This window comes from Balearica regulorum, chromosome 20 (assembly GCF_011004875.1).
Source record: "Balearica regulorum gibbericeps isolate bBalReg1 chromosome 20, bBalReg1.pri, whole genome shotgun sequence".
NCBI lineage: Eukaryota > Metazoa > Chordata > Aves > Gruiformes > Gruidae > Balearica > Balearica regulorum.
The window spans coordinates 12,883,282-12,954,001 of record NC_046203.1 but is presented as its reverse complement, the minus strand read 5'-3'; the positions used below and the strand labels follow the sequence as shown (position 1 = coordinate 12,954,001).

Below are 70,720 nucleotides of genomic sequence, written 5' to 3'. Positions count from 1 at the left end.
TATTCAAAGGAAAGAAGGAGCATGTTTTCAAACCGATTTATAGTGCAAATCAAATAGTCAAGAGCAAAATGATGGACTCTGCCAGAACACACAATAACTTTTTGTCATCTCTCTTCTCCCCCTTTCTCTCTGCCTCAGCCAGCTGGTGCCCAGGGACAGAGTGGACTTTAGGTTTCCATATTGAACAGTGTACAGTGTAAAGAGTACAGGGCCACCAGGCCACAGCTACAAAGCCATGCTCTGTAAATGGGATTTGTTCCTTCTCTCCGAGAACTGAAATCCCACATGAGAGTTGATACAACAGGGACTGCTACAGCCAGAAGATCTCAGAGGAGACTGCTGCTCCAGTAGCTCCTCTTTATTCCTATCGGAGCTTCATCACCATGACCTTCTGCAAAATCAAGCTCTTTCACAAAATGCTTTTCATCAACTCTGTGCTCCGCAGCAGACAAAAGGATGGCAGAGTTTGGATCACTTGGAGTTAAGTCCACTATGATACCAGAATCACTGAAGCTTCTGAGAGAACTTCCACCCAATGCCTTCAGCGAAGAAGGTGGGCTTAGAGGACAGGCATCTGGAGCTCTGAAGAGGTTCTGAGCCAGCTGCTCCACATCCAGGCTGTATGGCCTCACATCAGTCTGGATGGCCTGTTCCACCATCCTGCTGCTGATTTTCTCCTCCTGGGAAGCAGCTAGTTTTTCCCCCAGAACATTTTCAAGCATCTCTTGATTCACAGCAGAACTGGAGGGAGCTGCATCACTCAACTCAGAGCTTGTGGTGGTCAGCCTCTCTTCAGATGAATCAGTCCTGTTAGCTGTGTCCTCGTTAAGAAGCAGCCCACTATCTGCCACTTCCTCCAGAGCCTGGTCCTCTGAGATGAGGCTGTCTGGCATCGTGGCACACAATGCTAACAGCTTCCCCTCTGAGTCACACGTGTACTCCAGGCACCGCTCATCTCTCACAGAGCTGTTCTGAGCCATCTCCCTACTCTGCAGCAAAGATTCCAGTTTATTGGTTTCATTGCTGCTGTCCACGAAGTATTTCTGAATTTTTCTGTCTTTCTCAGCCAAGCTGTTTTTCATGCTTTCAATGACCTGCTTGAGTTCTTCAATTTCCTGCTCACTTCCAAGGCAGCCAGCTCCACCTCCACACGATTACGCTCTTCTTCAATCCAGTCTTCCTTCATCCCTCTTGGCTGAGCTTTGAGCTCTTCTATTTCTGATTCCCTGTGGCAAAACACAAGTGTTGTTACACTTCTGCTGACTGGTCAGTGAAAGACTCAACTGTGAAAGGCTCCACACGTGAGTTATGAAGCTGTGCATCCGGAAACTGAGATTCATCCCACCTAGCTTTAGGTGTCTATCTGACATGCCGGGCTGTTGAGTTGCCTGAGAGAGAGAGAGAGAGGGAAAGACCAGCAGCGCGGTGGCAATTTCTTCTCTGCAATATGTGTCGCATGCTCTGGCAGGTATCCCTTCTCTTTCTCGTACAGGAAACTGCACAGGGAGGTGCCTGAGGCTGGGCAGGGTGAATTGTCACCCAAGTGTCTAATATTTTCCCTTCTAGGAAAGAACTGGCAAATCCACATGAGAACTGATGGCATGAAAGCACATGATGGAGCCTGCCTTGGAGTGAAAACCAACTAGAGACGGCTTTGACTAAAAGTAACCTTGAATTTTACAGTGCTGAAACAACAGTGCTTTTACACGGGATGGAGCACCCCGCTGACTGTCGAGCCCCCAACAGGCGGAGTCACACCTATGCTGAGGAGCAAGATGACCTGCTCGGCAACCCAGGCAGCTGACGCCACATTACAGCGCAGAGAAGGTAAGCCAGCGCGCTGAACACCAGGATGCTGGAGTAAAGACTGGCCTCATCATCGGGCTGCTGTCGCTTCCTTTGCATGAGCCTGAGTTGCTGCTGCTGCTGGCTGAAGCAGCCCCGTAATTCTGACGGGTGGCAGCAGGACGCAGCTGGTTTTTGCACAGCGGTGACAAAGGGTCCTTTTCACAGGAAGTAGGTGGGCTGGCTCTGGACTTGTTGGATAAGGAGCCATTATTGCCACCATAAGGGCCATGGCTGGAGGGGAACCAAAACAGATAAAAGCGTATTTTTTTTCCTTTCCCACTCTTTATTAAGAAAGATGCCCATGCGTGGAGGTTTGCACTGCTACCTTCATCCTCTCATGGAAGTTGTTCTTCTAAACTGTAATGAAAGGGCTGGGTTAAAAAACATACAGAAAAAGGCAAATCCAGCCAGCAAAAGAGAAGCCTTGAACATCCACATTTAAATACCGCAGAATTATGAAGCAAAATCTCTTCTCAAAATTTGTCTGACTTGCTTTCCTCCCGTCTCTGAAAATGGAACAGTTCATAAGGAAGAGATGGTTGGGTGGCTGCTGCAAACCTTCACCACAGCGCTGCGGTTTGGGTGATTTCAGAACTATTTTACAATGATGTGCAGGACTGTGGTTTGTGACAACATGGCAATGTTTCATAGCGAGTTAAGTCAAAGAGTGAAAAGAGAACATATTGCAAAGGAGACATCTCGTTCCACTTGGTACAGTGCAGCATCCACTCTTGTGTGAGGCAGAATTTGCACAGACTGTCTGTAACACAGCAATGCATGCGAAGGAGCATTATTACAGAGGACTTCTGTCCAATTAACTCGCTCAGTATGCTCCAATATAAAGTTAGATTTAAATGCACAATAATATATGAATCAATACATATAACCTTACTGCAAGTAAGGTGATTTTAGGGCTTCATATAATACTTAGTATTGGTTTTTTCCCCCACGCAGTACCTTCACTTGTTAGACTTAACCTAGAGAGCGCTTAAGTAATGTTAACTTTTCTAACAGTCTCACCACACAGACAGGAAACTGCTCATTAAGCATCGTTCTGCAGATCTCTCTACACTGGGGCACACTGTGACCTCAGAGGTGTCTGGGTGACTTAAGCATATGGGTATCCCACTGCTGGTCCCAGTCTGCCTGCCAGCTCTTCCACAAAGGGCAGGAAACCAGTCCTGCCAACGTGAAATCTTTCCACCTACTCCAGAAAATTTAACCAGCAGGGATTGCGTGGGCAGAGCACATTGTGCTGGTTTTTTTTTTCCTATCTTGTATTACAGTTCTCGTCAGTGTAAAAGTGCTGCCTGAGAGCACAGTGTTACCCAAATTGTTTGAAAACTCACAATACTGATATTGTATGTCTTAGCTGTAAGGCCGTACGGAGTGGTCTGTCTCTGCACTAGCAAGGCTTGCACCATTCAGGAAACATTGCTTTGCTTACTTGCGAGAAAAAGGAGATCTTTTGCTTCCAGCAAGACATATGGACTTCAGGTGCCGAAATAGTGGCCGTGCTGCTTCGAGAGCTAAAATCAGCTTTGCTCCCTGGAAAGGGAAAGGGGCCAGTAAAAACATGATGGAAATTACAACTCAAAATAACAGTTTTCAAAATAACAATGAATCACAAGCATCCTTCCTGTGTCTGTCCTGTCTGAATTTTAGGCGTTGCATGAATTTTCAGACATCCCTGAGGACAAGTGCTGGGTTTGTTCCAGATTTTCAACAGTTCTTCAGAACTGGCACTTCAACAAGAGCAGAAGAAACATGGGGACACAAAACCCTGACGCTACAGAAGCCGTTTTAGGACGTGGCTGGGAATGTTTGTTGTGACAACCTGTTTGCTTTCTCACAGCCATCAATACGTGAAGGAGGCTGCTCATGTGGCTCCTTCAGGAGCACAGTGATTAGGAGCACACAGTTGTAACTGTAGATTTCGCTTGCTTTAAACCATAGGAAAACACGACGCGCCGGGAGGAAAGCTGCTTCTCTTTTGGTTTCTGAGATGATGGACACTTATGGGACTATATCTACAAATGTGCATAGGCTAACAGGGTCTATGTACATGTGTATATGTACAGACATAGGCAGGTTGTCGTGGGACACGCAAGCATAGCAAGGCAGTTGCAATAGCCTTAAAATAATCCAATAATCACGCATGGTGCTCAAGTGCTTCTCGGCTGTTAAGCCATCTATCTGAGTACTGACTTTCTACGGATCACAGCTTTATTTCCCAAGCTCTGGCATATATAAGGACAACTGCTCTCATTTTGCTAAGGCCAGTAGTAGGTAGATGTACTAAGAAAGTCTCATCATCTGGAAAGCATCCTAACTTTAGGGTGGGTTTTTCCCAGTCTGTCACTCAAATGGCAAATGCCCCAAGCCAGAGCCAGGTCTCACGCTGCAGAGCCACAATAGTGTACGATGACTTTATCCGAGGGGATGGAAATAACTTTTCAACACCCTTTACACAGCTGGTCGGGGGGAGCATCTCTCACCTGAGAATTTCCGGGCACCGTCCCAGGCACAGACACCCCCGTCGGCGGCTGCAGACTTACCATGAACCCCATTTTTGCTGTCTTTTCCACGAGGGGGGGGATGCAGCTGCAGCTACCATCGGGGCAGAGGAACCTTCAGGCGTACAACCTCTCTTAAACTTCGCAGAGCTGGTGGTGATGTGCATGTCTTGCACCCCTGAGCACCCTGGGCTGGGAAAAGGCCTCGTCGGAGCACGTCTTCACAGCCTTAAAGAGGACGAGACTTCCAGCAACTACCATTCGGCAACTCTTAGCAACCCGTCTGAGGATTAGACGGGTTCGGATTTAGCTTCATTTCTCTTAAAACCTTTAACTCACAGCTACATCTCCAGTTCCAGTCCTTAACAGCATAAGCAGTGTATTTCCCAGAAACACTAATGCTGCTTCTTTGCCTTTTAACATGGGCTTCTTCTAGCAAGATTGGTTTTGTACACCACAAGCAAACAAGGAAAAAACCCACACTGCTCACGTGCACTGACAAACATCAGGAAAAGAAGCGGCAAAGAAACGTTGAAGTCTGCTTTAGCATTTCGGGCTTTTCTTCAGATAGCACCCTTAGAAACGACCCCTTTCAAGGGCAAAGTCTCCCAGGGGGAAACGTACTCGATTCACAGTGACAAGCCCATAGCTGACTGTGAGTTTGGTTCCAGCCCCTGGCCTTTGGCTTACTACTCATTTGATTTACTATTACTATACATGAGACTCTCGCCTCGGACCCCTCTGCAGCAAACCCCCAAATCAGTTCTTTGCATAGCTCCACTTTGAACATCCTAAGATGTCAGAGATGAGGAAACAGGGGATGTAAAGGAAAACAGAAAAGGAAACCATCTATTGATTCTTGAGGAAACATTTCTCAGAAAAATCCTTCAAATCCCAGGATTCTCATCAGAAAGGCATTCATAACCTGGAGGAATTCCAAAAAAGGTCAACAATAATGATAGCAGCATTACAGGGCACTGTTTATGAAGGGAATGCATTTTGTGTATTCTAAGATAGAAGGAAATACTGGCAGCACTGTTTATCACGGGGAGGAGGAACACAGCTGGAAACCTGTAAAGAAAACCACGTAGCAGTAACACCACAGGATTCTGGCTGCCATGCATGTTATTTCATGAAAAAACACTTGGAGCTAAAAGGTGACTTGGCTGGCACGGCTCTCACCCTGTCCAGCAGCCCAGGCGCTCCCTGCAAAAGTCCCATCTCCGCATCCCTCACTCACTCAGGTTTGCAGTTAGAGCTGTGGCTCTCTCATGGACCAAGCGCAAGGCTAAGCTCAAGGTTGCAGGCATCCCGAGGTGAGAATCTCCCTGTAACAGTGGGCTCCCCATTTTCTGTAAGCCTGGAGCAGTATCAGGACAATGAACGGGCCAGAGAGAGAGAGAAAGCAGTTATGGGGTGTGTGCTGGGAACTCACCTTCAAACCCCCAATAAACCAGTTCCCGAATTAGACCAAGCAGAACAGCTTCCCTGGGAGCAGACTCCCTGCCTCCCCGCTGCCTGCCCAGCAGCCTGCTATTAGGGCACTCTTCTCCTTTGTGCTCAAGGCCATCCTCCAGAAGAGGCAAACAGATCTAAATCTAAGTTTCTTTTCCATTTACTGAACTAAGTAATGTGTAGCTCCTGTTATTTCTTTTTCTTTTTTTTTTTTTTTTTTTCCCCTTGTGAGGAAGACTTGTGCCCGAGACCCTGCACTGCAGGTGGGCTGTGCCACCAGCCCAGAGCTGAGCAGGTCATTATTTAGGACAGATGGGATTTCAGGCTTTTGCCTTTTACTTGCCCATTCCTCCTTTGTAACTTGCTGACTTCTTTTTGGGATCCTCCATTTGTGCTCTGACGCCTGGCCGCTTGCTGCAGCCCGAGAGTCTTCTGAACAAAAGGAGATGCATCTCCTGAGAGGCCAACCACTAATTGCCTACGTCTCTAAGCAATACCTACAATCATTTTTTAGAAGGGGGTGGATCATAAAGTTTGTGACACAGAATTAAAAGATTGCTTTTGTAGGCCCCTTTCATTTAACAGGAGCTTATAGATTTGGGTTCAAAAATACAAAACACTTGAAAGCCGAAACACTCTTTGTAGCTGCTACTTTGCTTATTCTCCATTGAAAGAAATACTTGGCTATTTGAACATGTTTCCCACATCAATTCCACTACATTTGTTTAAATTAAAACTTTAAATCTAAAATATACAAAAATCCAAAGTAAAAAAAAAAAAAATAGCGCTATGCTAATCGTTTTTCCCTGACTTTTTAAGCATCTTTTGCTCAAAACACCTAAATTCTGATCATACCCAATATTATCTCTCATACTTATAGAACACCTTTTTCACTTCAGTGCAATGTAATCAGCTGATGTCCTAATAATACTCCGCTCTCCTGACACAGAATTCATGGTGCAAAATGAGATACAGAATCTCCCTCTGCAATGCTAGGTGCCTTGGGCAGCGGTCCTCAGAAACAGGACAAACAGAGAGTGCCTAAGCTTATCGGGGTGAACAGAAGAGGAAAAGGCATCTAATTAGACCCACCTGAAGATCCAAGTGTGATCTTCAAACACAAACTTTCTTCCACAACTGAATGTCTAAGACTGACTTTTCTTTCTGTTAAACAAAACTAAACCAAACAAAAAAACCAAAACAAGAGATAAATACAGGAGACAGAGACTGCACTTGGCCTCAAGAAGGGCTAACAGCAGAGTTGTCAGAGACCTGATGAGGAACACAAGAGACTGGAGTGCGATTTGTCTGACTAAACATGGATGTCTCTAATGCAGACACCCTTGTCCAAGCCAACCTTGGTCCCATCTGTAGGCAATGGAGAGTTAGTCAGTGTAACCAGTGAGTTCAAGGTCCTGTTCATCTCATCCTACAGTAAATGCTTATAGAGTTGGTCAGAAAGACTGCGCACTAGATTCACTGATTTTCTTCGTTATATCTCCTTTAAAACAAAACAAGACCTTAGTCCACTTGGGCAGGTGTAGACGATTACAACCATGTTACAGATACACAACTGAGGTCAGATAAATTACTGTCCACCTCTGCTCTATCCAATTTGACTCGAGACCATGCCTTTGTGTCTCCCTCACCTCCAAAACAGCTCCTGTAACCCTCAGAAGAAGGGAAATGGCAGATTCACCTGTTCAAGCCGTTCCACTTCCTGTGAGCAATGGGACCGGTCACGGGGTCAGAAAAAGAGATCCAGTCACCATCCGCAGCCCACAGCTCCTGAAGGTCATTGAAGAAGACCTGTAGGTTCAAATTTCACCTCTTCTGACTCCAAATACCGAGGGATTGATGCCAGACAGGAGCTCCAATGGCATCTACCGGCTGCATTGGGTCTGTTGACTCAGCTGGGAGGAACCATTCAAAAACCGCCGCAGGGACCTAGACATTCTGAAGCATGGGGGGGGGCTTGGAGGGGGCGGGCTGGGCTATGCAAATGATGAACCCCCCAACAGCTGCTTCTACCCCACCGCCACCCACCAGCCCTCACAGTGCTGGTCGCCTTCCAGACCTCACAGCACCCACTGCTACAACACACCAAACCTTCGCAGGGTGATGCCCCTCCATGCTCAACTCTAGGACTCAAGCTGTGAGGAGAGCATCGGCTTGAACCTGGACACGGCATCCTCGCTCCTGGATGGCGAGATGTGCAAGTTCACCTTCCTCTGAAAGGGGGAAAAATAACAGTAGAACCCTCAGCCTGAAACAACAATAGCTTCAACTCGTTTAAACCAGACACACAAAAGGGTTCCATCATCCCAGTTTTTAAGAACAAAAATACACGCTTTAGACAATTACGACTAATTGGGAGAAATCACACTAGGTAATCTGAAGGCCACTTTAAAGAGGGTTTAATATTTAAGCAAGCTGGGAGGGGATTTTGTCAGCCAGGAATCCATCAGCAAGAGCTTGAATCTTTAAAGGAACCAAGTTTTCTAACATGGAATGGATATTTTTAGCTATAAAACCATTTACTCTAAGCAGGAGAAGATTAGTCCCTGTATACTACCTCTCAGCTATTCACACACATCTCCCTTTTTGAAAAAAAACAACCCCCAAACCTAAGTGCCGCTAAGGAGTCTTTTGGGTGGAAAGCAAAGGTGGGTAATCCTTCCAGAAGTATAGGCAGCTCAAAGCAATTGTGCTCCTGTCCCACAGAGAGCATCCCAAAAGAAGACTGAGGTCCCCAGACAGCCCAAAGCAAAACATGATGCTGTGGGCAAACCCCAGTCCTCAGCACTTGAATGGTTTCAGAGAAAAAAATGGACAAGAACAAGAGCCCCACTTGAGGCTCAACAAAGCCGGACTTAACGCACAGCCTGGGAAAACCAGAGCCAGTAGATGAACTCAAAGCTTTTACAGAAGGCCTCAGCTCTCACAGCGTCAGCGCTGAGAGCAGCTTCCCTATGCCAAGCACAGGGATGGAGAAAGAGCTTGTCAAGGGCAACAAGTCCTTTCCAAGGCCTCCACACAGCTGGCACCATGGGAGGGTGCCTTAAGCAAGCTGCTTGTCAGGGACAGGGTCTAGGAGGAGGCTCTTCCATAAATGCCGTTCTCAAGTTGAGTTCCTTGAGAACATGACCTTGCTGCTTGCTCTCTTCCCTTGCAGAGGCTGAACTAGCTGCTCAGGCCATCTCCATTTTCAAGAGAGTCCAAGTCCAGCAGCTTGTAAGCGTGCCAGGTCCTGATGCATCTCCTGGATGGACCCTTCCCCTGACTCCAGCCCTGAGTCTCCTCAGCTCTCCCAGCTCTGCCTCTGTGCTGCAGAAGACCTTTCCTCGGACGCAGTCCACCCCAGGGGAAAACACAGAACCCAAACTGGGAAGGCATTTTGGGTGAGCACTGCCAGCAGCCCAGCAGCCCCTCACACCCGTCGCCCCTTGGCACGGAGGAGGCAGTGCAGACCTCAGCTCACCGGGCGGGGGTGGCAAGGGGACGCGGCCTGAAATCTCAGAGGTCCCTGCCCACGGCAGTGTTGAGAAATTCTTTGACCAAACAATGATTAGCTTTGAATTTAACAAGGCCTATGAGTAATTAATGTGTACGGAGAAGATATCCTACCCTTGAGAACAGAAACATCCTGGCAGGATTGCCCAAAAAGCGTTGATCAGGAAGAACAGCTTGGCCGGACAACAGAGTTGGGCAACATCCAAGGAGAAGAAACTGTCCTCAAAGGCTTGTGACCATAACAGGGACAAAGGAGTGGGGGGCTAACTCCCCAAATGACCACCGGCGACCACACAAGACCCCTGCGCATGCGGAGTGTAGTTTTGCAACACCAGCATTATGTAAATGCAGTAGATAGGCGGAGAGGTGGAGACTTCTCGGAAAATGTCTGAATATTCAGGTCTTAAGGTATATAAAGGATGAGCGTTTGGTTTAGGGTACGCACGACAGGCGAGGCTATCCCCCCGTGCACCCAGCACCGAATAAAGCAATGCCTGCTTTCTAATACTAAAACGGAGTGTTGGAGAGTTTATTATCCCCTATTTGGAGACAGCAGGGGCTGGACCAGGTGGCCTTTCGAGGTCCCTTCCGACCCACACCAAGACCAGACCGGTGGGGCCCCATGCCGGCGGCGGCACAGCCCACGTCCCGCCGCCCCAGACCGCCCCGCCCAGCCCCGGGTGGACAACTGCGCCGGCTCCCCCCTCACCTCCGTGGCGCCGAGCTGCGCCCGCACCTCCCGCACCAGGAAGGGCTCCAGCCCGCTGCCCGCAGTGCAGAAGTACCGCCTGCCCCCCCGGCACCATCCCGGCTCGCCCCACCGCCCTCAGCGTGGGCCGGGGGGCCTGGCGGGACCTGCCCTCCTCCGCAGGGCCCCTCCGCGGGGGTGGCTCTCCAGTGCTGAGCCCGCCCATCGGTACCCACCCTCCTCAGCTCAGGACAAGCCCTAAGCACTCGCTTGGAGCTGCAGAGAGGTGCCTGGAGGCAGGGGCTGGCAGAGGTCACTCCCAGGCCAGGAGAAAGTGGAGGATGCTCTATCCAGCCCCACGGCTCAGGGTCAGGATCCTTCACCCAGTGCCGACTCACTGCCACAAAACCGTGCCACCACGTGGCAGGAACTGCGCACACTTACTGCTGCAGCCAGATCTTCACTGCTATGCTCCCGTGCCCACACCTCCCAGTCTCTCCTGGAGCTCTCTGTCCTGCTCCCTTCTCCTGAGGTAGGCAGGAGGAGTGGGGCAGTAGGATTTCCAAAAAGCGTTGCGTAGCCTTGGCTTCCATCCAGCAAACCTGTGTCAGGATTCAGCCATTGCTTTACCTTCTTTCCCTTGCTCCTTTGCCATGTCTTCTCTCAGGTGTCCCCCTTCTTCAGACTGGAACTGTGCCCTCAGACTGGATAACAGTTGGGTAAACTCTTCACTGGAAAGAAGGTGAAAAGGCATGAAGCCGACAGCAGTGTCTCACAACACCCTGCTCTACACCCGCACTCTAGCCAGAACACACAAGCCCTTGTGAGAAGCATTAGTTGCCTTTCAGAGCTAATTAAGACAGCATGCCCAAAGGAAGTCTCTTGCTCACACGAGCACAAGACCATCCCATTGCCCTCATCCACCTCCCCAGGAGCCTCGCTTGTGCACAGGCCTCTTTGTTCTGTCTTCTTCCCCTTTGCCTCCTTGGCCTTGGTGAAGTTGCCTGGGGAACCCCTCTTTCGATGGTGGAGACGCCTGTCAAGAGGGCTCCCTGCAACTCTGCAAGAAGGCAGCTCTTCAGAACAGCGTTTTGTGACCACCCAGGCAAGCGAGGTGCAGACCTGCTCGGTCCCAGCTCAGTAGTCAGTCTTTATCTTCTTTCTCCCCGGATCCCTCTTCCCCCGCAGAGCGGGACTCTTCTGCCCGCGGGTTTCTTAACCGCAAACCTGGGAAGAAGCAGCCACAAGCGGGAAGAAAGGGCTCCTCCTTCCCTTGGCTTCCAGCCACAGAGATAGATGGCCGGCGGTCACTGCCAGCTCTCTAGGTTGCTGACGCAGCACATCCAGGCTGCTCACCACCTTGGAGGGCTCTGTCAGGTAACTGGTGACACAGTCAAGAGCCCCCCGGCTCCCTGGCAGTCCCTCCCTCATGCACCGCCTAGATGTGTACAGAGCCAGCTCTGTCCCAACGCCTCATCGGTGCACCTGCTCAGCAGGGCTTGTCCCAGCCCGAGCTCCCCAGAGCCCTTTGGGCCAGCAAGTCCCTCCTCTCCTCCCCCTGGCTCCAAGGAGAAGACATTCCAGAGACTGCTCAGGGACTGCAGTCTCAGGAAAGATGGGGACATGTCCCCAACAACACTTGTACAGCTCGGGTCTTGGAACCAGCCTTGAAGAGAGGCTTCTTGGCTACAAGTCAAGGCACAGCAAAACTCAGAAGCTCTCTTTTTAAAGATCATCACCCCATCTGGGTCTATGATCATGTTGGGAGATTAAAGCACAACCCCTCTTCCACATTAATCCAGGCGAGGACAGGCAGAGCCAGGAATAAGAAGGAACACACAGGGAGGTAGCTGGAAACCTTTCCTTTAAGAAGGGATTCTCGAATAACCTCAGAGGCAGGCAAGGTCCGGCAACACAGCCCTGCCAAGCAGGAGCTCAGAAGCCACGCAAATAGACTCACGTGGGCAGCACGCGGATTCCCCAGGACACACGGGGAGAGCAGCAGGTTCCTTGCCACGTCAATCCTTGTCTGTGGGTGCTGCAGAAGATGTGGCTGATGAGGCCAAGGAAAGGAGCTCCTCCCTCACAAAGGCAGCAAGCCTTCCCACTGCTCCACGTAGCTGCCTCAAGGAAACTCCCTCCTCTGCGTCTCTTTCACCACCAGCAGCCCTGCAAATACATCAGCGCAGAATGCAGAATTGGTGGCGCTAAAGCAGGCTTTATGGATGGCAGCAGGGAAAAGGGTAAACATATGGACGGATTCCAAACATGCATTTGGTGTGATCCATGCTCATGGAGCCATCTGGAAGGAAAGAGGACTGTTATCAGCCCAAGGATCACCTATAAAGCATAAGGAGGCAGTTCTTCAACTCCTGCAAGATGTGCAGGAACCGAAGGAGGTGGCCGTAACGCATTGCAAGGCACATCAATTTGGCCAGACGGCTATAAATATAGGTAATCGATTGGCGGATAAAACTGCAAAGGAGGCTGCTGAACAAGGTATCCTTGCACTAGTACCAGTAAACCAGATGAAAATTCCGAATTTAAAAGCAAGATGCAGCAAACTAGGTGAACAATTGGCAGAGCACTTAAAAGCATCTCAGAATATGGAAGGATGGTGGGTAACACGAGAAAATCAGGTAATAGTAACTCCACAAGTTATGTTAGAACTTGCAAAAGAGAAACATGAGCAGACACACTGGGGCATAGATGCTATGGTTACAAGTTTAAGCACATCTGTAATGTGTCTAGGACAAGAAAATACGAATGGAAGTATTGAAAAGTTCCTGCCTCAGTTTCCCCGGCAGACTTGCCTGTCTGGGGCAGATGGGGCCACCCGGGGGTGAGACGGGTGCAGGACAGGGACAGGGTGGGGTCATCCCCTGCTAAAACCTTGGCTGGGCTGAGAGGACCCCTCCCTTCAGGCACATTCCACCCCCCTCGGCCCCGCCCCCAGGCCCACCCTGGGCCATGCTGCAGCTCTGTGCACCCAGCACGGCACATGGCCGGGGACACAGGGCCTGCGGGGCAGGGACACAGGTCTCCATCCCCACACATCCCAGCCACGGGGTGCAACTGGGTGGCCCACAAAGAGCTTCCCTGACACCAGGATCCACCGCGAGAGGAGGGGACAGCCAGATTCTTGAGGTGAGGATGGGACAGAGTAACCCCCCCCCCCCACCTTGCCTGCCCCGCTGGCGGTGACTTGGCCCTGGGGTGGCTCGGCGCCCTTCGGGGCTCGCCGGCCCTGATCTGGGGCTCAGCGGGGCCTTGGGACCTCTCGGGTGCCGTTTCCCGGTGCCCCCCACGCTCCCTCCCCCTCCCCCACAGGCAGGGAGCGGTTCTGGAGAAACAGCTTTTAATTGACAACACACAAGTTGAAATGTCCCATGAAAGCTACTCTACCCCCTCCCCCCCACACAAACACACCACCCCTCCTCCCCCATCCCCCACTCCCCCCACCTCCACCTCATCCCTGCTTGGGCTCTACTTCCCTGCCTGCCACCCCCATGCTGCCTGCCAGAGCCCTGCACTTGCTGGCCGGCATTGGCAAGGCGCTCTGCCCCCGCTTCTTGCCCCGCTTCTCACAGGTGGCAGGCTGGGACAGTGGCAGGGCCGTCCCCGCAGCCCCCCACGGCTCCTGGTGTCACTGAAATTTGGGAATGAAAGAAAAATCCTTAGCACCAATTTAGCATGAAGAAGCAGGCATTTCCTTTATTGCAGCGCTGGGTGTCAGGAGGAGAGTTCCTCAAGTCAGGCACACCTAATGCTGGTTCTCTTGTGATATTTATACACAAATGTTACAAAGATTACAAAGTGGTACGCTCCCCGTTACAATAATTGGTTCCTATTTCTTTGCCTAGTATGCAAACTAGAAGGCCTGCTCAGTTCCTTTCTCCGCCTCTATCTTTTCAGTAGGTGGTATAATTTGGGTAAGGGGCTTATGGGTCGGTGGTGGTGGGGACCCTGGCCCGAATTACCTTTCCCCTAGTTTCTCAATATTTTGGTGTTGGTAATTGTTTGCTATTCGCCTCAGAAAGATAAGGATGTAAAATAGTTGGACTGCAGAAACAGGATAAGAGAAGCTGTAACTTAGGGAACAGTCCTTGGGTATTAACTAGAAAAAAGACACAAAGTTTGCGGCATCCTGATAAAGGTGGCCCAATATGCCAACAAGCCTGGGACCATCCTGGCAGGACAGATAACAAGGTTGCTGAGCTTGCAAAACAGAGATAACGAAGAAGAAGAGGTCACCCAACCGTGTACACTGAAGAAGAGGAGAAAGAGGAAGATTTGAGGAGGACAACACCTGACGACCACCCCGGAAAGAAACTGCGCAGGCATATCAGGACATTAGCATATATTCATGAGTTTCCAGAATAATAATGAATATGTATTAGATTTATCAGAAACCTAATGAATGTGTAACTCTTTTGTAATATAAATCACGTACAATTTGTTTCTCCTCGAGATGCACGGTCGTGGAAATATCCCGGTGCGACTCCCAGCGCTGCAATAAAGGATACCTGCTTAATAGTCACATTGGCTACTGAGTGAATTTTTTTGATTCGGTGGAAGGGAAGCAACTTTCAACACACAGCTTGGGGGATTTCCAGGATAACGGGAGAGAAATACAAGGGGAAAAGAGCCTTCCCAATCCCAGGAAAACCTTTTCTTTATGATTCATATTTATGAGGAACCTGCCTCCTCTGCTAAACAACCATCTGGCTCATAGTCTCCCACGCTAATGACTTCCATAGGCAAATTAAGGGAAATAACTGCTTCAGCCAGACCCTTGGCAAATCTCTGAAAAAAGGAATTTAGGAAGTTATCAATTACTTCAACTCAGCCCCTGTAAGGGTCAAACAAGCCCAGCTATGCCCAGTCACGAGACTTCTCCCAGCACAGAAAGAACAATGGCACATGAGAACTGGACACTGGCCCTATAATTCCTCACATTTCAAAAAAAAAAAAAAAAAAACCAAAACAAAAAACCAAACCTATACTGGCTGAAAGAAAAGAGTTACACTGATTTTAATGACTAATGATTTTACATTTACCCACAGAAATTAAAGTTATTTTTGAGAAAGCACCTAAACCAGCCATTCTCTTCCAGAAGACTTGCTAGCAAATGAAGAGCATATTTTAAGAATAAATTTTATGCTTCTTCATCAATGTCTCTACTGCATGCTTCACTGAAAGGGAGAAGAAAAATTGGGGGGTTCTATATAATTTTCACTTCTCTTTCATGCTGGGCAATGACTTCTAATGAGTTAATGAACCTTCTGATGAAATTTCAGATGTTTACACAGTGCAGCGTTTCTAAGGCAAGCAACATACTCTAATTTCAACAATATTTCCAATCAACCTCACGTACGTGGGAAGACAAAAAGTAACTTACACCTTTGCTGTGCCAGTCTGAGACCCACAGAAGAAGGTCTGGACCCCGGCAACACAGACTTCCTTCGCCTGCAGCAGGGTGGCATATCCATTTACTAGTTTGTCTTCTAGTCCTTCAGAAGCAGCTGGATTCCCATTGGATTTTTCACCCTAAGAAACAAGCGCCACATCTCATTCAATCCCTTGCCAAAGGGATGCTAACCCCATTTTCCCAAACACATTTCAAACACAAATCCTCTGACCAGACTCTCGGCGCTAAGCAAATGCCACAGGTGAAGCATTGTAGCTTCTCGCACCTAGAGAAACACATGAGGAACTGTTTCTCTGAACTAGGCCGTGCTACAAGAAACTCATCTCACACCTTGGGGAGACAGAAGGATCCAACTGAAGCCGAGAGCCTCCCAACTCACGCAGCAGAACTTCGCTCACCTACACGAGGAGACTTTAACGGCCTCATCCCACTCCCATCCTAAAACCAGTCCAACCTCAGCATTAATATCAGTGGAAACACGAACCTGAAAACACCGGCCACAAGCAGAGTGAGGTACTTGAAGTGACAGAGCAACCCAGGCTGACACATTCTCTCAGGAACAAAGTGAGAAGTGGTCAGCTGAGATCTGCTCCAACATCAGAGCAACGGGGGCGTTTAGTTACCCACAATCACGAGACAATCCAAACTGGGATTATAACCACCAGGTGAGTGGTTATAAACTACCTTTAGGATTTGCAGCAACCCAGCTGGGCCCACAGGGAAGCGGCACATTTCTCTGCACCGGTGGGCGCCTTCGCCCGGCAACTGCTCACTGCCGCATACAGAGTTTGGGGTTTTCTCAGACAAAAGTGCTTACGTGCTCAGTTACCTTCTTTTTGGTGGTGAAGAACCGAACAACGATCCAAATGCTGATCCCAAAAGCAACAGCAGAACAGATGTAAAAGCTGCGCAGCCGTGCAGACGCCAGGCAAGTACAGAAAAAGCTCCGCGTATCCACTGAGACATCTACCTCTAGAATAAATCACAGATTTAGCAAGAGTGGATTCCTACAGTAGGAATTGAGAATAAGTACAGAAAAAAAAAAAATCATCAGTTAGTACCCAGAGTCTCATGCCATCAGCTGCTCTCAAGGCTCTACAGAAAACAGGTTTTGGCTAATACAGGACACTCCAAATCCATCAAGGATCCATCCTTCACCTCCTCAGAGGTGAGTAAGCTGCATTTCATCTGCAGACCCAAACTAACATTTTAGACTGCCGTATGGGAACTCCCCGTTTGTCTGAGATAAAGCAGTTCTGTTATAAGGAAAGGCAGAAAACACTTGTGCTGTGCGAGCCTCTGAAAGCAAAAAGTCCTTGCGAAACCTTCGCTGTATCGTACAGGTCTCGATTGTGCACAGACCCGACACGTGCAGAGCTCTGGAGCTAAAAAGCTCCATTTCAAGGGGGGAATCATCTCCAGAGACCTCGCAGCTAAACACAGCCCTTGCTTGTAGGCATTAGGCACCACATGGATTACAACAGCTCTGACCCAGAGCTTCAATGCCGGGCTGACATCTGGATTCCATTGAAAGTACTTTTTCAGACTGCTGTCATGTGGCTGATGTTTGACTCGGAACAACTGAGGCGGTTCTGAACCAACTGGACAATTTAGGGTACACGATGCTGCACCCAGCAGTGTGCTTGTGATTACCTGTCATCTCCTAGGAAACATGCAGGAGCTTCAACAAGGGTGGTTTGTGAGACTTAGTGACTGAGAAACACAGAAGATACCCCCCTGCTGCTACCTGCAGTCCTCTTGGATCCGGTTTTCACAGGCATCAGACACGAGCCCAGAAATCGAGGATTTCCAAGAGGCCACGAACATTGTTATCTTACTTCTCCCCTGGGCTGTCACTTACCGTACCAGACCAAAACCTTGAGGGGATTCCTCCTCACCCCTCCACCAGCAGCACTGAACCCCCCAAAAGCAGCGAGCTGCCAGCGCTCACCGCCGTGCCACCAGCCCACGCAAGCAGCAACCCCCCTCGGACAGGGCTCCAGAGGCCGCAGCAGCCGCCTGCCCCCGGGTACCCCCCGCTACCTGCCCCCCGCCCCTCACCCCTGTGCCTGCCCCGCTACCTGTCCCCCTCAGCCTGTAGCAAAAAAGATAGGCCGGTAACGAAGGCCTACTTAGATGTGATAAGAAACTATGCATTATTCCTTTCGGTAGAAGACCAGCGGTTCTTAGAATGAGCCCCTGCTACACATCATGAGAAAAAGGAGCAGTTACAAGACACTCCAAGGTCCTTACATACAGACTTGGCAGAAAGGGAGGACACTCATTGCCTCCAGCAGCATCCTGATCTTCCTGAGGCACATAGCGAACAATTACCAACACGGAAGTATGGAGAAACTAGGGGAAAGGGAATTTGGGCCAGGGTCCCCACCACCACCCACCCATAAGCCCCCTACCCAAATTATACCACCTACGCAAAACACAGAGGCGGAAAAAGGAACTGAGCAGGCCTTCTAGTTTGCGAAGAAATAGGAACCAATTCTTGGAACGGGGAGTGTACCGCTTTGTCATCTTTGTAACACTCGTGTATAAATAGGACAAGAGAAGCAGTGTTAGGTGTGCCTGAGGTGAGGAACTCTCCCCCGCTTCCCTCCGGACAGCTTTTGCTGGTGCGACAGAGGGCAGGGAAAGCGGAGTGGCGAGCAATGGGGAAGCAGCGCCAGTGGTGCAGGAGCCGCGGCCGCCGTGTCCATCTTCACCCCCAGGAACCAGATCCGCCTCCCCAACGTGGCCGTGGTGCGGGCACGGCGGAAAGCGCTTCGAGATCGGCTGCTCCCGCAACAAGGTCCTGGGGTGGCACAGCGGAGCGTGAGTGCCGGGCTGACAGCGCCAGGGCCTGGCCGAGGGGGGCCGGCTGTGGTGGGGGGAGGCCTGTGGGCCTGTGCGAAGCCCGGCTGTGGTGGGGGGGGAGCCCCCTGTGGGGATCCGGCTGTGGTGGGGGGAGGCCTCCCCTGTGGGGATCCGGCTGTGCATCCATGGGGCCAGTGTGGAGCCGGGCAGGGGGAGCGCCCTGGGGCGCTGTGCGGTGCCCCTGGCCCTTCCCTGGGGAGTGACATTTCGGTAGTCGGAAGTGCCCAGGCTCCGCTGATTCGGCCTTGGCAGCAGGACTTGTTCCTCCTTGCCAAAAACTGGCGCACTCGTTCTTACATTGCTGGTTTCGCAAGTTTTCTAACCCTGCCCTGATCTGTAGGGAGAAAGATCTGGAGGAGGTCCTGCAGACGCCCAGGGTGTTCGTTAACGTTTCCAAAGGGCAGGTGGCGAAGAAGGAAGATCTCGTGCAAGCCTTTGGGACGGATGACCAAACAGAAATCTGTCAGATGGTAGGTTTCAACCGCTTTGCAGTTCCCTGCTTTCTAAAAGCTTGGAGAAGACTTTCCCAATGTTTGACGTGAGGGCCACGCAGATGTGGTAGGGTTGCTCTGGTACTGGGAGGGTTTTGTGGCGTGCAGTGCTGCTGTAGGCGCAAGAGTTGGTCATTTGTTAAGAAATGGGTAGGAAGGAGTGGTAATTCCATGGTATAGTCTTACGTTGTCTATGTGCATCTGGCTGAACAGAGTTGTGAGCGCTCTGTATCACATACAGCTTCTGCGCACTGATGTCGATGGGCACAGGAAAACGGTCAACTGGTGCGGGAGAGTTTCTCACCTGAGATGTATTAGGAAGGCTGCAGGGAAAGGAAGGGCCAGTCACTTCCTTTGGACAGTTCAAGGAAGTGTTAATAACAGCTCTAATTTAGTTCTTCTGGGTAGGATATGAACTGTGGACTTGTTGTGGGTGATGAGAATTCAAGTATATCTGCGCTTCTCTTTACAGTTGAGTTTTTCTGTGGTGGGTTTTTTGTCTGAAGTCTCTCCAGTGCTGTCTGTCACAATGATGGACGTGATTAATATGGTTATTCTTTTTCTGCCCTGCACATCTAACCAAACCGTTCAAGCAGTTGTTAAATTTAACAGAGTTACAAGAGTTTTCACTCTTTAGGCTGTGATGTTTATTAAATTATGTGTTACTTCCATAATACATTCTAAATTTTGATATGATAAATAGTATCTATTTATTCTAGTTAATATTTTGGTTTTGTTTTTCCTGTACGGATTTTATCAAAAGGGGAGCTGCAGGTCCAAAGAACGACACACAGAGCTGGAGCAGATGTTTAGAGACATTGCGACTGTTGTGGCTGACAAAGGTGTGGATCCCGAAACAAAGAGGCCGTACACAGCAATCCTTACCGAAAGAGCCATGAAGGATATTCACTACTCCGTCAAACCACACAAGAGCACAAAGCAGCAGGTCAGTTTTCTTGCCAAATCGGCTTCTGCTCAGAGGTGTTGCCTTCAAGTGTAATTTCTCCGTTAGCAGTCACAGAGGGAACAGCAAAGCCCTCTGGTCTCACATGCGCAGAGTGACTCCTCAGGTGGCTGGCAGGTGACTGCTGGGTACAAGCAGCCTCTGACATGCGTGCAGTTTGGTTTCTAACCATTCAGGGAAGGGAGACAGAAAGAAACGAATTAAAGCAGTGACAGCGATATGCCTGGAACAGAAAAAAAGAGTTTCATGATTTATTTTCCTTGAGGTGGTAAATCTGGGTTTGCACCGGAGCCACATGGCTTTCTGTTGTTCTGCTGTGTAACTGCTACTTAACGTTGTTTCAGACAGGTTTCTTTAGTATTGGAAGTGATCTCCAACAGCAAGAACTCTGCCTTTTCTTGTTAATCTCTCAAAATAACGTAATGGCAAGGTCCCTGCGGCAGAGTGGCAGTGATCGGTACTGAGACGCGTGTCTGAAGCTCGTGCAAAGGATCCGAGATTTTGAGCTGTGCCTGTTCTGTAAGCAGGTGTGTAACTGCTCTTTGTTCTGAATGTCTTTACAGGCCCTGGAAGTGATCAGGCAGTTAGAGGAGACCATGCAAATGGAACGTGCTCACGTGAGGCTGCGATTTCTTCTTCCAGCGCAGGAGGGGAAGAAACTGAAAGAGAAGCTCAAGCCCCTGATTAAAGTTATTGAGAACAAAGACTTCCACAAACAGTTGGAAAGTGTAAGCGGTCAAGCGATTCTTGTGTTTCCTACTTGATTTGACTACACCTGTACAGTTTACTGGGAGATGAATTAATCTATGGAAGTGGTTTAGATAAGCTGCAAGATTACCAGAGGTTCTAAATCAGAGGGGTAGTTTGTAGTTTTTCATTTCACACAACCCTATTGATGAAAGCTTGGAAGTAGCTTTTATTACTCAGAGACTGCTGCTTGGAGCTGAGGAGAAGCCCCGTGTCATTTCTCTTTGCAGCGCCTCTCCTACACACCGATGATTTCCTTTGCAAATATGGAGCATTCCTCTTGTGTACTTGGTGGGTCAGGCCTGTATTTTGACAGTGGTTAATTAGTTTGTTCAACAATAGTCTGTGGTAAAGTAAAATTTGGTATTGGTAAAAGTCTTTCTGAAAACAGACCAGAATCCAGCAATGTCTCTAGTCAAGAGACATGTCCCCAGCATGGACATGGAACTGCAGAACTGTGGAAAGATGATAGAAATCGCCGATCAACTCTGCGAAGTCCTTCGTAGGAACTAAACAATCCGGAGTGAGACAAAAGGGAAAGGAACACTGGGATTGCTCAGTCTGAAAGACGTGGAGGAAGGAGATGAAAAGCTTGAATAAGGAAAACCTTCCTGGCACAGTTCTACTTGAACAACATCCTACGAAATGACTGGTGTTAGCCGCTCTATTCTGTTAGGCCTTCGTGGTTTTTTTCCAATCTCTTGCTGCCACATATTTTCTGACACTAATCCTTTGGGATTTTTCCATGCAGTGTGGGGGTTTTTTTAATCATTTTACACTCATTTGTTTACAGATGGGTTTGCCTGTAGGAACATTTGGTGTCAGAGTTGCACTACTGAGGATTGAGTTAAGAGTTGATGTGGAAGTTACTCTGGCTTTGGTTTGCTTTAATGAAGGGTTGCAGTTGAAGAGCATCTGACTGATACAGTGCCAAGAGGTTTTTCTTGAAGTTGTCGGTGTTGAGCGGAAGATGGCGTATGTGGCTGAGAGCTGGGTTTTGTACATGAGGAGAGGAACCTGAAGAAAAGGGAGCTGCATTTTCACTCTGAAACAGGTGCAAAGCGTGGATCGTGTCTGAACTGATCTCGTGGCAGCGTGAAAACTGACTTAGCCTTCTGTAATTGGCTGCTCGATAATTAGAGTACTTTAAAGGGCCATTCTTAGAGATTTCCTTCACTGGCTATAACAGTACTTGCTGACTTAGGAAAAAAAAAAAGATGTTCTCCAGATAAGGTATTCATAAAATATATTTAGCTACATTAATAAAAATGAACTATCATCTCTTTATATATTACAGATAGAGAAAGAAATAAAAGAATTATTTTTCGTTACTAGTCTAGGAGGTCTCTGTGGCCGTGGCGATGCTTTTTGTAGGCTGAAGGGTCAGCCTGCGCTTGTGAGCTGTTCTCATGTGATAAAATGCGTGTGGGACAGGCAGCGGTGGCCCCTGGCCATTGAGTTAGACAGGCTTTGTTGGGCCCTAACTCCCTGGCGATAACTGTTTGTATGTGCTCCTTTTCTTCTTAGTGGGGTAGAGAACAATTCTGGCAGCTGTCCTTTAGCCTCTCTCTTTTTATGCTGCTTTCTAATACATGCACAGAATTTCCTGATTCTTGAACCATTTTATCCATTTTAAAATGCTTTCTCCTACCCCCATGGTGATCTTCTGTGGTGTTTCAGTTCTGCCTAGGAAAGTTTAGTGGCACAATGACTATATTTGCCATGTGGGCACAGCCTCTGTGGAGATGTCTACACGCGTGGAGAGATTGACACGATTCCTTGTGCATACAAATCCTTGACCGCTTGTTTTTCAAGCGGCCATCTCTTCCTGCATACTTTATGAAGCGCTGAAGATGATAATGTTGATATTTAGCTTGTCACTGGCAATTAGTGCTAACATGCAACTGATAAATCTGCAAACGAGACACTGAGTGAGAGCCTCAGATGATACCATGTCGGTGATGCTTGATTTCACAATCCTGTCGTTTCTTTTTTCCCGATGTTCAACAGCTAGAGCACAGTCGGATGGCTGCAGGTGAAAGATCTGGAGTTACAGAAACTTAATCTGAGCTGATTTACGAGCTTGGTGCTAGGAAGGCAATTTCTTTATAAAGTCTTTCTGCAAATCAAACATTGAGGATTTTTTTTCTGGTAGAGGGGGCTTGATTTTCTTTATCAACAACTAAATGTACATGCTTGCCTTTCTTGTTGTATTTGTAGTTCAGCAAGAACGTATGGTGAGCATCGAGATAAATGTCAATATTGGGAGCTGGTTTGTTCTGGCCTGTTTCCATGGTTGTAAGTGCCCGCACAATCGCTTCCTCACTAATGAACTGTAACTTCCAAAGGTACAGATCTGGGTAGTGGTGGACTCCCCTTGCCATTTGAAATACGCTGGCAGCTGCCAGGAGAGCGCTGGACATGTCTGGGTTACCTGTAGACGTCTTTTCCTTCCGCAATGGTCCTCACCCTGTTCCTGGTGGGGCGCGGAGGGTTCCGCGGCTGGGCGGGTTGCAACCACTGTAGCCACAGTGATGGGAAACAGAGCGGGATGGCCAAGCAGGAGGTGTGCGGCGTGCCGCATCTGGAGGTGTCACAGCAACGGTTCCACGGGCAACGGGAGCTGGGCTGCGTCCGTGGTCACGGCCCGGCCACGGCCCCACCGGCCATCGGAGCCATGATGGCTGCTGCGGGGCTGGAGGGCCGAGGTGGGAGCACCAGCGCAGCGCAGGGCCGGAAGGCAAAGCTCAGCCAGCATGCCCAGGAGCTGCGCACCATGGTGGCCTTGCAAGGTGCTGCCCCTTGGGCTTGGTGGGGGCGGGTGGGGGGCTCTTGGTCCTGCACGGTGCCAACAGCAGCGCCTTAATGTCCTGCAGAGCAAGGGAGGAAGGTTTTCGCCCAGTGCTGTGAGGAAAAGCTCCGTCAGAAGAGAGAGCCGCTCCCGCGCCTGCGCGAGGCGGTGCAGGAGGATGTCCGTGCCCGGGGCAGCGTCCAGGCGATACCGGTAGGTGCCATCTGCTGTACCCTGCCTGGTGCTGGCCCTGCGGAGCCAGCTCCTCCAGCGGCTCTCTCCAGGAGCAGGATGTGACCTTCCCCAGGCTGGTGGTGATGTTCTCTCTGCCCCTTTCCTGCCCACAGCGCAGCAAGTTGCCCATCTCTGCAGCTTGCGGAGCACAGAGGCACGTGGGCATGGATTTGGCCAGGAAGATGGTGGAGGTAATGGCAGGGTCGGGCGGGTACGGGCTGCTGGCAGGGGCTGGGGCTCCGGGGACCCTTGGAATAACGAGGTGCACGGCGGAGGGACCTGGTGCCGGCACAAGGGCAGCACCCTGCGGCTGGTGTGGTGAGAGCCGGGGTGTTCACCTGCGGTCCCATGGGTCCCTTTCCACGGTAGGAGCCATGTGCGCAGGTCCTCCTCTGGCTCCCTGAACTTCCTTTGCCCTCTGCCGTGTCCCCAGGGCTGCTGGGGTTCCTGCAGGGTCCAGCTGCATCCCTGGGAGAGAGATGCTGTCTGTGCCCTTGACTGCCTGCCCCAAGGTCATGACCTGGTTCCAAGCCCATGGATATCGAGGCGCTGGCCCCGCAGAGCTGCCTTTGCCTGGGACCTCTTGCAGGGACAGAGCGGTGCCACCGCTCTCCGCCAGCAGCCGCATCTGGGGCACCGATGGATTTGATTGACGCCCAGCCCCGCGTCTGCATTACGCAGAGTCCTGAAGCCCGGCCCACCGCTGCCATCAGCAGATGCCCACCTCCGCCTTGCCCCAGCCAGCCCCCCCAGAGCAAAGCTCTCCTACAGCCTGTCCTGCCAAGGGAGTGACAACGTCCCGGAGAAGCATCCCAGCGTCCCCGGCTCTACCTTGGGGGGTGTTTTCCAGGCTGTGCCCCCTTGTCTCGTGGGTGCCCAGCTAGCCCTGCCTCCAGCCTGGCAAACTCTCCCGTGCCAATCCAGGTGGCCCTGGAGAAGTTCCGTGCCGAAATCTGTGAGCGGAGGAGGACGTGCGACATGCTGCTGTACTGGGTGAGGCAGCAGAGCCAGACCCGGGATGAGCTGCAGAGGTAGCTGCAGCAGCTGTAGGACGCCGAGAGGGATGACAAGCGGCACCAGGTGCAGGTACGCAGGACCCCTTCCTGGGGTGGCAGCACCCACGGGGGGGTTTAATCCAAGCCCTGCACCCTCCCGGGTGGGTGCCAGGCTCAGCATGTGGGGTCACCCTGTGTCCCCCTCCCGTCTGCGCCCCAGGCGATTCACCAGCTGGAGAACAACATTGAGAAGATGCTTGCGAAAGGCCGCGCTGGACAGAAGGTGACCGCCCGGTACCGGGCGGTGCAGGATGCCCTGAGGAAGTTGAGCTCCTCCTCAACATGCCGTCATCCCACCCGCCCCTCCTGCAAAGGCAGAGGTGCCCAAGGAGCTGTGCTGGTGGGATTCCTCCTGGCTCAGCGAGGTCCTCCTGCTCCCCTCCATCCACTGTCACAGTGTGCAGGGGACCCCCGGGGCTCGCTGGGGTGACTGGGTGCTGTGGCTCTCTGTGTCGCAGGAGCTGGCCCACCTGCCTCTGCAACTGTGTCACCGAAATCCGGGAATAAACCTCGTAACACCAATGTAGTGTTAAAAGGCAGGCATTCTTTATTGCAGCGCTGGATGCACGGGGGATAGCTCCACCCAACGTGCATACCAGGTAATCGCCAACATACAGGTTATATAGAATCAAAATATACATATTCATTATCTTTTCGAGAAAAGGTGATTCTATGATAATCATTTCTTAGAATTCATTTCCATATTCTCCTCCCCGTCACGCATGCTCAGTGATTTGAGTTGGTGGTCCTCAGGGGTCTCTGGTGGTCGTCAGTGGTCTTGCACTCGTGTTCGCTGGGTGACCCCCTTCATGCAGGCATGCGCAGTATCCTTGTTGTGCAGGTACATCTGCACCTGTCCTTACTTCATAAGATTGATATTCCCGGGCCTATTGTCCGGTTGGGTAGGGACTGTACAAGGAACATAGCAGCATTGTATCTTGACACGGTCATCTTGCCACTTGCCATGGTTAGTTAGCTCCATTACCTATTACCTTGGTTACAAGGTATGGCCCCCCCCTTATCCTACGGTTACAACTGGACCTTGTGTGCGGGATGGCTGAGCTGTACCCTGGGGAGCTGGAAGACATGGAGCTCCTGGCCTTGGATGCCCTCCGAGCTGCTGATGTAGCCAAGGTGAGATGGTCCAGGGCACCTCGGGGCCCTCTCCCACTCTCCAGAGCCCCCAGGCGCAGCCAAGCTGGTGAGTATTCCTGCTCTAAAGAGGAGGCAAAAGAGCCTGAGCTGGGCTTGCCTACAGCACCCAGATGCCTCCGTAGCTCCTCCTACATCTCGCTCTTAGGCCGGGCTGCCCTGCCAGGCAATGCAAGCGGGCATTGACAAGGCAATGGGGAAGAAGGCACAGGCCCTCAGCCTCTGGAGGCGACTCCTGTCAAGTGTGAGGGAAAGGTATCCTTTCAGCGAAGATGCCGTATGTCGGCCAGGCAAGTGGACCACCATGGAGAGAGGTATCCAATATCTGAGGGAACTAGCTGTGCAGGAAATGGTTTATTATGATCCGGACAACGCACAGTTGCCCCCAGACCCCGATGAAGTCCAATGTACCCGAACCATGTGGCGAAAATTTGTGCGAAGTGCACCATCATCGTACGCCAACTCACTGGCAGTAATCGACTGGAAAAGTGAAGAGACACCCATGGTGGATGAAGTGGCTGGCCGACTCCGGCAATATGAAGAGAGCCTTTCTTCCTCCCTTGTCTCGGCTGTGGAGAAACTGTCCCGGGATGTCCGGCAACTCAAAGAGGATATATCGTACTCCCCACCTGCACAGACCCGTATTTCAGCTATTAGGAGTAAGCGTTTTTCTGTTCCGGAGAAGGGATATGGAGCATACACACCACGAGGTATCCTGTGGTTTTTATCTGCATGACCACGGATATGACATGAGGAAATGGGATGGGAAGCCCACCTCAACCCTGCGGGCACGCGTACATGAGCTACAAGGCAAGATGGCTGTACAAAGGGCCTCTTCCAGAAAGAATGCTGCTCCAGTTTCCACCGGGCAGCCCGCCAGGTCAAGTGGAAGGCCTGATCGCACTTCTGATCCTCTTGAAAGGACTTCTAAGTCCTTTTTGCAAGAGATGAGTAGTGAATATGATGAGCAGGATTAGAGGGGCCCTGCCTCCAGCCAGGTGGAGGAAAGGGACAAGAGAGTGTATTGGACTGTGTGGATCCGATGGCCTGGCTCACCATAAACAGGGGGCTAGTTGGGCAGGGGAGGGGGCGGCACGGTTCTGGCGCAGTTCTGGAACCGGCTGAGCGTCCGGTTGTCGGTCGTTGGATCGGTAACTTGTTCTCTGTTATCACCCATTGTGAATACCTGTTATCAGCACTGTTGTTGATTGTTTTCCCTCTCCCTTGCTGTCCCAGTAAACTGCCCTTATCCCAACCCTCAAGGCTTTGCCGTTGTTTTTCCGTTCTCCTCCCCATCCCCCTGGGGGAGGGGTGAGCAAGCGGCGCGTGGCACTTAGCTGCCGGCTGGGCCTAAACCACGTCACAAACAAAAGGTCCCAGCCCCACTTTTCTTTCCTGAAAAGTGTCTAATGGCCCCATTCACAGCCCTACTAACACTGGGGCTGCAGTTTACGACAGGATTTGAAAAAGTCCGAGGTGCGACTTATCCTCTCTCTGGCCATCGACTGGCTTAGAGCTTCACAACTGAAAATGTCCAGGTGTCAGGCAGGGATCATCATACAAGGGACTTTTTAATAGATTAGAAACCTGCACCCTAAGCTCAAAGCAGAGACAATCCACTGAAGTCATTGATGGACCCAGTCTTCAACATGCAAGGCCTTTGGGTGAGTTGGTGCTATGCTGAAATTTGAGGGAAATGCTGCTTTAGAAAAGACATGACTATGTACAGATGACTTGCTTGTAAAATTGGATGTTAGAGCTCAGGAACCCTATGCGTGAGAGGGAAAATCCCAGTGCATGTAGACCATAGGTAATTGAGTCTGTGGTTTTGGATAGGTGTGTGTCTTGGTTCATGGTATGCCACTGCTAGAGAGCTCATGCTCACAGGACCCTTCAAACCACGTCTTTTATACCACAGTGCAGCTGCAGGTTTGTCTTAACATGGGTGGGTAGGTTTGGAAAAGACGGTGTGAGCTACCATATTTTGAAATAGCCTCTCTACCTTGAAGTATCCCTGGGAAAGAGCTGCTGAATTTCAATAATCTGTTGTTTGCAACTTATGTGTTCCGAAGTTCCTTATAAAATGGTGATTCTGAGGGGGAAAAAAAAGTGGTTTTGGAAATAGACCATCATGTTTCCAAAAATCACATTTGTTCATTGGTGGGTTTGAAGAACTTCACCAGAGCTGTTCAGCCCGGCATGCACTGCAGAGATGATGGATGTCTCCACCTACATGAGAAGTCCATGATGTGCTGTCCTAGGGCTGGCTCTCCCAGAGCTCTCAGACTCCCCCAGCATAATCACATTCTCAGTGTTAAGCCACAAGTTCCACACTCTGTATTCAGCAGTTTGCGATTAATTCAAGTTATTACTGAGGTTGCAAGGAATCTTGACTGCCACGGCTCGTGTACATGGATGGGGCTCCCCAGAGCTGCAACATGAATACTGGCATGTTCCCATCCATTGTCTTTAGACAGGGAACTACTGGAGAGAGTCCAGCAAAGGGCTACAAAGGTCATTAGGGAACTGGAGCATCTGTCTTACGAGGAAAGGCTGAGAGAGCTGGGTCAGTTGAGTCTGGAGAAGACTGAGAGGGGATCTGATCAATACTTATAAATATCTAAAGGGTGGATATCAAGAGGATGGGACCACTTTTCAGTGGTGCCCAGTGACAGGACAAGGTGCACGAGGCACAAACTGGAACACAGGAAGCTCCATCTGAACATGAGGAAAAAATTCTTCACTTTGAGGGTGACTGAAGGGAAAGCCACTTGTTTCATGTACCAGTATATTTTCTAATTACTAATTAATTAGTATTTTGCAGCACAGGAAAATTATTTACATCCACTATTTGCACAGAAAGTTTCCAGTCAACACTGTATGGCATTAGTCAGAATACCAGGACTGGTGACTAGATCTCAGTGTTGGGAGGGGTGAGGTGGTTTTTCTGCAAGAGGACATCTTCTACAGTTGGACAATGTCAGGAGTCTTTGTGGATCCTTTGGAGGGTTGCTCCCATCTCTAGAGAGCCTGGAAAAGAATGGCAAGAATGAGAGGAGAACTCAAGTTCTATTGGATCAAAAATGTCCCTTGGTGTCTCTGCCTCCAGTTTTGCCTATAGAAATGCTCTTCTTGCAATTGTGATTGAGGGCTAGCCCTGATTACAGACCTGCCAGCTGATTTCATTGTTTCATGCTGTTGCTAGCTACTAGGAGAATCTTCCCTTCCCTTCCCTTATTACTACTCATTAATTTGTTTCATTTGGTTCACATGGCTGTGGTGTGTAAACCCTTACTTGCCCTATGTATTCCCTGTGGCACCGTTTATGACCTCTGGGAGAGGGTTTAGGTTTCTCATTTTGCTGTAATGTGTGATATTGACTTATGACATTATAACATCACTGGTCATGAGGTTATGCTGGTATTTGTATGAGGCCTTGCTGTCACGCCTTTACCTCAGATGACATCTCTCAGAATTGATTAATAATACCACTCAATCTGTGGGGAAGGGGGGGGGGGGGGATACTTTCACCTTCACCTCCACTTTTTCCTTCATGCTGGTTACAGCAGCTTTTGAGAATTTTGAATACCCTTGGGATGCTCAAGCCAGCATGTTCCTATTGCTGGGTCTCCTGAATGTGTTTCAAGTCCTGTTCATGGTTACAAAAAAATTTAAGAATACCACCCAGAGATCTGTCCTGAGGCTGAATAGTCAGTGCTGGCATGGCATGTGGGAGAATATGGGCAGGTATCTAGAGACCTTCTCATCCCCAGTGGTTTGGAACTTCACTCCAGAACAACTGCAGGACCCTGATAAAGTGATCGACTATTTGAAAGGGAAATGCTGTGGCTATTCCAAAGAGGCACAACTTACTGCACTTTGCTGGGCCCTGTATCTACCAAGCACTGATCAATATTAGGCAGTGCCATCGGGGGAAGAGAGGGAAAACAGCAACAGGCACTGTGGCTACTCCAACCCTGGTGGCAGGCACTGCAGCTGAACAAAAAAAAAAACCCAACCGGTGCCAGTATCAGTCAGCCCTGTATAGAAGAAATACACAAAAAAAATCAGTTTGCTTAGTGAGGGATGGCAATGAACCAGGACCATCATGAGAACAGAAGATGCAAAACCAGAGGTCATCACCCGATCCCAGTTCCTGATCAAGCTGCAAGATACACAAAAAGATTTCAGCTGTCATCCAGGCGAGCACATTGTCACCTGGCTGCTCTGATGCTGGCGTAACAGGGCGTGGAACTGGAGGGCAGGTAGGCCAAGCAGCTGGGATCCCTGTCTAGGGAAGGGGGCATTGACAAGGCAATTGGGAAAAAGACACAAGCCCTCAGCCTCTGGAGGCGACTCCTTTGAAACATGAGTATGATGTATGTTGTCCACACAAGGGGAACACCATGGAGGGAGGTATCCAGTTCCTGAGGGAATTAGCTGTGTGGGAGATGGTTTATTATGACGCGGAGAACACGCAGTTACCCACAGATCCTGGTGAAGTCCAATGTACCCAACCTTGTAAACCGTCCTTATGCCAATCCATGAGTGTTACCTTTTTCTTCCAATTCTCCTCCCCATCCCACCAGGGGGTGGGGGGGTGGGGCATTGTGAGCAAGCAGCTGCTTAGTGCTTAGCTGTCAGCTGGGGCTAAACCATGACAAACATGTAACAGCATAGAGACATACCTAAATATCTTTGATGCCAGAGACCATGCCACTAGTCCAAACTGCCTCCTCCATTCTCGTTCAACAGGTCCTTGCCACCCTGGGCTGGAAGAAGGAGAGGTGTGAGGCAGGGACTTTGCCCTGCTGCAGAGGATTGCATGTTCCTGTAAAGCCAGAAAGGATGTGCAGGATGGACCAGCCATGGTGGTGGGGACAGGGCACATGGAAGTTGGCGTTTTAACAAGACTTGTTGGTTTTCTCCACGGGGGTTCATTGGGTCAGACACAAAAACATGCCTTTTTCCACCAAAGACTGTGATATCAATGCAGCCTCTAATAACTGCTGTAACCTACAAAGGTTCCTGGTGGTACCATCAGCGCCACATCTCCAACCTCAATGCCTTTTAATACCATGGAGGTCATGACAGTTTGGCAGAGGGTGTCAACTGGCAGGCTGTCATGGAACCTCACAAACTAGGCCAGTCTAGTTAACAAACAAAAAATGAGATTTATTTTACAAGATTGAAGGGAAAAAAAAACCACCAACCCTAAATATTACTCTAACTGAAACTGCTTTGAGACTCCAACAGACATTAACCATCCACAGGTTCAGGATGTCAATCGTGATGTCAGTAATACACCGCTGACTTAATTGCTTCTAAGGTTTATGGTTGATGACCCAAAATGCACATAATCGCTCAACCATGTAAGATGAGGTCTCTCAGTCTGTACAGAAGATGAACCGTAGGTGACGTCCCAACCCACGGGGAGAGCCTTCGACCACAGACCCACTGCTCTGAGGGAGACCCATTCAAAATGGTCCTCTCACAGGACTCCATTTATACCCAATTCGAATCTGACCTGTGGTCATATACGGTCACATAGCCCTCCCCTTGGCCGAAGACCTCAGCTTTGTATTCCATCAACTGAAACGGCCACTCCCCTGCGGGCATATTCAAACTGTGGTGGGAAAGTTTTTCCCACAGGCTTTGTCGGGGCGGGTGCATCTGCCACACAGACAGGCAAAGGATACAAATACTCCTATCAGCTGTCGGAGATGAAATTCAGGCCAACATGGCCTGGCAGGAAGGCTGCGGTTCGTCTGTGGCTTTCAGGAAATTTTTCAGCGACACAGCTTGTCAGAGCTGGATTTCAGCTGGATTTTAGCTCCATGCAGGACAACGGTCCAACTCCAGCAGCACTCAATCCTTGGTCTTTACTCCCAGCCCAGGCTAAAGGAAGAGGAAAAAGTCACTTTCTATAAGATTCATTTGTGCTGAAACAAGCAAAAATAAAGTAAATGTTCGATTAAACCTTATACTCTTCTGAGTAACAGTCACTCAGTAGCCCTACCAAAACCACAATGGGCATCAAATCAGCAAGCATAATACTGGACTGAGTGGCACATTAGCCAAACCATGAACACCAAATCTACACCTTTCCTCTCCAGGCTCAGCTGAATACTTGTCACTCTAGCTGATACCATTAAACTAATCTGAAAAGATTTGCAATACAGAAACTACAATAGGATCCAGCCCTGCAGGAAACCAGGGAAGTCTGTCCCTCGGCTCTCCTGAAAATCCAGCCATTATTCTCCATATAAAAAAAATCCAGCATGGTTTTATGGCTTGTATTGCACAATATATGGAGGGAGCCAGAAAACCTGTAGTGGGCTAAGTTATGCTTGACATACAGCACTGCAGATAGTGGTGCCTGTTGTGGGAAATAGTTTCCTACTCCAAGCTCTGCAGCTGCCTAACTATATGAAAATCCCCCAGTGAAGAAGAAGGAAGTAAATATTGTTATGCAGTGGTCACTAAGAAATGGGATATTTGAGGCCTGAATGGGGACAATAGGAGAAGCATATGCAAAACCTTCACCAAGAACCAAATAATTCACCTCATGCAGGTATAACTTCCAGCTGTGTGACATTCGTCTGGTCCATCAACAGGCAATATGTTGGAAAAATTATCCTGCTATCCAAATTCTTGTTTTCTTATCCCCAAAGTGGATCCTGGACTTTTGAAACTCTCTGGGGATATTTCCCAGGGCTCAAGGGAGAATCTAGATAGAAAAAAGAGTTGCTAATGGTGTAAATCATCAGCCCTCAGCAGCCTCCACTGGATCCTGGGATGAGGAAAAGCAATTAAGGCCATATTGATCACTTGACCAATTTTAAAATCTAACCTCAGGGGCCTGACCTACTTTGGACTAAGCTTGCTCATTGGCAGTTCCCCCCCCTCCCCCACCCCCTCACATTTGCTTAACATTGAAGTAGGCTGTCATTATATCATTGGAATTTGGGATGTTAGAGCAACTTCATGATAGAAGTGATGCTTGAGAGGAGCTATGTTCCAGCCTCTGATATCCTGATAGCTGGAAGAGGCTCCAAGAAATCACAGTCTCCTCTGAACTGGGATGCAGCAATAAGGACACAAAAAACTTAAATTCTGCCCACTGCTAAAATTCATAAACTTTACAGGCTCCGTGTCTACAGGTAGCGTGGGAGTCAAACTTGATAAGGCAGTTTGGACCTCTAGTAATGCTGTCACAAATGAGCAGAGCACAGGGCATAGAAACAGCAAAGCAAAACAGAAATCCTGCTCACTATTACAATGAACAAGGACTGGAGGAAAAAAACAGGTGGCGAAAAGAAAAATCAAACATGCTCTGCCCACTTAACATTGCCTGGATATACAGATTTTTAATTCCATATCAGTCATGGATCATGTATAAACTGAAACTTCTGAAGGGCTGCAAACTGACGCTAGGCTGCCAGACAGGCAGAGCATTGAAGCATGAGCCAGGCTGTGCAGCTTATTTCTGCCTGCAGCCTCAGCTGACCTTGGGCTTTCCGTCTCCCAGTGCCTCAGTTTCCCCATCTACACAGTAAGCACTACACTTTGTAAAGGGCCACTAGCAGGCAGGATGAGGGGAGCTGTCTGCACTTAGCTAAGCCTATGTTTTTGCTGGTTCATTTCCACTAGAAATAAAATATAGGAAGGGAAAGGCATGCAAAATTTGCAGAGGATGGAGATGAGGCAGGAAACAGTTTGAGACCCAGCCATAGTCCCAGACCTGAGAGCAGGCAGTGGGCAAGCACAGAGGTGGAGCTTGCACTGGGTGTTTTTTGTTAGGTATAAAAGGCTTAGATGGGTCAATGCTAACCACAGCGCCTGGGACGTGGATGAGGGGAGCTGTGCAGAGAGCGGAGAGCAGTGCCGGCCATGGGGAGGGCAGCCCCAACCCTCCTGGCCCTGCTTAGTCTAACAGCAACTATTTGTGATGCCCAGGACACCTGCCCAGGTGAGTGGGGCACAAATCCTACTGCCATCCCACTGAGACAGCATGTTTCATCTCCCCCCATAACACAAGGAGCTTGGGGGAGGTGGGGGGAAATATATGATTATTTTTTTTTCCTTCAATGCTTCTTTAGATTTGGCTGCAAGTGGGAGGAGGGTAAGAGGGCGAAGTCTCAGCAACCACTTTACAAAACCGCTGGCTCCAACCAAATATCCTCCCCTACTCACCAATGGGATCTCCAGGCTGTCCCAATTGAGGTTTTTTCCCATCCCGGTTAAGTGGTTTTGTTCATGGTGCCTTGTCCCAGTTGCTAAAGGATGCAGAACAATACAAAGGATCAGTGAAATGCTTGCTGGGTGCCAGGCACCCTGGCAGCCTGGAGATGTTGCACAGCACAGCTTTCTGTCTATATTCCTCGGGAAGGCAATAGGGGCAGTTTCAAAGTGACCTGCTGGAAATTTGGTAGTACTTTTACTGTCCACAGATCCGTCAAGGTCACTTACTATGCTGTCAATAACCCCCAGGGCACCTCTCAGCTTTTGTTTTATTAAGCTACAGTACATTTGTCATAGATGTAGTCTCACACAAGAGAGATTCAGTGTCTAGCTCCTTTAATATGTGAGATCTCTATGCCATCTGTTAATCCATACAACACCTCCAAAATCCCACCCTCATTGCTTTTGCTTGCACTGTTCTTAAACTCCAGAGGGTTCAATTTCCTCTCCAAGATGTTTCAGAGCCCTAATAATCTCCACAAAGGCTGTCTTCATTTCCTCAGAGGTGAGAATAGTGGGACTGGGTGACGCTGACCGGCTCGCCATTCTCCAAGGATGCCCAGGGATCCCAGGTGCCTCTGGCCCAAAAGGAGAACCAGGTGTCCCAGGAACAAAAGGTGAGGTCCCAAAAGCCAGTGGTGAACCCTGTGATATGAGATGGCTTTCTTGCTTTGAGATAGGGGAAGCAAGCCGAGGCTGGAGCAGTGGCTACCCTGGCACTGGCTTCTGTGAGCAGCTGTAGAGTTGAATAGAAGTGGAAAACACCATATCTAGAGATGTGCTGGTACACATGGAGTCGTCTTTTTTTTCCCCTGAGTCCTGTCACAAGTCTGAAGTAGTCCTGGGGTGTGAAATGTGTCCTGGTTCTGGCAAGGATAGAGTTAATGTCACGAGGAGCCAGGACAGGTGACCCAAGCTCGCTGGGGGCTATTCCATACCATGTGATGTCATGCTCACCATAAAAGGGGGCTAGTGGGGCAGGGGAGGGGGTGGCGCGGTTTCGTTGCAGTTCCAGTTTCGGTGCGGTTCTGGGATGGGCTGAGAGTCTGGTCGTTGGATTGGTAAAATCGTTCTCTGTTATCACCCATTGTGAATATCTGTTATCAATACTGTTGTTAATTGTTTTCTCTCTCCCTTGCTGTCCCAGTAAACTGCCCTTATCCCAACCCTCAAGGCTTTGCCATTGTTTTTCCGTTCTCCTCCCCATCCCACCGGGGGACCCATGAGTGAGTGGCTCGTGGCGCTCAGCTGCCAGCTGGGCCTAAACCACGTCAGTCCTTTTGGCGCCCAACGTGGGGCACGAGGGCTTGTGATAACGACAAGTCTGACCCAAGTGTGTTAAAACAAAATTGTTATAAGCATTTATAATGTTATCGAAACAGTCACTGGTCATAACGATGGTCTGTTTGGTCACATGGCTCTGATTTGTAAACCTGTGTTTATGTAATCCCTGCGGCGCTGTTTATCACCTCTGGCAGAGGGGTTCGTGTTCTCATGTTGTTGTATTGTGTGATAATGACTTATGATAAGATATCATCGACAGTCATGAGTCTGAGCTGGTACTTGTACGTAGCATTTCGGTCATGCCCATACCTCGGTCAATATCTTTCAGAATTGATTAATCATTGCACCCAATCTATGGGGAAGACGGGGGGGGGGGATACCTTCTTCCACTCTTTCACCTCCCCTTTTCCCTTTTGGTTGGTTACAACAATTTTTGAGAATTTTGAATACCCTTGGAATGTTCAGGCCAGTATATCCCTATTGCTAGGTCTCCTGAATGTTTTCCAAGTCCTGTTCAGGGTTAGCAAAAATTGTTTCAAGAATACCCCCCAGGGATCTTCCCCAAGGCTGAATGGTCAGGGCTGGCATGGCATGTGGGAGAGTATGGGAGGGTATCTAGAGACTTTTTCACACACCCCACCCCACCCACCCACCCCCCCGATGGTTTGCAGCTTCACTCCCAAACAGCTGCAAGACCCTGAAAAAAATGGTAGAATATTTGAAAGAAAAATGCTGTGGGGATTCCAAGGAGACACAATTTACTGCACTGTGCTGGGCCCTGGCCACAAATTAGCAAACACTGCTTGATAGTAGGCAGCACCATCCAGCAGGAAAGAGCGGACCTACAGGCACTGCAGCTACCCAAGCCCCTGCAACAGGCACTGCAGCTGAGCCAAAAGATCGACCCATGCCAGTATCAGTCGCCCCATACACAAAAAGAAATACACAAAGAAATCGGTTCGCTTAGTGAGAGATGATGACGATGAACCGGGACCATCACGGGAACCAGAAGAAGAGCCAGAACCAGAAGTAACCACCCGATCCCTGTCCCTGAGTGAGCTGCGAGATATGCGGAAAGATTTCAGCCGCCTTCCAGGGGAGCACGTTATTACCTGGCTGCCCCACTGCTGGGATAACAGGGCCGGTAGCCTGGAACTGGAGGGCAGGTAGGCCAAGCAGCTGGGATCCCTGTCTAGGGAAGCGGGCATTGACAAGGCAATGGGGAAGAAGGCACAGGCCCTCAGCCTCTGGAGGCGACTCCTGTCAAGTGTGAGGGAAAGGTATCCTTTCAGCGAAGATGCCGTATGTCGGCCAGGCAAGTGGACCACCATGGAGAGAGGTATCCAATATCTGAGGGAACTAGCTGTGCGGGAAATGGTTTATTATGATCCGGACAACACACAGTTGCCCCCAGACCCCGATGAAGTCCAGTGTACCCGAACCATGTGGCGAAAATTTGTGCGAAGTGCACCATCATCGTACGCCAACTCACTGGCAGTAATCGACTGGAAAAGTGAAGAGACACCCACGGTGGATGAAGTGGCTGGCCGACTCCGGCAATATGAAGAGAGCCTTTCTTCCTCCCTTGTCTCGGCTGTGGAGAAACTGTCCCGGGATGTCCGGCAACTCAAAGAGGATATATCGTACTCCCCACCTGCACAGACCCGTATTTCAGTAAGCGTTTTTCTGTTCCGGAGAGGGGATATGGAGCATACACACCACGAGGTATCCTGTGGTTTTTATCTGCGTGACCACGGATAAGACATGAGGAAATGGGATGGGAAGCCCACCTCAACCCTGTGGGCACGCGTACATGAGCTACAAGGCAAGATGGCTGTACAAAGGGCCTCTTCCAGAAAGAATGCTGCTCCAGTTTCCACCGGGCAGCCCGCCAGGTCAAGTGGAAGGCCTGATCGCACTTCTGATCCTCTTGAAAGGATTTCTAAGTCCTTTTTGCAAGAGATGAGTAGTGAACATGATGAGCAGGATTAGAGGGGCCCTGCCTCCAGCCAGGTGGAGGAAAGGGACAAGAGAGTGTATTGGACTGTGTGGATCCGATGGCCTGGCACATCGGACCCACAGGAGCACAAGGCCCTAGTGGACACCGGTGCACAGTGTACCCTAATGCCATCCAACTAGAAAGGGGTGGAACCGATATCTATTTCTGGTGTGACGGGGGAATCCCAACAGTTGACTCTTCTGTTGGCGGCTGAAGTAAGTCTAACTGGGAATGAGTGGCAAAAGCACCCCGTCGTGACTGGGCCAGAGGCTCCGTGCATCTTGGACATAGACTACCTCCGGAAAGGGTATTTGCAAGACCCAAAAGGCTACCGGTGGGCTTTTGGAATAGGTGCCTTGGAAGCGGAGGAAACTGAACCATTGTCTAGTTTGCCCGGTCTCTCGGAGGACCCTTCTGTTGTAGGGTTGCTGAGGGTTGAAGAGCAACAGGTGCCGATTGCTACTACAACTGTGCACCGGCGGCAATACCGCACCAACAGAGATTCCCTGGTTCCCATCCACAAGCTAATTCGTCAACTGGAGGGTCAGGGAGTGCTCAGCAGAACCCACTCACCCTTTAACAGTCCCATATGGCCAGTGCGGAAGTCCAATGGAGAGTGGAGGCTGACGGTAGACTATCGTGGCCTGAATGAAGTCACACCGCCGATGAGTGCTGCCGTGCCAGCCATGCTGGAACTTCAACATGAACTGGAGTCAAAGGCAGCCAAATGGTATGCCACAATTGCTATAGCTAATGCATTTTTCTCGATCCCTTTGGCAGCAGAGCGCAGGCCACAGTTTGCCTTCACTTGGAGGGGCGTCCAGTACACCTGGAATCGACTGCCCCAGGGGTGGAAACACAGCCCCACCATCTGCCATGGACTGATGCAGACTGCACTGGAAAAGGGTGAAGCCCCAGAGCACCTGCAATACATTGATGACATCATTGTATGGGGCAACTGAGCAGAGGAAGTTTCTGAGAAAGGGAAGAAAATAATCCAAATCCTGCCGCAGGCTGGCTTTGCCATAAAACAAAGTAAGGTGAAGGGGCCTGCGCAGGAAATCCAATTTTTAGGCATAAGGTGGCATGATGGGCGGCGTCAGATCCCAATGTATCCATTATCAACAAAATAGCAGCCATGTCCCCACCAACCAACAAAAAGGAGACACAGGCCTTCTTTGGTGTTGCGGCTTTCTGGAGAATGCACATTGCGAATTACAGTCTGATAGTAAGCCCTCTCTACCATGTAACCCGGAAGAAGAATGATTTCAAATGGGGCCCTGAGCAACGACAAGCTTTTGAACAAATCAAACAAGAAATAGTTCATGCCGTAGCTCTTGGGCCAGTCCGGGCAGGACCAGAGGTAAAAAATGTGCAGTACACCGCAGCCGGGGAGAATGGCCCTACCTGGATTCTCTGGCAGAAAGCACCAGGGGAGACTCGAGGTCGACCCCTAGGGTTTTGGAGTCGGGGATGCAGAGGATCCGAGGCCCGCTACACTCCAATGGAAAAGGAGATATTGGCAGCCTATGAAGGCGTTCGAGCTGCTTCAGAGGTGATTGGCACTGAAGCACAGCTCCTCTTGGCACCCCGACTGCCAGTGCTGGGCTGGATGTTCAAAGAGGGGGCTCCTTCTACACATCATGCAACCGATGCTACATGGAGTAAGTGGGTTGCACTGATCACACAGCGGGCTCAAATAGGAAGCCCCAATCGTCCAGGAATTCTGGAAGTGATCACAGACTGGCCAGAAGGGAAAGATTTCGGAATGTCGCCGGAGGAGGAGGTGACACGTGCTGAAGAAGCCCCACCGTATAATAAACTAACGGAAGATGAGAAACCATATGCCCTCTTCACTGATGGGTCCTGTCGCATCGTGGGAAAGCATCGAAGGTGGAAGGCCGCTGTATGGAGTCCTACACGGCGAGTTGCAGAAGCTGCTGAAGGAGAAGGTGAATCGAGCCAGTTTGCAGAGGTGAAAGCCATCCAGCTGGCTTTAGCTATTGCTGAAAGAGAAAAGTGGCCAACGCTGTACCTTTCTACTGGCTCATGGATGGTGGCCAATGCCCTGTGGGGGTGGTTACAGCAGTGGAAGTGGAGCAACTGGCAACGCAGAGGCAAACCCATCTGGGCTGCCCCATTGTGGCGAGATATTGCTGCCCGGCTAGAGAAGCTGGTTGTAAAGGTCCATCATGTAGATGCCCACGTACCCAAGAGTCGGGCCACTGAGGAACATCAGAACAACCAGCAGGTGGATCAGGCTGCCAAGATTGAAGTGGCTCAGGTGGATTTGGACTGGCAGCGTAAGGGTGAATTATTTCTAGCTCGGCAGGCCCATGACACCTCAGGCCATCAAGGAAGAGATGTGACGTACAGATGGGCGCGTGATCGAGGGGTGGACTTGAGCATGGATGCCATCTAACAGATCATCCATCAATGTGAAACGTGAGCCACAATCAAGCAAGCCAAGTGGGTAAAGCCTCTGTGGTACGGAGGACGATGGTTGAAATATAAATATGGGGAAGCATGGCAAATCAACTACATCACACTCCCACAAAGCCGCCAAGGCAAGCGTTATGTTCTTACAATGGTGGAAGCAACCACTGGATGGCTGGAAACATATCCTGTGCCCCATGCCACTGCCCGGAACACTCTTCTGGGTCTTGAAAAGCAAGTCCTGTGGCGACATGGCACCCCAGAGAGAATTGAGTCAGACAACGGGACTCATTTTCGGAACAACCTCATAGACACCTGGCCCAAAGAGCATGGTATTGAGTGGGTGTATCACATCCCCTGTCATGCACCAGCCTCTGGGAAAATTGAAAGGTGCAATGGACTGCTAAAAACTACCCTGAGAGCAATGGGTGGTGGGACCCTCAAACACTGGGATACACGTTTAGCAAAGGCCACCTGCTTAGTTAACACTAGGGGAGCTGCCAATCGAGCTGGCCCTGCCCAATCAAAATTTCCACGCCCACTAGAAGGGGGATAAAGTTCCTGTAGTGCGCATGAAAAAAATATGTTGGGTAAAACAGTTTGGGTTATCCCTGCTTCAGGCAAAGGCAAGCCCATCTGCGGGATTGCTTTTGCTCAGGGACCAGGGTGCGCTTGGTGGGTGATGAGAAAGGATGGGGAAGTCCGGTGTGTAGCCCAAGGCGATTTGATTTTGGGTGAAAATAGCCAATAAATTAAGTGGTATGATGTTAATAGCTATATACTGTATCAATGGTATGACCATAAGAATCACCCAAAACTAATGAAGGATGGACTTTGGAACTAGAACTGACTTCAACTGGTGCCCAGGAACTTCATCAAAAATCACATCTTTGATGTCTAGACTGCGAGCATGGACCATAGCAGATACACCAGCCGTGAAAAAAAACTCCGGATGCATCGAGGGAGGCTGCAATGCTCCTCCATGTCTACTGGGGAACAGTTTGGGCACTGTACTGACACTCCCTACACTGGAAGCAAGGGAGATGGGGTCCTTCATCATAGAGGAGGTGAATCACATTACCAGAGAGAGCAAATCCACCGCAGCAAAATCCATGGACTGGCTCCAGGATGTACAAAGTTCACTGAAATTCATACATGAACTGTAAATTAGTACACACTGGCAGTACCAGTGTAGTGTAACTTCAACAGAAGTAAAGAAGTAAGATATGTGCAAGATTGAATCTAATTAACAAAACCCAATTCCCTTGTTTCTGTGACAGCCAAGGCCCAGCTGCCTGGGCTTCTGTATTAGCTCCCCTCTGGTGAATTTGCAATGTGCACATACAAACTGAGTCTTTCCTTGCAGGAGAAATGGGAGCCCAGGGACTTCCCGGGAAAGCAGGACCACCTGGTGCAAAAGGTAATGCATAACATATTCAGCTCTAATCCATAAATCTACCCACGTTCAGAACATGCATTGGGACACTGGGTCTAAAGATGAATGGCAGAGCTGGTAATAGTCCAAGAATGAGCCCTGAAGTAGTGCAGGCAAAGCAGGACTTGGGGGTACAGATCTTGCATGGAGAGAGTACTAGAAAAAGTGTCCATGAGTGGGACCACATCACAGAGGAAGATACTACTACTCTTCTCAAAGTTCCCAACTGACCTTTATCAGTCCATAAAATCAGACCTCTCCTCATTCCCCACTCCTACCCTAACCTGCCTCCACCACAAAAAACCTGCCCAAATCCCCCTCTCTGAGGAACTTTGGGGTGCTTCAGCTGGGAGGCCTGATGCAGAGACACAATGCTGAGTGCTTCCAGCAGCCTCCAGGCCTGGACTTCGCATGCGATGCTATTGTAGCCCACTTTATGAGAAGGATCAAACCACCAGCAAACAGCTGACACAGAGTGAAGCAAGGAGGGAATGGGAGTTTCTTTGCAGTAGGATGAGCTCCTGAAAAGAGGAACATGTCTGCTGAGAAACTGGCTTTCACTCCATCAAGGCTGTGCTTAAGGTCTTCAGCAAGATCTGTGTGCTGCAGACATGGGAAGAGTCTCTTCTAAAGAAACCAGTTCCCAGCACAAGGTGGCACCCAGGAACTGAGCACCAGTGCAGTGACTAGCTGGAGAAATAGCCCCTTTGCATGCTGAATATGTAGCTATTTCCTGGGCAAAACCACCCAAGACTTCAGCTGAAACCCAAGCAGGAGATGATGAACCCATGAAAAAGCAGCTGTTGCCCAAAACCTCACAGGTGCCTGACTGAACAGAGAAAGCCCCCAGAAAAAGTCACTGAAATGGAGTCATGAATCCCCCACACACTCCAGCAGATGGAGCAGCATTTCTCTCTTCCCTGTGTCCTGCTCTTCCTGCTGTTCCTGAGAGATGCTGCCGATCAAAAGAGCAGCCAGGCCAGGGTGGCAGCACCAGCTGGGACACTCAGCAGAGCACAGCGGCTTTGCAGCACTTAGCCTCTCCTGTACATTTGGGACATATGGAGGGGCTGGAGCAGCCACAGTAATTCACTCACATCGAATCATCCAACGAGCATTTTCTTCTTGTCTCTTGCAGGAGCAGCTGGAGAGCCTGGCTTCCCAGGACTGGAAGGTAAATCATGCTGCACCAAATTTAGCATGTGAGGTTGTTTAGTTAAACTTTCACCCTGTGCTGTTCTGGAACAACACACCCAGTGAGAACAACTATAGAGAAATAAAACTACCCCATGAGGTACTGGATGGTGCTCTTTGGTGACAGTTGTGCCCCATCATAGGCTCAGCCCCAGGCCAGCTGTGTGAGTGGCCCCTCTCCCAAACCAGCTGTTCAGCAACAGGGGCTGCCCCCAGCTCAGGCACCTGGTGCTGCAGCCCAGAACCATCAGCTACAGAAACTGCAAGGCTTCACCTGCCCCAGCCTGAGGGACCAGCCAGATTTGGACATACCTTCCTGTGCTGTGGCAAAAGGCAGGCACAGGGATGAAACTCAGCTGCTGCTAGTGCTGTCACCGAAATCCAGGAATAAGCCTTGTAACACCAATGTAGTGTTAAAAGGCAGACATCCTTTATTGCAGCGCTGGATGCACGGGGGATAGCTCCACCCAACGTGCATGCCAGGTGATCACCAACACACAGGTTATGTAGGATCAAAACATACATATTCATCATCTTTCTCAGAAAAGGCAGTCCTATGATAATCATTTCTTAGAATCCATTTCCATATTCTCCTCCCTGTCACACATGCTCAGTGATTTGAGTCGGTGGTCGTCAGTGGTCTTGCACCCAAGTCTGCTGAGTGACCCTCTTCTTGCAGGCATGCGCAGTATCCTTGTTGTAGGTGCACCTGTCCATAGCAACTTACTTCATAAGATTAATATCTCCGAACCTATTGTTCAGTTTGGTAGGGACTGTACATGGAACATTGCAGCATTGTATCTTGCCACGGTCAGTTAGCTTCATTACCTTGGTTACAAACTAATTATCTCAACCTGATTCTATAGTTTGTGTTTCACGGCCCCTATCCCACGGTTACAGTGCCAGAGGAACATGTCTCTCTCTACCACCACTAGCAATAAGGTAGAGGGAAAACAAGGTGGGGGTTTTTTTTCCTGATGCCATCATCCTGCATGCCAGGGCCACTGGCACCCATTGCTGAGGACTGTCTGCATTGCGGCTTCCCTCACTAGAGCTTGGCTTGTAATAGGTGGAGGCCAAGCACTGCTGATCTGGTGGCTAGTTCAGCACATTTGCTCCAGCTACTCCCAAACCACTAACTAAAGCCCTCTGCCAGCAGCAACCATTTCCCTCTTGGGGCTTTTGACCCTGCCTTCCCGTGGGTGCGTTCCCTCCCCTTCTCACACTCACTCATGCTCCTATCTCACATGAACCGGCCCAATGGGACTCACTAGGACAAAAAGTTCCTACCCCACTCCATGGGCTGGCCAGCAGAAGTCAGAGCAGCCAAGTGCAACAGAGACACATCTTGTATCAGTGTCACTATTTGGACCTCCCAGCTGCAGATGAGATGTCAGGGGAAAATATATCATGCCAGGTCCAACAGCCCGAGAGAGGTAAGGCTGCTGCTCTTTGTGTTTCTATAACATGTCCCACTCCCATGGCAGCCACCCCGTGTGCCTGCTAAATGACCTGGAGAGCTGCTCCCATTGACTAGAAGGTGCTGGGTGTCACTGCTGTAATTACAGGAGCCTGTGACTTGGGTTCCCACCTGCCATTGTCCCTCTGTGTTCTCCTGCGTCTGTGCAGATAGGCCTTTGATAGGCTGATGGGTCTCCTCTGGTGGGTCCGGGACCTGCTGGGGGCAGAGCATATATTGAGTTACTCCTCCTGCCTGGTTTCTCTGTGCCTCTATTGTGCGTCCAGATGAGCTAAACACTTCCCCTAGCCATCACAGCCTTCTACCAGTGCAGCAGGATTTGTCTTGAAAAGCAAATCATGCCAAGTGATGGAGGAGGGGAGGGCAGGGTGTGGAAGGTGAAGAGCAATTGATGGTGGTGTTTGTCCAACAGGAATGAAAGGAGAGCCTGATTTCCAGAAACATAGGCTGAGTTTCAGCCTAGGTCCTTCATGCCACCATTGGTTTTGCAGAGCAGATCGCGGTGGATTCCCTGCACCAGAAGTCAGGACAGGGCAGCAATAAAAACAAAGTCAGAGTAACACTGAAGGACAGAGTAAGGAAGTATCACTGTTAAAAAGCCACAGAAGCCACCCCTGTAGCCCCCCCCCCCCCCCCCCGCTACCAAAACCTTGCCATGCAAAACCAGCACACCTGGACATGTAAAAAATATTTGACTAATAAGGAACAGGCCAAGGCCCAGACCATCCCTCTGTTAGGAAGGACACCCATGCTCACAAGACAGACTGGTACAGCTGTGCATCCATTCATCAAATACAACACCCTCAGACACCTGCACCACCAGCACCACTGTCTCAGGTCATCTCCCAAGGCTTTCCCCTATGAAAGCCACAGATGCAGCTGTAAGCTGGGATGTCTGATGGGGACCATTCCAGTCAATCCTTTGGCATCTGTGAATGTGAGCTTCTGTCATCAAGTGTGGGTTTGAGGAAGAAAACTAAATGTATACATAATATATATGTATCTATTCAAAAGTGCCATCTGTCCAATCCACAGAGGATGATCTGAACACTGTTTTCTGTATTACAGGCAGGTGGTTTTCAGTGTCACCACTCCTTTGCTGCCAACTACCCATACACTCCCTGTGCCTCCCATACATTCCTGAGCCTGGACAAATTCCTGGATCATGAGCTTGTCATCCTACTCAGAGCAGCTCCATCACCCAGACCCCCCCCCCCCAAAGAGTCGTTGCAGATGAAAAGAGTCTGAGCACTTTAGAGCATCTCTTAGCAGGTGCCCATCTCCCCTGTGACTCAGAAACTGCAACTGGGGTTTGGCTCCCAGTAGCTGTGCACCAAAGTCCTGCAGTGCAAAGAGCCAGCTGGGAGGCTAAAGGGCTCAAAGCCTTTGGCTTAGGGCATGAGGCTGATGTGATCCCTGGGCGCAGTGAGCACATAATAACTCTTTCCACTTGATCTCTTTCCCTGATTTGCACAGAAGCCAGAAACTGCCAAGAGCTGTTGGGTAAAGGGAAGATCCTGAGCGGCTGGTACACCATCTACCCCCAAGGCTGCAACGCCACCACCATCTTCTGCGACATGGATACGGATGGTGGAGGATGGATTGTGAGTAGGTTGAGGAGAGGGAGGTTTCTATGTCCCTACGGTGTTCTTTATTAAGACTGCAAAGGATGGCACCAAGACAGAAACAAAAAGGGAGGAAAACACACACTGAGGGGACAGCTGAGGTTCACGTCAGCAAGCCTGGGTGAACTTCTGTGGATGCAGGGGATTCTCCCAGGAGATGTCGCTGGGAGCAGGCTGAGCACCACAGACCCAGTCCCTGCTAAGTCAGCAAATCATTTCCTCCTCATTTCCAAGGGCAGATGGAGATCTGTGAGCAAGGGATTCCCCTGGAGTTCGGTCCCCAGAGACCCGCAGGAGTGTCCTGATGCAGGGGGAGCATTTGCTGGGCAGGGGGGCGGGGGGGGCTGTGCCACTTAGGCTCTGTGGATGCTTTCAGGGCCGGGGGGAGAGGGGGGTGGAGGTGGGCCAGCAGGGCTGAGGCTCTCCAACTCTCCTTTCCTGAAGGTTTTTCAGAGGCGCTGGGATGGGTCAGTGAACTTCTTGCGAGATTGGTATTCCTACAAACGAGGCTTTGGCAACCAGCTGACAGAGTTCTGGCTGGGCAATGACAACATCCACTTCCTCACCTCACTGGGTAAGGTCTGCCCCTGTCCTGGGCTGGGGCTGTGAGAGTCCAACCCCTGCACCACACTGGATCATTAAAGGACTCTGAACATCTCACACCCATCTGAGGCCCCAACAATTAATCCTAAACTGCACACAGGCTCTTGCAGACCATTGCACACAGGGAATTGCACTCTTAAAAAAAAAAAAAAAAAAGGAAAACTAGAAGCCAGGGAAGAGAATGAGCTGGCTGCATGACCTATCCTGGAGATAGGCCAACACATCTTCCTACTAGAACTGCTTGTAGTGGCAGTCATTTTGTTCACACACAGCTTCAGACTCACAGTTGTGCGCAGGACTCCTGGGCATGTAGCTCACTGTCCATGACCATCCAACATCAGATCAGAAAAGGTGCTTCACAAGAAAGGCATCAAAGGTACAGGAGGTTCTGCAGGAATTTTAAATGAATCATAATGTCTCAAGTAGTAGAAGCTCCTCTCAAGTTAGCTCAGGGCTCCTTACACCCTCCACCCAGGTGCATACTTACCATCAGCCCTGCACCACCGCTGTCCACCTTCTCTTCTAGGACCCTGTGAACTCCGTATCGATCTGAGAGACTTTGAAAACAACTACTATTTTGCCAAGTATGCTTCATTCAGAGTTTTAGGAGAGTCTGAGAAATACAAACTGGTTCTAGGCGACTTCCTTGGTGGAAACGCTGGTAAGTTAGCAGCAGCTCACTGGGAAAGACTGTTTTCTAGAGCATTTCAGAAGTGTTCAGCATTTATAGTGCAGAGCTGTACCATGCAAACTTCTTGTACTATCTACATTTTGGGTCTTTTTTTTTTTTTTTTTTAAACTGGCCATGGTACCCCAGGAGCTGAGTGACCTCTGGGTACAGGGAAGGAGAAGGACACCTATCACCCACAGAAGTGTGACCCAGAGCATTACCTACAAGCCAGCCACATGGTTTAGCAGCAAACATAGAGCCTGGTCCTGAGCAGCACCTCATCCAATATAACCTTCCCAACAGCTCTGCAGCAGCCGGGCCAAGTTCTGCTTTCGGTTACACTGGAAGGAAATATTTGCCCACAAGTTTGGCATTTCCAGGGCTGCGGTGCTGTTCAATACTTACAGCTTCAGTACTGCATCCTCTTAATGCCTGATGTTTTGGTTTTTGTTTTTTTTTTTTTTTAAATGCAAACAAATCCTCTGCAAAATTCAATACCCCTCATGCAGGAATGAGTGAAACCCACACCTGAGATAGCAGTGCTCTGGGTTTATGTGGCTTTGTACACTGCAACTGTGTCTGATTGATAGTCCAGACCTCAGTATGTCTGCAGAGAATCTGAGCAGTGCAAGAGACATGACACCCATGTAACTACAAGGACAATCTGGCCCCTTTGATTCTCAGGCATAGATAAGATCTGTGTGTTTTAGCAGTGCTGGCAGAGCTCAGGATACTCCTTTTCTCCAGGACCAAGGAGGAAACCTGGGCAACCAAGCGAACAGCAGGATTTATAAAATCTGCCTTGCATCCAGCAAGGCCTACTGACGCCCTGCAGCAGTGCACAGACACATTAGGGTCCCTTTTGTGCTCTCTATTGCAGTAACTGTGAATATGTGCTCTCTGCAGGAGATTCCTTATCATACCACAAGGACATGCCATTTTCAACGACAGACCAGGACAACGACATGAGCTCCTTTAACTGTGCCACAGAATACAAGGGAGCGTGGTGGTACAATGACTGCCATTACTCCAATCTTAATGGGATGTACTGGCTGGGCATTCACGGGAGCTATGCCGATGGCATAAACTGGAAGACAGGCAAAGAGTACCATTACTCCCATAAGCGAACAGAAATGAAATTCAGGCCAGTTTAACATAGCAAGAGGGTGTCTGACTAGCACCAACAGGTGGCACTCAACAGCCAATAGAAGACACAAAACATAATGTTGTTTGAGGACAAAATTGGACCAGGAGGGATATTACAGGTTGGGCTTTCAGCCAGAGCAGTCTTCTAGAGACCAGAAGACATCGGTGCTGGTTTGAGCTCCTGTAAGTACCAGACTCTCACCCTGGACTATCTCCAGCAGTCCCACAGATGATGACTGAGCCTGAGCATCTTTTTCTGAAAAGTGCATTACCTTGCTTTAAAGACCAAGTGATGGTGACGATATTGCACCTCAATAAAGCTCTCAGATATTATTACCCTAAATGGTAATTACTGGTAATTTTCATTCTAATCCATGTAGATGAAGCCTCCAGCGTTCTTGCAGCCTCTTTTTCTCTTGGACCCAGGAGCCATCTGAAAGGCACTGAATTCTGAACCTCCCCCCGGCTCCCTGCAGGCTGTGATGGAGCCATGATGTAGACCAGCATGGACAGGACTGACCTTCCAGCACAGGGCTGTCAGCACTGCCACTTCCCTCCCCACTGACTCACACAACACATGCTCCAGAACCTCAGGTGGGACCTCAGCTCCTGGAACCATTGCCCAGCACTTCCCACCACTACACAGCTGCATCTGGATCTAGAGCTAGCTAGCTTCAGCCACTCCTCCAAGGCACTCCTGGTGGATGGGGGCAGTTCATCCAGCTCATGTGATGTTTTCTTCTACTATTAGCAGAACTAGTTAAAGGATCTCTTCTTCCTGGACTCCTGCACCTGGATTCCTCCCCACAGCTGATGCAGGGGATGAGAACCTACTGCTAACTCCTTACTGCAGGGACAGACCAGAGTCTGTGGTAGTACTTATTTGTGTTAATGTTCCTAACGGTCCCAGGTTTATCACACTACCTATTGCACAGATGCATAGCAAGGACAGCTCCAGCCCTACAACACTGAATCCAAACCTTGTGGGTGAGAAAAAGGGAAGAGGCAGAGGCCACTCACCCAGCACTCCACAGCAGGTCAACAATGTGCTAAGAAATAAGCCTGAGGTTTTGCGTCTCCCCATTCACTAGGACCTGTCCCTGCTCTCTTCTTTTCAGGTCTGTAAGAAAGTGTGTGTCTGAGCAGAGAAGCACACACTGAAAGTCCCATAGTCACTTCCCATCTCCAGGAGCTCTGCTTTGTTTTTCTCCTACTCCCAGTCAGATTGACGTGCCCTCAGCAGGAGCAAGGTTCCACAGAGTCCAGCTGTGTCTCGCACTATCAGCCACTGATGCTATTGTCCATGAGTAGCTCCTCAGAGAGGTTGCCACAGACAGCTCTGCAGAACCAGACTCCTCTGCAGAGACATACGAGCCGGTGCTGACATCCTCAGCTTTAACCTAGCTAGAAGTGCTGAATCCCCTTTCTCTGTTCCCCTCTATCTTCTCCTCTTACTACACAGAAACCTTCAACATTTAAATTTCATCTGTGAAGGACACCAAAATTAGAGGGATTAAGAGCACACCAAGCACAGTTTACCCAAGCCCATCTCGTCAATATTCCCAGACTGCCACCTGACTCCAGTGAGGAAATATTCAGGTATGACAAACCATCACCAGAATTAGGTGAGGTGGTTTGGACCTGGCTGCAGAGTGAAATTCTCCTGCATCCCCTAAGATGTTGCAGTAAGCCATGGGCTGGCACTGCATCTCCTCCAGCATGACCCCCCAACCATTGCAAGGCAGGAAAATGCTTGCTGTGCTGATATAGGCATATGGGGGAGAGGGTCCTTGGGCTTGGTGGTTCATCCCAGGCACCATGCCTGCAGCAGTCACAGAAAGAGCTTGCACTGACTCCAACCAGGAAGAATTGAACCACTAAGGTCAGGAGCCAGTACCCTATATACATATACATACTACCAGCCCAGAGCTCCCACCTCTCCTCAACAGAAGGGTTCCCACTCCTACATCAGCTCTCACACCTGACCAGTGGGGGAAGAGGCATGGCACAGACTTGAGATGTCCCAAAGGACTATACTCCCCAAACTGTCAGGCTACTATTCAGTTCCTCTTGCTTTCCATCCTCTTGCCAAGGGTCCCCAAAAGAAAAGCAGAAAAGCCCCAGTCAATCTGTGACTGATCCTGGCCACTGCTCATCTCAGGGCTTTTTCTCTGTCCTGGAAAGCTCATGGATCAGGTTTGCATTTTATGTTTGAAAATCCTCTTCTGCACATTAGCGGATCTGGAAAGGGCCTCCCCTGAAGCCTAGAAATGAAAACATCCCTAGAGCTTCTCCAGACATTTCCCTTGCTGCAAATAATGAGCAAGGCTGGGGAGGCACCAGAGGAGCAGTGGGGTGTGGGGAGAGGAGCCGGTTTCTGCCGTATCAGGGAGCCAGACACATGATTAAAAGCTGGAAGCATCTATGATGGCTTGTTGATGCATAGCCATCTGAAGCCAAAAGTGGGGCCAAACTAGTCCTCTCAGGTCTCACTCAGGCGAGCCTCCTGGCCAGATCTGGGCTACCTCCAGCAATACCCTCCTGCATTGTCTGGGACATGGGAAGACCCAGCAGTCCAAACCATCCATGGGCTTACTGCCAGCCTCCAAAGGCTTTCCATGGAGAAACACAGCACTTTGGCCACACGCAAGTGCCCAGAGATTTCACAGTTGTAAATCTGAAAGCTGATTGACTTCAACAAACTGGACTTCAGAAGGAAAGGTCTTCTTCCTACCTAACACTATCACGTGAGGAATTCAAAGAACCGAGCTTCAGCACTGCTCTATGATTTGTGTTTGAACAGGGGCTTTGGCATAGTGAACACCTGATTTTCTGAGGCATCCTTGTGAGAGAGTTGCATCTGAAGAGTAACTAATGCCATGTATGAATCAGCATGAAACTAGCTTCAGCTGGGGAGGGGAAATCATTTCACTGTGGTTTGGCCCTTTTGGCTTATGGGCTGCTGTGTGGGGGGGGAGATGAATCCAACAGCCTTTGCACTATGTTTGTGCTGCTGCTGTTACCTTGTGCCCACCCAACCAAAAGGAAGGGGTGACTTAAGACACCAGCTGACCCTGCCACAAACCAAGGCCACAGGGGGGCAATGGACTCAGAATACCACTTTCTCATAGGTAATACTCTTCTGTAAACTACTTTTAACTAAAGGTTTATTATGCCAGCTATGCTGATAGAGCATGAAGCTGTTTGTTTGGTTGTGCTCAGTGCCTATGCTTGGAAACATGGCCTTTTGGCAGCACCACTCAGCAGACTCAGGATGATGAAATACAGCAGCCAGAGCTGATATGGAAAAGAACCACTAGACTTTATTCCCAAATGGCATTTATAAAAACAAACAAAGACACAATGGAGGATGTGGGAATGCAAGGCCCGTGAGGTGCAGCACTGCCAGGTCCACGCCGTCAGCACGGGTGGAGCAAGTGGCCCAACAGAGGGAGGAGAGGCAGAGAAGGCAGCTGCTGGTCAGGTCCAGCAAGGATGACCCTGCTGCACCGCCCAGACCCTCCACCCACCATCGCAGTTGCTTCGGTTCAGTGCCAGGACACGAAATTCAACCACTGACCTGGACTTTGTGTCAGACTGGCGTAAAAAAGCCAGGCCCTGCACTCCCAGCACAGGGCCTCATACCCAGAGGGCATCTCAGCAGTCATGCTCACCTCTCCCTCCAGCTCTGACCAGTGAAGAGATACTCTTGGTCCATGAGGTGCACCAGACAAATTCCCAGACTACCTCTGTTCTCTGCAGACTCCCAACATTGGTTTTTCTAGTTCACATGGTACCTGCAGACAGTCTTGGTCCCACCTGCCCCTGCAGCAGGCACCAAAGGCCCTTCTAGCAAAAACCCGATATCCTTTGGTCGCCTGAGAGCCAGCAAATGGACTCACCATGACAATGGATGGGGCACATGGCAAGTCCAGAAGAAACACAGTTCTGATCCATCGCAGCTCAGACCATGCTGGCTATCCTCTGAGCAGAGAATATCCCGCCACCCCAGATCCGTTCAATCCTTGAGCAGGTTTCTTACCCCCAAGCAGATAAATAAAAACAAAAGATCTTCCTTCATACCACAGCATCACCAAGGTTTACACAACTCCACATGCCTTCTCTACTGTGTCCCAGCCCCACGGTTGTTGCTCAGCAGGACCAGAGTCAGATGTACAGCTGGATGAAGGATCAGCCCAGTTTGCAGTAGGGCACTGCCAGCACCAAGCCTTGCTGATCCTGGGAAGGGGATGCCAGCAGTGGAACAGCCCTGTAAGGAAGTGCCCCTGGAACAAGACACCTTCACCCCATAAGAGGCTATTTGAGGGATTGGTATGTTGAGGGATCTTCCTTTAGTCTACTCCTGTGCGGGAGGGGCAGAGGAAGAACAGACTGCAGCTTGCCAGACCAGGCAGTATGGGGAAGGCTGGAGAAAGACTTTGTGAAAGCAAAGCATCAAGCCAGGGACTGAGCCAAGGCAGACAGCTATCCTTCATCCATAGTGCCCTTTGGTAAAGGCTTTGTACCCCTAATGCTTTGAGTGTCAGGACATACTGTTGGACTCCTCATTCTCAAGCCTATTCCTCTACAGAAGAAGAGCCCAGGGGAGCCTGGGAAGCCTTGGGAGGTTGCAGTTAGCTCCTTGGGTCCTTTTCCTGGTAGCCAAATATACACCCTGTGATTTTCATCCAACACATTCCTGTGATGCTGGTGGTAACTGGCTCTCACTGAAGACAAACACATATATCAGTGCTGTTTGCACTGCTGTTGCAGTCCATTTCAAACCAGTGCAAGTCAAAAAGTGGCCACTCTGCCTCATCCAGATTGAAAAGCTTCCCTTATTTTCAGTCTTCTACTTCTCAAGGCTTTACTTCCCCCCGCTGGCAGTATCCAGCTGGGATGAAGGTATTTGCTGGGCTGTTTACTGTTGAGCAGGAGGTTTCTTGTGCAAATAAGTCAGTATCCCACAAAACCACAACAGCACCTTTGGGGAAGGAGGAGCTGCAGATGCTCCCTGGAGATGTGGCTGAGCTGGTGACTCTGGTGTCATTCAGTGCATTTCATGCCAACTCCTGATTCCTTATGATCCCTGGTGAAAATGCATCATATTCCTCCACTGTGTCTCTGTCCCAGCACACCATTGACACTTCCTTGTGCAGGCACCATGGCACAGAGATGTTGGGCTATATATGACACCAAATGAGTCTGTGTATGACTCCAAGAGCTTGAGATGAGACCCCAGGTAGCTCTACCATTGGAGAACAGCCTTCAAGCTGTAGGTTGAAGGCCCACTGTACAAATACCTTTTGGTGGACAGATGAATGCTCCTTGCTTCAAGAGCCTACAGTCTACAAGAACAGAGCCACAGCTCCACCACTATACAGACATGACACCTATTTACACCCAAAATCATTTTGGGCCCAGCAGAACATATCTTTCAGACCAATGGCCCAGCACTCATCTGATCTGAGGGCAGGGACTCAACTGCTCACCCATTTCTCTTAATTTGCTATGCCAGACCATTTCTAGCCATTATTCTTTCCACCTCTGGTTTGGATGTGCAGCTCCAGCACCCTCCTCTGGCCCACAGAAGAAAACACAATATCAAAACAAAGTCCTTTCCTGGCTGCCTGAGCCTGGGAGCCCGCAAGGGTCTCTCACATGGCCGAGGAGGTGATGGGTGCTGGGCGAGAGAAATGGGTGAGATGCTGGATGATGCTGGACCCAGTCCTCCCCCATTTTGGCCTCCCAAGCTGTTGGCATTGTGCTTGTCACCGCGTTTGCAGCAGGATGAGAAGCGGGGAGGCAGACCCCTCCATCTTTGAGCCTCAGTCAAGGGTGGCGGGGAGAAATCCAGACTGCTGTGATTCTGGGACATGTGTCTGACAAAGCTTTTCTGAGAGGAGATATTAATCGGTTAGTCTGTACCTCACTAAGGCACGCCGTCCCCACCGCCTCGGCCGGTGCAGGTCAGCACCCTGTGGGTGGCGCCGGCTGACTCTCCAAAACCTTGCCAGATGCCTCCATGCCTGGGTGCACCCCGCGCACGATGCTGGGAGACCCAGCCAGAGGCCGCACAGGGCAGGTCTGTTCCTGCAAGGCTGCCAAGCAGGTGCTTTAAGGCTTTTAAATATAAGGCAATCCCGAGGCTCACCAAGCACCCCAAAACCCCTCTCCTTCACACCACACAGACTCCAGCCCCCCAAGCGGCGATTCCCCAGGGTCATGGGGATAGACAAGGGGAAGGCCCTGGGTGTGGGGGGCACAGGGAAGCAGGAGAGAACGATGTTTCTGTCGGGCATTTGGAAAGCATCCTCAAGGGAATTCAGGTCCCATCCCTCCAGCATCATTTGCTTTTAACAAGCAAACAAAGGCTGCTGGGTGTCCCAATTACATCTGTTAAAAACCTTAGCTAGAAAAAATATACCCTTCTCCATTTTCAGCTGTGTTCTCCATCCAAGAAATTACAGACTGAGACTATGATTAAATAAACAGCAGCACATCACTTAGCTCTTCCCTTCCCCACCTTCCTTCTTCACCTCTGAACCCCCAGACAATTAATTTACAGTTTGGGTGATTCTCTGCCAAGCCTCAGAGGGGGCAGGCAGCTCAGCCTGAAAGCTGATTGTCCCTCCTAGGCTCCAGGCTCTCCGCGACATCGTCCAACTCATCCAGGATCTCAGAGAAAGACGGTCTCTTAAATGCTTCAACCTGGAACAAGAAGGGAAAGCTGGAGAGGACACTCTGGACAGGAGGCGGGTGCTCTGCAGCAGCTCTGCTGGGTCCCCCAAGGCTGGGCAATGGCATCCATCCATCATTAACACTGGTCTGGGTCACACGCCTGCCGGTGGAGCCTTCTGGCATCACCCACCACTCGGTGATCCAGGCCAGGGCTGCTGCAAATGAGCAGCCACAGAACAGGTCTCATGATGCGGTACAGCTCAAGCAAAGGCAGCAAGATGCTGGAAACCAGCCTGACATACCCCAACCTGGACAGGGTGTGGGAACTGCTCATCCCAAAGCCCACCCAAATGGTGCAGGGGCAGGTGTTGTACAGGGAAAGGCTGCAGGTAGGTATCAGGAGGGAGACCCTGAGGTTTTTTTATGACAGCCAGGATCTAAGTGTCTTGTCTCCCTGGCACAGCTCACCCTTAGTGGACTGTGATCCCCCAACCCTTCCGGTGCCATCAGGGTGTACCCAAAGTGAGGGACATGGCTTAGAGCGTGCCCATCCCACACCCCCACTTGTGCCATCCTGGGGCTGCCCTTTGTGCCTGGGGAGCTGCACCAGAAACTCCTGAAACCTGCACATCACACAAGGGCAGAGAACAGCCCCAAGGGCTGGCAGGAGCCCATTATTATATCAACTTGCATTAGGAAGCTTCCCCTCGGAGATACCAGATCTGAACACACATAAATCTAAGCCAGCTGCTGACATGAATCACTACGCTGATTCAGGACAAGTTATTCACACATCCTCGGGACCCGTGCAAGGATTTACTTCCATTTGCTGCCTTGAGCTCTTAGCAATTAGGTGCATTATGATCACCCAGCTTCTCCACTCTGCCCGATTACTGCCTTTGTTTTTCTCTTCCTTTCAGAGACTAAAGTGATCCTCACTTTCTCTCTGCTTTGCCTCCCAAGGCTTTGGGCAGCATGGGGAGGCCCCCCCAGCTTTTGCCATTATCTTTTATGCTGAAGCAAGAAAGTTTGGAAAACTATGGTCTGATGGTATCTGTAATGCCAGGGCTGGTATTACAGATATGCAAGGCAGTGCCCTCCAGAGAGGATCAGCTGGGTGCCTCTGCCTGCAGATTGGATACAAATCAAATAAAACCAAAGGGAAAAAAAAAAACCTAGTAAGAGTCTCACCCGACAGCAGCCAGCAGCGAGGTCCATCACCCGCTTGGGGCATTCACTGATCATCCCTTGGAAGGCAACAACATCCAAGCCATAATCCTTTGAGGAAGGGGGAAGAGTACATATAAAAAAACTTCAGCTATAAAGTCCTTTAAAAGCTCTTCATACTTCTCCACATGTTAAAGAACAGAATGCTCATGGTTTAAAGCTTTTAGGGTCTCCATCACAGCTACTTTACTGATGGCTATGCAAAGGTACTGGGGCAACATCAGCTCTGGCAGGACTGCAGAGATGGGAAATCATTAGCAGAGCTGGGAGACTGCGGCATCCTTCTGGTTGCTATCCCTGTGGGACAGTATGTATCCTCCTGGAAAAGCTCAGACTAAAGAGCCACAAAGACATAAACCAGTAGAGGAACCAGCACCAGGTGCTGAGCAGTGGCTGCTGAGGACAGGAACTGCAGATCATCTGGTCTTCCAACAGCAACTGAGCATTGAAGGAGTCCAGCCAGCTATCTCCATAACTACAGTTTTGTCCCTCCAGACTTCAGAGTCTCTGATACGTAATTCTCCTTTGTCTTGTGAACAGAGATGGAGCGTTAGTTCCTGTCCAGTCTCACAGAAACATGGAATCGTCTCTGGTCACTGCAAGTTCCTTGCAATGCTCCTTGGAAAGCAGCAATTTGCTGTTTTCCTGCTGGATTTTTCATCCCTGTTCAGGATAAACTTTCCCTTCCCACTTTGTGGAAGGGAAATGTTGCAAATGTTGAAACAAAAAAGGCCACGTTTTTAGGGAAGCCCACTGTTTCCACATGAACTGTGTATTAACTGCAAGGTATTTCAAAATAAACGTTTGTGATGAAAGTTGTGTTTAACCTAACACTTCAATGGAGAAGCTGAAACGTCAAAGCGAAATGAAGTATTTGTAATCAAGGTCTTTAAACAGAAGTACTTAATCTCAAATTGTTGATCTAAAAAAAATTTTGAAACCGTAGATGCACTGAACTCTTATGCACTGAAAATTTTGAGATCAGATTTTCTCATGGAAAAACCTCTAGAGAGAAACCTGAGTGTGAACACATACATGTGTGTACAGGTCTGCCTGGTCCAGAGGGAAGCCACAATCTGGTACCATGGATAAAACATCATTAGATTTGGCTGCAGGAATCATTACCTGAGTCCTGGGAAGCACTTCAGGGTCAGCTGGGATCCTGCCCAGGATTTCACAGAGGACAATGCCAAAGGAAAACACATCCACCTGCAGGAGGGGTGGGAGAGTGGGAGGTGGGACAGGGCATGCACAGAAGCAAAGCATGAGAAAAGGTAGTACAAACAACAAAGTCTTTCCATTAGTTACACAAAAGCCCATTGGAGATGGAGGCAGCAAACCCCTAAACTTCTGGGCTTCTGAATCCACCCAGAAACACCACAGCCCCACTCAGAGTCCGGCCTCATCTTCAGGAAGCCTGGCCCTGTGCTCTTGTTCAATGTGTCTGGTGCTTCTACCACAGCTCTGACACCTCCCCCCACCAGATTCTGCAACAGGCGCATCCAGCTACAACTCATCAAGCATCTTCCTCAGAGAGGCTTCCCTGTGTTTGTCCATGGCAGCAATCCATTTCCCTAAAAGTTTAACTTAACAAGGCCACATAAGGAACTTCCAAGTTGCTACATAGAACATGAGTGAGCAAAGGCCTGGGTAGCAGGGACATGTTTCCCGCGGGGGGGGCGGGGGGGAGAGAAGGGCTTTTCTGCTGTTGGGACATGTCACCAACAAGCAAAGGAGACATCCCCCATGCTCACTCGGGAGTTCTGAGGGTGAACAAGGAGCTGGGAAGCAGTGTCATACCTTCCGGTCATAGGGCTCTCCCCGCAGCATCTCAGGAGCCATCCAGAAAGCAGAGCCCACCAGAGACAGCTTCCTCTCCACATCCTTCACAGGCAGCTCCACCACCTCCCTGGCCAGCCCGAAGTCAGTCACCAGCGCCTCACGGCCTCGAGGCGTTACTCGAATGAGGCAGTTCTGAAAGGAGCCCATGGGGCCAGCATGAGATCACCAGCAAGGAAGGGCCTGGACACTTCACTTGAGCGGCACCTCGCCAGCCCTCAGACCCACCTGGCCATTACAGGCTCTGCCCTCCCCAAAGACCCGCATCCTGGCAGCACACATGGAGTGCGCAGGGCAGATCAGGGATGGACCAATCACATCTGAAGCCAGGGAAAGTCCTTTGAAGAAGCTGTTCAATGGATGTGATGATCCACATCTTTTTTTTTTTGAAAGAGACCTCAAAATATGCATGTTGATCCTGTTCATCATTCAGCCGAAGGCAGGCAGGATCACAGCCACAGCCCTTCTCATGGCCCACAGCTACACATCCCTAACATGGCTTTCTGGAGATATTCCTGTAAAATTATCTTAAGGTTTCTCAAAATCCCAGCGCTTTCAGCCTGTTCAGTTCCCCAGGATTTCCTCCTAGGCGTCTGCTCCCAGGGAACTGGCAGAAACGACAGGCATCTTCTCCAGATGGCTCTCACTAATAACTAGATTTCAAGTGAGTACATACACACTTCTCTCCTGTATCTTCAGCAATCATCACTGCAGGTTTCCTAGGTTTCCCTGGGGAAGGATGAACCTCTTTCAGCGTTGAACCACCACAGCAAGACAGAAGAGACAGGCAGGGGTCTTCCAGCACTCACTAACTTTCCACAAACAGATCTGGAAAGCTCCTGAGCTCATCAGCCACCACCAAATTGGAAATTACATTTCACCTGACTTCAGAGCACACTGGCCAAGAAATCTGTGGTCTTGCCATGTCCTTGCCTGGTGTTTGCGATTTCATGGTTAGTGACCAAGCCAAGTAAACAGCCCAAGATTACAAAGGTGAGGTTCATTGCTGTGCTGATGCCTCTCAAGACTCTAATGCTCGACTGGCTTCCCCACTGCCAATCTTCATCATTATTTCAAGTTTGTCTTAAAAAGCTCACAGAACACCAAGAAAAATGGCTTGTGAGAGATACGGCTCCATGCAGTGTCAACTGCAAGGACTTGCAGGCTCCATTTCCATGAATCACCAAGCCAGCCTCTGGCATCAGCTGACACAGATATAGTCCAGGCTGGTGACCAATCTCTGAGCTCACGTTCCCTGTGATATCATGGACACGCTGCAGATCCATCTGAGGTTTGGATAGTTTTTTTCCCAAGAGAGAGCAAGAAGGCACTGCCCCACCATGTTCCTACTGCCGTACCAGTGGCAGAGGAAGAGCTATATCAAAGCCTGTCCCCATGGACAAACCTGAGAATGGCAAAGCCCCAGGGTTGTTCCTGCCCCCCATCAAGCAGCATGAGCCCACATTGGGGAAAGCAACATCCCAGCCAGAGGGCCAATACACCAGGAACATGATGTGCCTTGGCCTTACACCCAAAGCCTGGCTCCAGATGCCTTCACAGCTGCCAGGGTGTAAAACCGATGGAGGTGACCATCCTAAAACTGGTGACCTGGATCCTCTGGATCAAGGAAAAACAACTTCCCTGCACTTGAGTGAGGAGACACACATCTCCTGAGCTCTGCTGATGCTCTGCACACAGACAGGGACCATCTCACATGGCACTCGCTCCCAGGGCCCATAACCACCTCCTGTTAGCAACAGCTTCCTCCTTGCTGTGAGCAGGAAAGGAAATCTCTAAATCTGGCAGAGCTTCTCCTGCAACCGTAGGCAAAGAAAACCATATGCAATCCTGTACACATTTCCATCTGGTTTCTCTCCTGACAGCAACGGCACTAAGAGCAATGTATTTTTATCTCTGTCTGGGTCTCCTGCTTGGCAAGTGATGCTTGCAATGTAGTGACAGGTTTTATTAAGAAAGCTTTCTTGCCTGCAGAGGGCTTAGCATGGAGAAGAGGACTAGCATGAGGCCTGCTGGCTACAGCCCTAAGGGGTCCCTAACACAGTTGTCTTCAGTAGTGTGGGGGTGACGTCGCCTTTCCAGCTGCATACCTTGGAGTTGAGATCTCGGTGGTAGATGTTCTTGGAGTGCAGGTAGATCATACCTCTGGTGATGTCAGAAGCTAAGTCCACTTTTTCCTTCCACGTCAAAGCAATGTCTTTGCTGGCCAGGAGCTCCTCCAGGCAACCCCCATTCACGTACTGTGAAGAGAAACAAAAAGCGGGTGGCTGCGTGGCCCAGCACAGGCTCCCCCGGAGCTTCCCATGTGGTGAACCCTCCCTCACCAACCCAGGACCCCCTCCTTTGGTGTGGAGGTTGGGAATGCCACTGCATGTGGGGGCCCCTGCGTGTGGCACGGTGCAAATACCCCTCCTGGCACAGCAAGTCACTGCTGGTCTCTGGGCTCAGCCCCACCTGCAGGGACGGCTGTATAAGCCAGCTGCGGTCCTCCCTCACGGGCAGCGATCTAGAGGCAAAAAGCCTGGCAGCGGCTCAGTCAATGTCTTCTGCCACCTACAGCACAGGAACAAGGTGAGACCTCGCTGGTACCAGCACAGGCTTTTCCACTAGACCACACCACCATTCCAGAGCAACCCTGGAGGTCCCGCTGGTCTCCATTTGCTTTACTTTCTACTCCTGCCCTCCATTCCTGGCTCTTCTCTCAGCCAGCTGGTCCATTCTGTCCCTTTGGTGGTACCAAGCCAACGTGAAACACTTTTTGGCTATCCTGCTTGAATCTCATGGCCCTGCAGTGACTGTGCCCCACTCCAGCTGTGACCAGCTGTGGGGTAGAAAGGACTAGAAGCCCCTCTGAGGCAATCTTGCTAGTCCAGAGCCATTCACATGCGGAGTTGGAGAGGATATCTGCCATCCTCCCTGACAAAGAATCACAGAGTCCTCGCCTGCCCACAGCACACTTAAAAGCAAGAAACCTTTACCTCCAGAATGGGGTACAGCTTGTCATCCTTCACGCATATCCCAAGGTACCTAAGCAGAAGAACACGCACACACACACAGAGAAAAAAAAGGAAAAGAAGCCATCAAGGTTCAGCTCGATCCCTCACTGCAGAACTGCCTTAGAGACACCAAGGCAACTACAGCCATTGCCAGTGCCCGCTGCTCATGGCCAGAGGATGTGCCCACCTGACGATGTTGGGGTGGGACAGCTTCTGCAGGAGGCTGATCTCACGCACAATCACCTCTTGGTCCACATCATTCTTGTAGATCTTCACCACCATCACTTTACAAGTAGCAGCCTGGGTCACCTGCAGCCAAAGTTGGAGCAGGACATCTTTTAGCTTCCAGAGGTCTGCCAGCACCTCTGGACAAGAGCATCCCTTCCCAAAGGCCTGAATCTCATTTCCCTGCTGCCCAGAGCTTTGCAGAGTCGTTTGCACAAGTGCAAGGTGCTGTCCCTTCCACATAAGCTCTGCTCTAGTGATGCCTGCCCGGGTGGCAGGGGACAGCTAGGTCCCTCCTGTCCCAACATATCACAACACTATTTCTCTGCCAAAATTTGTGTGTTCCTTGGGCTGGAGCAGTTTCTCAGCCCACAGCAGCTTACTGCAGAGCTGACGTTCTCTCCTCCAATGTCTTGCATTCTATGTCCCTTCCCAACCACAGCCTACCCCATATCTCCATCCCACCTTCCTACCTGGGTCTGATCACTGTACAAGTCAGCTGGCCACACTCCTCATCCCCAATTTCTTCTGCACCCCTGCCCATGGCCAACCTCCTCCACCCAGGCCCTGCAAAGCTAAAGCTTTGGAAGCTAAAGAACAGAAAACAAAATGCTCTCCCCCACCTTACAATACTGAACAGGCTGAGCAGGCATTTTTAGGGGCAAATTTGCTGTCCCCTATGGAGGCACCAGGGTTCGGCAGCACTGAACACAGGGGTTTCATGCAGGCTGCAGGATATGCAGGGGTGCCCTGGCTCTCAGCCTCAAGCACTGCAGCTCATGTTATCTGGGTTGACGATCCAAACAGCAGTTTCCAGACCACATCACAGAGCGTTGTGGTACTTTAACACTTCCATACTCAATTAACATCTGTTTTAAGGAGACTCGTATCAGGTGTGGCCCACACTGACGTCCTGACAGCTCCCCTGGGGCTAGCAAAGAATCTAGCCATGTGTTTAATTTTCTCTCATTTTGAGATTTGTAGGGTCTTGTTTGTTTAAGGGAAAAATAGTTTAGACACAGCATGAGCTGGCTTGAGAGCAGCACTCTGAGTCCCAAAGTGTCACCCATTGCTCTCTGTGATGGCCACTTTACAGATAAGGTTACTCGCCCAGGTGAGGAGAACAAAGAGCTGCATGTAAGACACAGCTGGCCTGGAAGGAGAGAAAGGTTCATTATAATGTGTCACAAAACAAACTGTCTTGGGAGCAACGTGAACTGCTTTCTGAACTGCTCCTTTCTGAAGGAATGCAAGCTGATAGTCGATGCTATCGCTGGAGTAACTCTGCCCCTCTACTCTGAGGGCTCTGACACCCTCACCTGATGGGACTTCATAACCACAGACTGTGGGTCACTAATCAGATGTAACTGATTATTAAGTGTAATTGCACAGATGTCAATATAACAGATGCTATCAATCATCTTTGCCCAAACACTGTGACTGCTCTTATGCCCAGGACAGAGTAGACGGAGCAGCTGAAATCTGGAAGATCTGAAAAACTTTCAGAAGAGCTAATACTGAGTTTCAGTGAGACCTGTTAGGTCTGCACAAGCGCTGGTGGAGACACCGAGCTTCCAGGTGAGGTTGCATGTCCCAAGTGGACACCAGCAGAGTTCACAAACACTGCCTGGGCTGGTGGAGTTGGCAAGCACTGGAGGGGTTCCTGTCCACAGGGCAATGCAAAGTCCGGCCTGATCTGGAGAAGAAATGACTGAAAAGCAAGGGTAGACCCACACCCAAAAAAAAGTAGTGGGAGAGATGTGCTCAGGGAGGTAATGGGCTCAGAGGGCTTCTTCCAAGACCACAGGCCCTAAGACTTTGCTCTGGCCAACCTGGAGCAATCCTTGGTCCACTCTGAATCATGCAGTATCCATTTTTGTCCTGGACTGGTGTGAGAACCAGGAAAGTGCAGAGGGGCCTCCAAGTTATCTCATTTCATGCTAATGAGTGATGAAGGGTAAAGATCTGGTGTCAGCCTTGAGTGGAGAAATAAAGGTGAAAATCTGGCACTGGGAAGTTGCAGAAAGACAGGCAGTGGGACTGTGCTTCCTAATGTGCATGAAGATTTCTGAGGGCCAACAGAGAAAGAGGTTGCTCAGAGGCTCCTTTTGGAAACGACTTAAACCAGCCTCAGAAAAAAGAAGTCATGTTGCATTTCTCTCCTGCTTTAGAGCACCTCAGACCCCTATGTATGAGAGCGTTGCCAATGAAAGAAGCTTTAAGCTTTCCTCAAAAGAAACTTATACTTGAATAGTTCCTTATTGCACATCAGAAAACTAAGGCATAGAAAGAAGGAAAGTACCTTGTGCCCAGGTGATGCAATGTGTAACTCACAGAGTAGAAGGCTGTGCCCAGAGTCTGAATCACCAAGTAGAACCAAGTGAATCCTCCTTCCTCAGCCAACTCCTGAGAATGGGCTTAACCGAAGGACAAAGGATGGCAATAGAAAAAAGCAGCCAGCACAGGCAGTGCCAGCACTTTGGGGAGTCTATGTCCTCGCTGCAGGAGCACTTTGGCAGACAGTATCCGTTGGCAAAGAGCTTCAAAGGACCATCACCAGTGATGCTTCGCAGCAGGAGTGCTGCTGTTCAGCACTACGAGCCCACAGGGGGCTGGCTGACCCAAGAGGACCACGAGTCATCAGAGCACTTGGTTATGGTTGCGCTTGAGTCCCCAGACAAAAGTCAAGTTCTTACAAAGGACTGTCCTTGTCCCAAATCCTCCTCCACTGTCTTCTATTTGATGCATAGCGTTTCATTCAAACTTTTTTTCTTTACATTTCTTTTTCTGCTTCTGCTTCAAGAAGTTATTTAATTTTCATTCAAGATCTGTGTCTCCAGCCTGCCTACTGCTGGAATTTCATTCACTGCCAGGGCAGCAGGAAAATGTCACACACAGAGGAAACAGAAACTGTTACTATGAAAATCTGCCAGATAAAGAGAAAGTGATGGCAACAGCATGCTGTGTAGGTGAGGAAATCAATTAGTAGAAGGGGGCAGTGGTGGGGAGAGGTATTTGTCATGTATTGCTCCAGTCTGCGAAGAGCTGCCATAGACCTTTGGCTGGAGATTCCCCTAGAACAGCTCTAGTGCACTGTCCCTCGACCTGAAGTTCACCCAAAGGCTTTATCACAGCACCAAGTCCAGATGCAGTAGAGGAAGAGACAAAGCCCTGAGAAAGCAATGTGCATTTATCTCTCTCCAATTTGCATATTTTCTGCAGTTCCATGGCCAGATCCTGCCAGTGTGGCTCCATTAGTTTCAACTGGCCACATGTGCTTAGACCAGCCAGGGATCTGACCCAGAACACGTCAGAGTACTCCTCTGGCAGAATGATCTTACGCTGGCCCAGGAGAAACATGCAGTCATGAGATTTATCACAGGGCCGGGCAAGCTAAGCGGCTGAAGGCAATGGTAAAGTCGGGCCCAGTTTGTTTCCACTGGGTCTGTGCCACGTCCCAACAACCAAGACCAGTGTCAGCAACCACATTCCAGAGGGCTACTGGGCGGAGAGATAAGCTGGGCGAACCTGGCCACACTGCAAAGCAATGTGGCATCTGCTCGCAGAGATGAAGGCTGAGTCTCACTTCCTAACGTGATGCACCACTTTTCACTTTGCTGTTCATAGAGCAGTGACCACCAAGGGCTGCAGGGAAAGAGCTCCAAGTTCCATCCATTACCCCCAAAAAAGCAGTGGCACTCCCGGGCCGAGGAGCAGCACTGGAAGAGGAGCAAAGCCAGCAGGACCCTGGATCCCATGCTTGTTCACAGAGGGTTAAACAAACTCCCACACCAGTGGAGCTTTGTGCAGGGAGTGACTCACAACAGCCCCAGTGAGAACTTTGGTGACACGCTGCCTGCATCGTGCACTGGCTTTTGGGGAGCCACAGGTCTCCTGATGTGAAGGCAGCAGAGGCAGAAGTGGACAGACCAGCAGCCCATCCCAGCCTGACCCTGTCCCAGCTCCCCTGCTCTGCCCCACCATCACTGTAACGTAGGACAGCAGCCAGAGAGCGGTGACAGCACTGGTGTCTCCACAGGGTGTGGGTGGCGGGTATTCTGAGAGACACACATGGCTATTTTTTATGTTTTCTCTAATATATCTTGCTACAGTTTTGACAACAAAACCTGCACAGAGCATAAATATCCCCTAATCTCACCCAATACCCAGTTTAGCTCCCTGGCAAGCCTGTGGTATGGCAAGATGACAGTAGCAATGAACACTGATTGATCGAGTCCTCCCATTTCCTTTTCACTATGGAAGGCGAGATGCGCATCCAAGGCGATGTGCTGGGTGCGCAGAGGGGATATGTCCTTTCCTCCCCCACCCCATCCATCCTGCCAGAGTGAGCTGAGAGGCATGAAGACAAAAAAATAAGCTTGGGGACAGGTTTTTCCAGTGAGGCACCATCTACACAGCTTCAGCAGCTGCTCATCTGCTCTCACACAGATCACGGGCTGCCTGCATGTCAGTTTACCTTGTAGACCTTGGAGAAGAAGCCGCTGCCTATCAGCTCGGTGTTGAAGTTTTCCCAGAACTCCAGCTTCCTGACAGCTGTGCGCAGCCTCTGCCAGCGGTCCACGTGATAGTAGGTGTTGGACGACTCACCGTAGTACTGCATGGGGCCACAGGGCTCTGTTGTGATCAGCCCTGCCTCGCACATCATGGGGGCAGCAGCTAAAACACAGTGTGTTTCACAGTGAGCCAACAGCAGCGTTCGGACATCAAACAAGTACCTGATCAGGACTGGATGAAGCCTCAGAACAGAGGGAGAGGAGATGAGGCACCGAGATGATGCACCCTGCCCTGGGAAGCACCCATGGGTACTGTCTCCTGGATAAGTCACCCTCAGCTTCGGCCTGCCTTATGCAGGTTATACTCGTACATTTTTAGACTAGGACTTAAAGATGTCAAATTAGCATATATTCACTTATACCTTCTAGAGGTTTACAGCAGAGAGGATGCAACACCTTCAACACATGATAGTGCAGCCCAGGAAAAGTCCAGGGGACTTGGTCTTGCTCAGCCAGCTTATGTCGAGTTAAAAGCCACCGTGTTTAAATTGGGCTTTTAGCGTAGGTCACATGCCACATACTAATGCCACATCCGTTACCCTAGAGCTCTAGACAGGGCTTAACTACTATTGCAGACAGAGGGTCATGGCTTGAGTGTGCTAGCAGGAAACAGTCTTAAAAGTGTCTTCACTTGGCAGGCGCCTACAGTTCATTAGAAGTGCTAAGGAAACACAGAACAAGGAAATGCCCCAGCAACCCTCCTCCTGCCTGTGTATCGCAAATTTGACTCCAAGCCCAAACTGTCTCTGCTAAATTGTTGTCCTTTTCCACTGCCCTGATTCTCACCCTTCCCTCTCCAGTCCCCTCCCTGGTGTCTTTTGCAGGACCAGGCTCACGCTCCTCCAAAGCCATATGCCAGCCTTCCCCTTCAGCCACATCATTTGCCTTTAGTTACTTCCAAAAATGCAGGGGAGGCAAATCCAGTGGAAAATGGGCTTCTATTCTGGGTAATTGTCAACAACTGTTGGTACACTACAAAGACGTCTGAGCACCTTCCACTCACAGCATGTGCTCAGATTCCTGGGGGCCTGGTGAGCTGCTTTGCCAGACTGTAACCAGACGAGACAATGGTCAACAAAGGCTAATTTTTCAATGCTTCCAGCTGAAGCAAAGGTAAGCTCTGCCCTCCCTAAGTTTCTGTCCTAGGTCTTGCACCAAACAAGGAGCTGTATCAGCATCCCTTGATCCTGTGGATTATTTCATAGCTTCATACTTTGCTTCATACTTTGCTTCTACAGGGTGAGGCAAAATCTGCACTGCAACGTGCATAAAATATTTGCGCCATCCACCTCATCCACCCATGGTCCAGCCAAGAGCCAAAGAGAGAGCTGCCAAATGGAGACAGACAGATGTGGTGGCAGGGCTAAGCAGGGCAGGAATTCAGGAAGAGCCAAGGGCTGGGATATGGGGCAGGCAGGCAGACCGTACCAAGCAGGGCAGGGATCCCTGACACGAACAGCAGGCAAGCTCCAGGCTGAGACTCAGGGAGCCACAACACAGGGGAACAACAGCACAAACTTCTGAAAGCAGGCAGACACCAAAGTTGCCACCACAGGACAGTCCCATACAGACTGCAGGAATTCAGTCCCAGCAAAATCAACATGACACATGGGCTCTTACCTGACTGCAGGCAAACACCTGCAGGACCAAGGGCCCAGAACTGCTCATGGACAGGTGAGCCCATGGCCACAATCAGTGGAGAGCACTCAGGTCAGGCAAGGCACAGAAAGAGGTTATAGGGCCACAGCTTTACCCCTGCTTGATATTCATAAAGTAGAATTTTCCACTTTACAGGGACAGAAATGTGTTTGGGTTAGTGCTTAGACACTGTTTAATTTAGGGTTAAATGCACTACTTGTTTTGCTAACAACTATACCTTTGAAGAAGAACCAAAGGACCGATAAAAAGCATGCTTTGCTAAAGAGGATCCTTGAAGGAGCGCTGGAAAGCTGATAAAAAAAGGACACATTCTGCCCCAGAAGGTTCCCAGAGCTGGATGACTGCCAGAGAGGCCTGAAGTCAACAAGAATTGCCAGTAACCAAGGTAAGAGAAAGGTGGCTGGGGGAAGTTCACAACCACCCACCCAATTAAAGGACTATGCAAATTACACCCCCCACATCCCCAAGGAGCATGTCTGCTGATTTAAAGATGCTTGACCAATAGTAGATGATGTGGTAATTAATAACCAATTAGCGTAAATTTAGGCAGGTTTTTCTAATCCTGTAAGAAGAGAAATATGTGGTACATTCTGTGCGTAGCGTGTTAGCTTTGTGGAATTACCACTAGTACCCATCTTTGCGCAGACATGAAATAAATAAAATACCTCTGCTCTGTGTGTCTATTGGTGTACTGCACACTGGGTAAACGAGCCCACTTTTGGGACAACACCCTGACCCAAGGACAGGCAACCAAGGAACATCCCATGATGGGATGCAGCTGCAGGGAACTGCCTGGAGGTTTTTACCTTGGGACGGTCACTGGTCCTGACAGCCAGCCCCACCTGAAACGCAGCCATGCCCGGCCCCTCTCACCCAGCTTGCATCCAGGCACTGCGCACTGGCACAAGGGAAGAGGCCCATGCAGAAGTAGGGGACAGGACTCGCATCAATGACACTCAGCGCTGCTAAAGCCGACCTGCTCTGGCTGTGTCACGGAAGGCATGACCTTCCCACAGGGACGATTCATCCAGATTCTGCAAGGATCTCTCCCTCTGGTGTGCAACATGACCCAGCTTCAGCAGAGCAGGGCACAGGCACTGGCACAAGCTGGTGGCAGGGTGCAGCAAAGGGCTTTTAGTGCCCAAGGCCGTGCTCAGCAAGCAGGGCCAAGGAGCAGGAGGCAGACGCAGATGCCGCAGCTCCAGGGCAAGCAAGTGGTGCTTCATCCTCAGTCAGCAAGACACAGAGGAGCTCCTCCACATCCTGCACAACTGGCCAGGACATAAGGGGACACTGACAGGGTCTGATGCTTTCTGCTGACCCCAAGCCGCCAACAAAACATAGAGAAGGAATGGCAAAGCACTGCCCTGCACATCGGGCCCGTCTTTGAGGATGCACTCTCAGGGTTAACCTGCTCCTGCCCCCAATCCTGGGACACAGGTTTGCCCTCTCCTGTTGTGTGGATGGTGAAACAGCAACACAGCAAGCCACAGCCTCACCCCAGCGCGCTGGCAGAGCTGTGGTGAGCACTGCCAACTGCTGCTCAAGCCGCCAGCGACACTTACCCAGCAGGCTCTGAAAGCCTCTCCCTCCACTTTAGCACCCTTGAGTAACAAAAGACAGAGCAGCCTTTCCTTGGCAGAGCAGCACACCCGCAGGTGCCCTGATCCCCAGCCACCTTGGAGATGCTCCTGCCTGCAGGGTGGCCCAGCACAGACGCGACAGGTCCCCTCAAACAAGGCAGGCTGCTGGAGCTGCCTCTTCCACAGGGAATGGTCTCCTTTTCAGAGGCCTCTCTGTTCAGTGCTTTTCCCACATACCATCTCCTCCGGACATGACCTAGTTCATCAATTGCCTCTTTGTCCAGTAAAGAATCCCTGCAGCATCCCCAGCACGCTGGGAATGGCCCCTCGCATTATGCCGCCGAGTGGGAGCCAAGTCTCTATTTTCTTCTTATAATGTGGCTGTTTGTCCCCAGATTAGTGCTGACATGTAGGCTGGGGGAAAAAATGGCCTTTCAAAATGCCAAGATTTATTTGAAGCCTTCCTAGAAGCCGGGGAGGGAGGGGGAAGAGGGTGGGAGAAGGACGGGGAGCAGGAAGGGTGGTCTCAGGGAACAGCGTGCAGCCCCAGGCAGCAGGGCAGGGCACGGCCTTGCCTTACAGCAAGGTTTAGAGCACCCAAAGCTGTGCTTTTGTCTGAGCAGGCAGCTGCCTGGATCCCTGGTGCTCCCAGCTTGAATCCAACCCACAGTGGGGAGACCAGGCGAGGGCACCGGAGGAGGCTCGTCCCCTTCGAGGGGAGATGGAGCCACTGGCTTCTGCCTCCCTCCGGGGAAACTGCCCATGTCCCCAAGCTTTCAGCTGCGCCCACAGTGAGTGAGGAGCTCCCTCTATACAGGGCAGCCAACATGTACCTCCCAGCTCCCCAGGGTGGCAGGAAGCACCAAGGAGGCAGCTCATGGGCAGCCACAAAATGTTTGGATGCTGTGAGCTGTCATTGCAGGGAACCCACTCCTTGCCAGACTGAAAACATGAAATTAGCAGCCATTTTGAAAAGCAGACCTGATGCACCATCTTCCTCTGGGCTTTCCTCATCTGCAGACACCAGAGAGGCACCCGCATGCCACATGGAAGGGTCTGGCTCCCCAGCAGGGCTCACTGGGGCTGCCCGGGCTTGCTGCCATGCCACAGGCTTGGCGAGGCTCCAGCCCCTGCCAGGGCCATAACCAGCCCCGTGGACACACTCTGCAAAAACAATCATGCAGCCAAAACCATGGCTCTGGCCCCACCGCCACGGCTGGCTCCAGCCCAGGGAAGGGCCCAGCAGGAGCAGGCAGGCATTGGGGGGTTTATTGCCCCTGTTCAGCAATGCAGCACCCATGTCTCCCAAGTAAGCCACCACCTACCCAGCAGACCAGCTCTCCCAGACCCAGGCAGGGGCAGACACAGCCCCGAGCATCTACCCAGCCCCAGGCTCTGCTGCGAGGATGCAAACCCCAGGCTTCAAACCCCTCTTCTAGACAGTAAATTGTCCTGAAAAAAGGAAGAAAAGACTCTTCCTCCCCTCACCCGCCAGACAGCCAACCTGATCCCCCTGACACTGTTTCTGAGACTTTTCTTCTGGTCATCAGGAGCAGAAAGTTTCTCCCCAGCCTCCTTGGCCAGCAAGCGGGAGGCTGGACCGGCCCCAAGGTCTTCCGTGTACCAGGAAGCCCAGTGCCTGATGGCTGGAGCCTTGCCCTGGGGAGCAGCATGTAAAAGTTCCTTGGTGCTTACTAACAACATGCCACACAAAAACCTGCTGCAAGTGGGATCACTCTGTAAACAAAGTCTCTTTGCCAGGACAGCAGGGTGCGCAAACAGGGGAACCCACCCTCCTGGTGGAGAAGGGGGTGTGCACTGACTGTGTACATGTGCGTGCATGCACACGTGTGCAGATTTTGGCCTGGGGGGGGCATCACATAGAGAAGGATGTTTAGAAATCTGTAGGTGCTTATCGACATTTTGTAAGTATCTAGCCATGGGGGTTTACCTGTTGTGTGCCAGTTGTTTACATCCCATCAATAAGTCAGTAAATCACTTCAGTCCCCAAACGGTTTAAACCACACAAGATGAGTGGTTTTCTCCTGC

General features: G+C 50.3%; 2 protein-coding genes, 1 long non-coding RNA gene and 2 pseudogenes across 3 annotated transcripts; 2 read left to right on the top strand and 3 right to left on the bottom strand.

The window, feature by feature from the left end:
* Positions 1 to 167: 167 nt before the first annotated feature.
* LOC142604664 (syntabulin-like) lies at positions 168 to 4,418 on the bottom strand (annotated as a pseudogene).
* Positions 4,419 to 14,721: 10,303 nt separating this feature from the next.
* On the bottom strand, positions 14,722 to 16,420 carry LOC142604644 (uncharacterized). The gene is made up of 3 exons (XR_012838495.1): positions 16,281 to 16,420; positions 15,424 to 15,570; positions 14,722 to 14,826 (listed from the first exon to the last, which is right to left on the bottom strand). It is a non-coding gene; the product is annotated as an uncharacterized LOC142604644 (long non-coding RNA).
* A 703-nt stretch (positions 16,421 to 17,123) lies between these two features.
* LOC142604663 (ribosome maturation protein SBDS-like) lies at positions 17,124 to 21,263 on the top strand (annotated as a pseudogene).
* A 12,383-nt stretch (positions 21,264 to 33,646) lies between these two features.
* On the top strand, positions 33,647 to 48,218 carry LOC104634258 (ficolin-1). The gene is given in 9 exon segments (XM_075772433.1): positions 33,647 to 33,725; positions 34,482 to 34,495; positions 34,497 to 34,614; positions 41,083 to 41,136; positions 42,290 to 42,325; positions 45,302 to 45,429; positions 45,895 to 46,024; positions 46,580 to 46,714; positions 47,630 to 48,218. Coding segments are annotated over 9 exon segments (942 nt in total). The 3' UTR covers positions 47,878 to 48,218.
* Positions 48,219 to 51,172: 2,954 nt separating this feature from the next.
* LOC104634257 (dual specificity testis-specific protein kinase 2-like) lies at positions 51,173 to 65,532 on the bottom strand. Its single transcript, XM_010300720.2, has 8 exons — positions 65,333 to 65,532; positions 60,818 to 60,939; positions 60,613 to 60,661; positions 59,725 to 59,874; positions 57,578 to 57,751; positions 56,903 to 56,986; positions 55,742 to 55,828; positions 51,173 to 54,580 (listed from the first exon to the last, which is right to left on the bottom strand). The coding sequence occupies exons 1-8, from the start codon at positions 65,519 to 65,521 to the stop codon at positions 54,479 to 54,481; spliced, it is 957 nt and encodes a 318-aa protein (XP_010299022.1). The 5' UTR covers positions 65,522 to 65,532; the 3' UTR covers positions 51,173 to 54,478.
* Positions 65,533 to 70,720: the final 5,188 nt, after the last annotated feature.

Excerpts from the sequence above, each read along its gene's own strand:
- LOC104634257 (XM_010300720.2), bottom strand. The coding sequence starts at position 65,521 with ATGATGTGCGAGGCAGGGCTGATCACAACAGAGCCCTGTGGCCCCATG. Across the intron at positions 57,752-59,724 it reads ACCGAGATCTCAACTCCAAG|AACTGCCTCATTCGAGTAAC; the intron begins GTATGCAGCTGG and ends GGCTCCTTTCAG. Across the intron at positions 55,829-56,902 it reads AAGTGCTTCCCAGGACTCAG|GATTATGGCTTGGATGTTGT; the intron begins GTAATGATTCCT and ends CCTTCCTCAAAG.